Below are 71,403 nucleotides of genomic sequence, written 5' to 3'. Positions count from 1 at the left end.
ATGGAGCAAATAATAAATAAATGAGTTAAGTCAATAACTCCTGGAATCTTTGCAAACAGCAATATTACCAAGTATACAAGTATACAAGCTCTCATTATTCTGGCCAGTATCAAGTTGAATAAACATATAAAATAAAAAACAGATTTCCTGTAAATTCCGGGTGACACACTTAGGGCCACACCTACTTAGAGAGACAATTATAAAAGGCAAAGAAGCCTGACTCAGGCTGGAGTTCCAAAGCAGTGAGGAAGTCATTTCATTGGCACTTGAGTCGGCAAAGGTATTGTCCTTACCACATCTTTAAGTGTTTTTATTTTCTCCTTTGTTGTCTTAAAAATATGGCCTCTTCCTTTTTTCTTTTCCTGTCCTTTCTTGATTTGGTGTATGAGCTAGAATTATACACCAGTTAGATTTAAGAAAATGGCTATCTTGTTTTACTGAAGGGGAAATGAAGGGCAGCCAGAAAACTGGATTTATCTAAGGACATCTGTGGGTACAGCCAAGTCTTCCTCTGTGGGAGGAATTTTCTACCACCAAGAACTATTAAGAGAAAACTGAACATTTCTGTTTCTCTCTTGCATCTGTATAAAGTGAATATCTCTTTCTTGTGGCTTTATTTCTTTTAAGCTATCCAAGCATTGATTGCATGACTACTATGTGCAATGCATAGAGTTGGCTACATAAGGAATACCAAGATAAATAAAGCTTTCTAAAAGAGGTTTACAATCCAGTAGAAGAGGCAGATGCATATAAAATAATGCAAGAGAGTGAGCAGAAGAAGAATGGGGAAAATGCTGGGTGTGGCCTAAGTCAGTCAAAGGAGTTTCTTAAGAAGCACGAGGCAGAGGTAGTTGCCCTTCCTGGCATCTGGCTCATATGCTGGCTGAGCTGACAGCCACTGGTGTCTTCCTGTTGCAGAAGTCAAGATGGCCGAAATTCCGAACCTGTTCGAAGACCTGAAGAGCTGTTACAGGTAGAAAATAGATTCTATCTCTTGTGATTTAATGGGAGGTTCGAGGCTTATTAGAATGTAGCTAGGAGTTACAATGGCCAGCATGGGATTGGGCTGGCAGAGGCTATGGAAAAGCATACTGTCAGCTTCATAAAACACCAAGGAGAACTAAGTATGCAGTATGTTAAACTGAGGTGAACATTATAGAAAAGTTATTTTTGAGGTCTGCTGGGTCCTATGTGAATTTCAACATCAACTTAGATACAGCCTCAACTGAGTCCACATGCCCTGTTACGGTAATGGGTTTTAATGTATGGTGTGCAAGAGAATCTATTCTCAGGAGAGCTGAATCTCTGTTGGGAGAGGAGATAACTCCCCAGCAATTTGAGTACATCAGTGTACATACAAAGTCAAACTTCATTCAGATACAGAAGAGACATAAACCAAGAGTTAGTTACAGGACATTTTGAACTAACATTATGTTCCCATTACCTATAGTAATTATGAACACAAACTAAGCTACCAAGATGTTGTCTGGATATTTTTCCAAGTATTAATTATTAAATCTATTCTAGTAAATACATGAAAGTAGTGTGTGTGTTACAGAGGATCTATGTAGTGTTTCAAAAGTATTTCTGTTCTTGAAGAACTTTTTCCTGTGAAATCAAATTAAAACTCTTCAAGTTGTTAGCCAAATCCAGATTTTATACATAAAGTACAATGCTTGTTCTAATGATTACTAATTCCAAATTAATGAAGTATGAATTACTGTATATATGTGAATATATAGCTGTCCTTAATTTTCAATGATAACAGTAATGATTTGTGTGTGTTTCACCCAAAGCTAATGTGCTCATTAAAATTCAATGCTCAGTGACCATAGTGAAACAACTGAATTACATCCTCGTCACTTTTTTGACAGTGAAAATGAAGAATATGCTTCTGCCATTGACCATCTCTCTCTGAATCAGGTAGGAAGATGATTGCTCCTCTTACAGGGCTGTTTTTCTCACGCTGCATATCCTTCACCAAAAGATCAAAACAGGGTGTTGAGCCTTAGATACTTTTGTTTTGTCCTCGCTAGAGGTCCAGAGACCAGGATTTCTTCATTACAAGTTAGACCTCTTGCTTGTCTACACTAATAGCTTACAGGACTCTTTGTGTTCTTCAGCTTTTACAAATCAGAGCATTACTATCCCAAAGCCCTGAAAACAAGAGTCTCTTGGGTCAGGCTTCTTTGGATGTCAGCTATGCCATCCTGGTGCAGCCCTTCTGGTCACTTCACCAGGGCTCTGTCTCCCAATGTGAAATGTTATGGTTGTCCTCTGATTCCAACATCAGAGGTTGGAAATAGCCCTCCCAACATAATGGCCCATGGAGCTGAGGTAAAAGAAGCAGGCCAGTTGGAGATGAGAAACTTGTCAACACTCACCCAGCTGTGTTATTTTCTGTGTCTGTGGTACTGGCTTTGAAAGCTGCTCCCAGAAGAGTACAGCCATCCCTAGGTATCACAGGCAATGGGTTCCAGGACCCCTGTGGAACCAATATCTGCAGATGCAAAAATCTGTTGCATATGCATTTGCAAATACCTTGCACATATCCTCCTGTGTACTTAATCATCTCTAAATTATTTATAATACCAACTTGGTATAAATGCTATGTAAGTAATTGTTGTACTGTGTTGTTTAGAAAATAATGAGACAAGAAGAAAGCTGTATATGTACAATACAGATGCAATTTATTTTCTCCAAATATTTTTGATCTGATGTTGGTTGAATCTCAAGATGCAAAACTCATGGATACAGAGGGCTGAATGTATTTCTGAAATATTTTAGAATGCTGTGAAATAGACATTTAACCCCCTGAGAGGGAACTCAGTGGAGGGCTATCACTCACTCAGATGATTTGTCAACTTGTTTCATTACAACATATCATTTTTGAGCCTGCAGATGGATGAAAATGTTTTCCTAAGAAATCACCTGCTTTCAGGGAAACAGGGCAAGAGGAAGAAGGGAAGGAGGGAAAAGGGGGTGGAAGAACTAAGGAAGCATGGGTTACCCAGGGCCAGAATGAAGAGCTTTCTTGATACATCCATTGAATACAGCTCCTACTGAAAAAAATTTCATTCTATGGCCACAGATAGCCTCTCAGTTGTCATTTTTTTCCTCCCCATAGAAATCCTTCTATGACACAAGCTATGGCCCACTTGACAAGAACTGCATGAATACATCCATGTCTCTGAGAACACTTGAAACCTCTGAAGCATCTGAGCTTACCTTCAAGAAGAACTTGGTGGTGGTGTCAACGTCAGCCCATGGGACAGTTCTGAAGAAGAGATGGCTGAGCTTAAATCAAACCATTACTAATGAAGATCTGGACGCCATCGCCAATGATCCAGAAGAAGGTAAGGAGTCAAACACAATGGTGCCCTTGTTTTTCAGTTTTAAGTAAATGGAGACAATAGAGCATAGGGGAAATAAAATCTACAGTCAGAAAAAAAAAAGAGAGAGAGAGAAAAAAAAAGACATTTTCCTTTACAAAGGAAAATGAATTTTTGCCCTTCTCTGGTGTGTGTAGGTGGGTTAGAAATAGCCTGAGTCTTGTATATTTATTTGTGAGCTCCTCTCTTGACCACATTGTAAAGGTCATAAGAATTTTAGCCTTTCCAGCAAAAGTGTGTATAGACTGCTAGTTGGTGACCTCTACTTACTAACTATACCTCATTTGGCATGTCATTTCATCTTCCTATGCTTTAGTTCCTTCTCCTGTAAATTGGAGATGATCAGAGTCCCTGCCTCATTGAACTGTTAACAAGATTACATGAGTCAATGCTTCCAAACTTCTGAACTAGAATAATGTCTGGTGCATAGTAACCACTCAAGAAATGTTAGCTGTTGCTACTACTATTACTGATGCAGCCAATACCACTGATTTACTAATGGCTGCACTAACTCTAAGCCTCACAACAATCTTACATTCTCATTTTACACATGACGAAATTAAGCTCACTGAGATAAGCAGCCTGCCCAAAGTCACACAGTCTGTGTGTGGGAGATGCTCAAATCTATTCAGCTTTGACTATTAAAATCATGGTTTTTCTTTCATGCCTTTACCATATATGTTTCCACATGACATATAAACCAATATTCCTGTTTTTAATATACACCTAAGCAATAATATACGTTCACCCAGAAAGTTTAAAAATACAAGAAAATATTTTTTAAAGAACATAAAAATCACTCATTTTTGCTACTTCAGAGTTTACCCCCACAAATACTACCATATGTTTCTTTAAAGTCTTTTCTTTATACAGACACACACAGGAACAAGCATATTTTACATTATCAAGAATATGCAATTTCATATCCAACCTTTTTCACCAAGGGCATCTTAGAGAATCAATTCTTCACCATCATAAGTAAAATGACAATGAGCATCTCTCTATCAATAAATCTTTATTTCCTTAAAATAGATGCCTAAAAGTGAAATTACTCAGAGCCACAAGGCTTTTGAGACAAACTACTTTCCAGAAAGAGGGATGGTACATGGACACCTTCAGTGAAAAATTATAATTTTTTTAAATGATAAATTTTTAATGTATTCATTTTTTCTCACAGTATAGTCACTTGAAAATATAGGTGGGAAATACTTGGGAGTCTTCCTGGTCACTTAGTAACCTCCAAACAACTCAAACTGAGAAAGTTGCACCAATAATCTCTCTTTTAAAAAAAAACACTATTGCCTGAGAAATTCGCTTTAAAAGAAGCAAATAAGTAAACCAAGACAAATCTTAGAATCAAATCTAGTATTAACTGATTTCACTTCTATCCCATTACTTGGATCGAACTGTTCCTAATGTCCCTTTCAGAGCTACTTTCTGTGCTCGGAATAGCATGTATATATCTTCTGTGTTTGTACCTAGATGTTAATCTGAACTTGTGATAATGGTTTTAGAAATCATCAAGCCGCAGTCAGCACCTCACACCCTCCAGAGCAATGTGAGATACAAATACATGAGGATTCTCAGGAAGGAATTTGTCCTAAGTGATTCCATTCATCAAAGTATAACTCTAGATGCGACGGGTCAATACCTCAGGGCTGTTGCATTAACTGACCTGAGCCAGGAAGGTAAATGGTCAACTTGTTACCCTCCTCTCCTTTTATTTCTTTCAAGCATTCTGATTTCAAAGAATGAACCTCCCTAGAACCTTGACTTTGCACAATACCAGAATAAGATGAAACACATCCCCCCATCCCAACTCCTGGTAAAAAATCCCAAAGACAGAAATTTCAGCCAAACTACAGATTCCACAAGACAAGAGTTTCCCTGAGAACAATGAGGGGAACACAAAGCTTTCTGGCATCCTCTCTCCTTGGCTCTTGTAGATATTCTTACCTTCTGATTTTAAAGATGAAGAACCTGAGTGTCAGAAATATTAAATGACTTACTCAAATTCACCCAGAAGCCAATGAGGAGCAATCACTGTCCATTAAAAATCCTAAAAATCAAACTTAGAAATAACACCGAACTGGGAAGATTTCTGTTATTCTTGATAACTGAGTTGTGAGGCAAAGTAACCAATAAGCTGTAATGTGTTCAAAAGAATGAAATTTATTATGTCTAAAAAATTTATCACATACTGACATAGTATATGTAATTGCTATTTTCAATAGCACTTTTCAATCATGTTGCTATGTTGATCCTCCCATGGATTTTCTTTTTTCTTTTCTTTTTTTTAAGCAGTGCTGGGGACTGAATACAAGGTTTGCACAGTGAGCTACATCCCCAGCCCTTTTTATATTTTTATTTTTTATTTTGATATAGGGCCTTTCTGAGCTGCCCAGGATGGGCTCAAACTTGTGGTACTCTGCCTCAGCCTCCCAGAACGCTGGGACTGCAGGCATGTGCCACCAAGAAATTGAACTACTTTTTCATATGCATGTGTCACGTTTCTTGACTTTCCACTCTTTAGCTCATTATGAACTCATGAACTAACAAATGATAGTCTTATCCCACAAACATAACAAGACCCAACAAATATTTATTCATCCCCTAAGTATTCCATCAACATAGGAAATGCTAAAAACATTAACTATTACCTGCCTGATAAATATGTGGATATTGAAAAGGATACAGAGATATGCAAAGTTCTATTTCTGAATTCCGAGTATTTATTTACTCTGGAGTTGGGAACCTAATTACACACACACACACAATCTGCATAAACATTTGATTTTATAAAAATACAATGAATTCACTTTCTTTTTGGCTCTTCTCTTTAGCTGTGAAATTTGACATGGGTGGCTACATATCAGCAACAGATGATAATACAAATCCTGTGACTTTAAGAATCTCAAAAACCCGACTGTTTGTGAGTGCCCAAGAAGAAGACCAGCCCATGTTGCTGAAGGTCAGTTTCCCCAGTCTCCAGCTTACCCTCATTACTTCCCATTTATGCTCCTAGAATGGTGTCACAGTCCTCTTCCCTTTCTTCCACATCCCTCCCCCATACTCTACCCCCATCTGACTTCTTACCTATCCTCAGAGGCAAAATCTGGGCAGAATCTATGAGAGGGGCAATGGAGGTGGCAAAGAAAATAAGATAAATTACTTCCTTTTGCTTTTCCTGACCCTATTCACTTCTCATCCCAGGGCATCCATGTATTCCACAAATCTTTATTGACAATATTACCTGACTACATGACACCTGACATTAGGACAATGTGGTCTGCCTCCAAGAAACTTAGTGAGCCATCTGAGATCAGAGAGGAATGACCACCTGTCAAGGGCCACAAATAAAAAAGTGGGAAACCAAGATTCAAACCCTGACCTTCTCTTCTCTCTCCTGTGCCTCTCCCTTTTTATGAGTGCTATTATTACCCCTCATCACAGCCCCTCTCATCTTCTCTCCTACTATCCCCCTCAAACACACACACACACACACACACACACACACACACAATATAGCCTTATAGCCTTAAGTATTTTCTCTACTGGTAAGTAGTTAATTTTCATTCAATAAATGTATAACCCAATGCCTCCTGCCCCAATTAGAATTTATGGATCAAGTCAAATAAAAATGATGTCCATAGAATGGGGCCATAGCTTTACTTAGGAATTCATTCAACAAATATTATTTAGTGAGTGCCTTCTACTTGTCAAGCACAGTGCCTACTGCTGTAAGGACAGTTGTATATCAAAGTCCCTATCTCTTTAGCCTTCTGGGACCAAGTCAAATGACCGGCAAAAAGTGCAAGGTACTGTAAAGAAACTGAATAGGGCTCAAAGAGAGTAAAATGGCAGCATGTTATTTATCTGGAGTAGCAAAAGCAGAGTTGAGAATTGCTGGTAGAAAAGATCATACCATACAAGAGGATTAGTAGGGTGGGGCATTCTAAACAGAAGAGCCTACAGGCACCTAACCCCTAGCTTCATGAGCTTAAAGTCCAGCTCCAGGAATGTGGGAAATTGTGAGGAAGAAAGATATGCAGGGGCAATGCTTATAGGATTTGCATTTGGATTTCATTTGAAGTACAATGAAAAGCCATTAAAAAGTTTCAGATAGTGCAATGTCCTGACCTACTTATATTTCTTAAATGAAGACTATACCAGTATAGAGAAAGCAGAGAGCCCAATTAAGAGGTTATGACTGTAGTTGTGGAATAGGATAAAGTGGAAAGAAATGGAATTGGATTATATTTTGGAGATGAAACAACAGGAAGAAGAGGAGAGACTTGATTTGCTGAGATGGAAAAAACTAGCAGAGGAATAAGCTTGGGTAATAAAATCATTGCCGACACTGAAAATCCCAAGGAAACCTCAGAAGGATATTTACTAGTTTTAGATTAAAAAGAGTAGGAAAGGAGCAACTAAGCATGGAATGTGAAATTCATTTTTCCATGAAAGAATCGTTAGATTCTATACTTAGGAAGAATATAATTTAAAGAGATTGTATCCAAAGTGTTCAGATGCTGATCTATCTGGGATGGGACAGTGGTGTGTGTGTGTGTGCGTGTGTGTGTGTGTGTGTGTGTGTGTGTGTAACCTTTAATTGTTTTAAATAAATGTGAAGATGAATGTGATCTAAATGCTAAATTGTTTTCCCAAAAGTATGATTTGCACACTTAGAGGTTAAAATGCTTAAAGGCGTTAGAATAGTTGGTGCTCAGATTTGAAGAAAATGCCTTATGCCTATGTTGAAGGCAGGACACAAACAATGTTTCATCCCCCCCTGCCCAGAGAAACTAGTTCCATTGGCAATCTTCATGACTAATTTAGATTTCTCTCCAACTAATGAATAAACTAGGTCATACATCTAATTAGCATGTAATAAATGCTTGATGAATGAAGAACATGTATCATCATTTTAGAGTCATAGTCCTAACATGCTGTTTCTGGGCCAGGGATTTAGCTCAGTGGTTCTGCCACCTGCCTCGAAAGCGCAAGGTCCTGAGTTTGATCCCTGGCACCAAAAAAATAAATAAATACATAAATAAAATAAAAATACACGTGCTATTTCTAAAAAGAAGCCAAATGTCAGAGGATTGGGCTTCAGTTTTTTTTGTCTAGCATCTTCTTGTTCTCTAATATAATTCTCTTCTCTTTATCATAGGAGATGCCTGAGACACCAAAAATCATCACAGGTAATGAGCTCAACCTGCTCTTCTTCTGGGAAAATGAAAGAGGTCATAACTTCTTCAGGTCAGCTGCCAATTCAGAGCTGCTCATTGCCACAAAGGAAGACAGTCTGGTGCACATGGCCAGGGGATCATCCTCTATGACAGACTTTCAGATATCCTAAAACCAGAGTCGACTCTGGATGTACCATATTAGTCTGTATGTACTATGTACATGAAGAAGTCAAACTCGTTACTCTTACTCATTTGCTGAGCATGTGCTGAGCCTTTGTAATTCTAAATGAATGTTTACCCTCTTTGTAAGAGAAGGGAATATCTAACAGACCCAACATTAACATATAATGCTATTTGTTATTTAAAGAACACCCTATACTTTGCACAGTACCAATCATTTTAATTATCATTCTTCATAACATTCGTAGGAGGACCAGGGCTACTGACTGCAGCTACCAAAAAGATTCTCCTCATATTACAGACAGGTTAGCCAAGGCATAAGAAAACTAAAAAATACACAAATAGCAGTTGGAATGAGAAGCTACAGGCCTAGGATTTCATTCCAACTTTGTGCCTTCTGCTTCTAAATTACTGATAGACTTTTGGGGGGGGGGGGGGTACCGGGGATTGAACTCAGGTCCCTGTGCTTGCAAGGCAGGCAGTGAAGCCACTGAGCTAAATCCCCGGCCCTGATAGACTTTTAGTCAACTAGGAATAGTTACTGGGATCTCAGTTTTATCATTTTCAAAAGGGAGAGAATGATACCTATGTCTTTCCTGCCTCAGTGTTTTTTTATCTCAAATAGTAAGGTCATTTTAGTCAAATAAGTCTTGAAGCTGAGCCTCAAGAAGAAGACAGACCACAGAATGTTATTTTTAAGTTATTTATATATGTATTTATTAACATATTTAAGATAATTATATTATTATATTTATGGAGGCCCTTTGCATCCTCTGAGTGTGACCAGACATGCTCAACAACAGTAGAGTTTCTAGGCTGAGTGAGTTAGATGGAGTACTCCACAGCACTTATGTCCAAGTACTTTCTCCATAGCCATGAATTTCTTCATTCTAGTACTTAAGAGCCCTATAATTATGACAATAAATTTACATTAATTCTTTTGTTTGTTTGAGATGATAATTGAACCAATATTTCATTCTTGCCTTGGTATTCTTAGGTCATTCAACTTCATGTATAATTAAATTCCACTAACTAAATAAAATGGGAGCATTTTAACTTTAGCAATCATGAGACCACTGTTATCTAAACTTTCTTTTCTGAAATGTAATCATCTCAATCATAAATGAATAAAACAATAAATTTGATTGGACACACAGTTATTTGTTGTCTTCTGTATTTTGTCTTTGGAGGGACATTTTTGGTCGTGTTTTGTGTGTAAAAGGAAGTTAGTTTTCTTATTTGTTGTCGTCATCACAATTTTAGTGCATGGTAATTAGGAACAAATAGTAAAAGTTCACATAAATAATTATACTTAGTATCACTTTACAAAAGCAAGCCAAGACTTTATAATGCTTCTCACCTTTATTAGCTGCCAGTGTACATAAATGGAATTAAGAATGATATTTCCAGGTTTGGTTAAAGCTCACTGAACATGCATTTATATATCCCTACACTGAACATATGTTCATGTATTCATACAAGCGCATACATTGTCACCCTAAAAACAACTAACAGATCCATTTGGAGAGTGTGGATACAAGATATATTGAGTTGGAAAAAAGTTTAAATCAAGAGAAGTTAGAATAGGATGTGGAGGAGTAGTTCAAGATAATCCTGTTTCCTAGTACTGAAGACTAGATGATCAGTAGTATTTTAATCAGTATATTTTGGTAGTAATAAAAGTTCTTCTCCATTCCAGGATGAGGTAGAAGTGCATAATTTTAGACACACATATGAGCTACTACAGGACACTCAGGTGTAGATACATAATGGGTAGATGGTAATGTATGTGGACCTTAGGAAAACTTAGAAACAAATATAGATTTTGAAGGGAGCAGTAGGTATACAATAGGTAAAATCCCTAAAGTGACATAAAGAGAGAAGAGAAGAAAACCATTGTGGTGAACCCTGTTGGTTTTTCATGTTAGGTCCCTTTCTTTCTTACAAAGTCCTGATTCCATTCAGAAGTCAATGTTCCCTACCCCAAAGAATAAATTCAAGGGGTTTAAGTTCATGTTCGTTCTACTTTCACATGACCAAGGTGTGTTGACTTAATCCTTTCTAACGAGATATCAAAGTCCTAGGTATAACTTCTAGAAAAGACTTTCTACCCTGTAAAAGCAAGAACTACGTGAAAGAAGTTCCTTTTTTCTATCTCCTTCCTGCCTGAGATATCTTCCATGGGGCTGTGGAGTTCAGACTAGTGGTAAGCAATTTGCAAACACTGAGAAGATACAATCACATACTAAAGAAGGCAGAGTGGAAGAAAAAGAAAGAACCAGGGTCCCTGACAACATTGTCATACTAAGAACCTACCTCCAGAATTTAAGAAAGCAAGAAATGTTATTGTTATTAAGCCACTTTCATTTGGTTTGCTCATAAAGACTGCATGTCCTGTTTGATTTATCCTGTTACTTCTTTCAGCCATAAGTCTTATCCCAACTTTGGTTAGATAAAGACTAAGTAAGATTTGCTTTCCTGCTGTCTTTTGGTTTTAAGAAATATTTAAGAACTGTTTTGATATTAATATATCTTAGTATTTTAAGAAATAATGGGAAAAAAGAAATAAGGGAATACAAACACCGAGCTAGTGACACAAATTCAAGAACTCTTAGAAAGTATAATACCTGTTCAGTTTGTGATCAATAATGAAATATTGACTCATTGTACAAATGGTCTCAGGGTGCTATTCTCCCAAGGCCAGCTACCCATGTCCTCTTCCCCACCTCTATCACTGTGTAAAGAATAAGAGGGACACCATGGCAAGGTTGAGTAGCCTTAACATTGGACTTACTAGAGTTTTTTTTATTACAGTCTTATACATCAGTTTCCAAATAGATGTGAGTAAAGCCAAATCCCTACCTTTAAGTATACAATACAAAAGTAAAAACTTTCCTCCCACTGAGTCACCTCTCCTCTTGACATTTGAAAATTCCTACACTTGAATTTTTGGAGGTGATAGAATTGTTGGGATAGCAATAATTATTGTGATGGGTATAAAATGTTCTTGTGTACCTATAGCTATTTCTTGATTGTATAGTACATTTTTCAAGATTGTCCTCATGAGTCTTGACCAACAGTGGTTTATTAATATCTTTCATAAAATTTGTTGCCCAGAATTGAGAATAGTACTCATGATACAATCGGCTCAGTACAGCCTAGAGTTGGGTCTTCTCTTTCTTATTTTGGATGCTATGCTTTTGTTCAGACATCGCTGGCCAGTGGTGGTGAGTCTATGGCACACATTCCACAGTGAGCAGAGCTTTCTCTGTCAGCATGCAAGCCAAGTCACCTCAACATCACCCCAACAGCCAAATATTGGATTACACCACACATAGGGGCCATGTGCATGCTTAGAAAGGAATAATAGTGCCAGGCAATGACATCACAAGCTGCAACTCATTAATGCAACCTGTCCAAACTTTTGCATGGCTGGTCTGCACTGCCAAAGATAGATAGATAGATAGATAGATAGATAGATAGATAGATAGATTTACTTGGATTGGCTGTGAGTTTTAATACATTCATTTTTATTAACATAAGATTTAATTTTGAGTTTTCTTATAAAAAACTGAAATTTAATATCTAAGATTTAGCAAAGAGATGTTCTAATTAATAAACTGAGAGGGGCCGGGGATTTAGCTCAGTGGTTCTGTCGCCTGCCTCGCAAGTGCAAGGACCTGAGTTCAATCCCTGGTACCAAAAAAAAAAAATAGACTGAGATTCTTTTAATGTCGTACTGTCTCCCTGGCATATTTGATTCTGCAGCGTCATATTTAGTTGCTTGTGGGGAATTCATGAAAACAAGAGCAAGCATATACATATTTCCTTGGACTGGCTCTGACTTTAGCAGAAGCCCCCACAAGGTAGGAAATGCATTCAGATGCCTTTTGCAGATCCAGCCAAAAGCTGGTGGTCAGTGGAACATTGCCCCCTTGTGCTGATAGTCAGCAAATTCAAGCGGAACCTTGGCTGAGGATCACTGCTGTAGATTGTTGATTCGGGGAACATCCAATTCTTTAGCGTTAACTAATAATGCAAGCTATTTTTTATAGAGAGATAGATTTGTATTGGGTGCTTCATTTTTTAAAATTTTGTGTTTTTGCAGACTCCAAATCTTGAACACCAAAAAATGAGTACAGCAAAAAAAATCAAAACTGAAAACAGATAGTGAAGATCATTCCAAGAGGCCTGGACAGAGTCACTTGGAGTGATTGAAAAAACGGGAAAGCATTATGTCTTCTGCATAGCGAAAGTGCTGTGTATCACACATCAAGTGTTAGACACCACTTTGACACCACACAAAAGTGTTGGTGAAACTAAAAGGAAAGAGTTTCTTAAAGAGAAATTGAGGAACTATCATTCCCAGTAGCTTAGTTTTTGTATCTTTCTAACACAAGTCATCTGATAGCTGCCAGCTTTCAAATTTCACTGTCCATAGCAAAACATGATAAGCTTCTCTCTAGTGGAGATTTTGTCAAATAGCCATGTTGTCTGGGAGTAATTTCCCTTTTCATGATTTCTCAAACAAGGAAAAACTTATGCAATGAATCTCTTAGAATGCAGAAATACTGTTAAAGAATCAAGACCTGTGCACGGCAAGTGATGTTACTCAGAAGTTCATCACTGTCTTAAAAAGGCAGCCAGTTGTTCCATGTGCTTGGATGAAAGCACAGCTATAAATATCATGCAAAGCTAGCAGTAATTTTGCTTTATACTATTGGCGACATGATGGCTAAGGAAGCAGACTGACCAAGAACAACTTTGTTTTCTCTTTTCAAAAACTACATATATATATCAGAGTGGCTGGCAAATACTAAAAGGTCTTATCCCACCTGATGAGCAAACAAGCCAAGTGTCCTGGAGGGAGGTAAAATGAGGTCTTCTGGGTGCCTAGTATTCTCTAACATTAGTTTTTCAGAAGTATCTATGCCCAGGCCTCACTGCTGGCAGATTCTGATTCAGTCAGTCTAGAATGGAGCCTTGAGCATCTTTTTTCTTTTTCTCCTTAGTTCCAAAGGAAACTCTCATGTTTACCACTGGTTAAGATATATTGGATTAAGGAGTTCCCAGTGTCAAAGCCAGTCTCATCATATGGCTAATAATAGACTCCATTTAGCCAAGTCAATCCAGACTTAGAAGAAGTGAAAACACATGTTTCATCAACTCAGAAGAGGCCTTCTAACAGCCACAGAGACATAAGTGTATCCCATTTGGAAATAGCATATTCAACAGAAGTTGTCCCCATTTCTCACACTCACTTATACTCTCACAGAAGCTGAGAGGCCTGGAAAGTACGTATTTTCCCTGGTGTTTCCTCTTCCAAAAGGCCTGTAGTGCTCTACCCAAATGAGAGAGATCTACAGAATAAGAAAAACATGAGTAGATTGTCCCCGGCATATCCCCTCATTTCTCAGAACCCTAAAAACCAACTTCAGGTGCTAGCATCCCAACAGGAGCCCTTGATATCCACAGCAACACTCCCTTCTCATTTCTACAAAGAAGCAGGCTGATTTTCTTCTACATAGTTCCTAGTCACTACTTCATGGCTGGTATAGTCATTTCTTCCTCTTGTACTTTTTTTTACAAACAAAAAAGAGAGGATTTGTGGATATTACAGTTGTTCTTAACATGAATGTATTGAAATAATTTAGAAAAGATTATTCAACAGAAGTTTTATAAGTACATAGAATAAAACGCTGTAGTCACAAGCCTACAATCACTAGGAACAAGTCACACTGCAGACTCGTTTTTCATTTTTGCTGGATGATCTGTTCAGTGCTGTTAGCAATTATATCCCTACTGTGCCAGTGGGTGGATTGCAGGTCCATATTATTGAGCATTTACATCAGATACAGAACATCTCTTATTCTGATCCAAACTCACTGAAGGAATCTCTAATTATAACCTGGTTTCTTGTGTATTTGCCCCTGGGAAGAGAACGTCCTGGGTAGAGGATATGTCTGGTCTCTTTTGCAATCTTTGCCCTGTTATAAATTGAATTTGGCTTTCTGTCTCATAATTCAGTCTCTTGTAAACTTAGAATACTGTAGAGATTTTTAATAAAAGGACAGTCTGTGATATTGTACTGGGTTCAAATCTTCTTTACTTTATAACATTGGGCTAACCTGTAAAAGTAGCTATAGTAATGGCTACAGGTGCTCCCAAATTACAATGCATTACATCCCAGGAATCCCATTGTAAGATGAAAATACTATAAGTCAAAAAATGAAATACAGTGCCCTGTAGAGTATTGGTTCTTTTCCCTTGTGACTGCATGGCTGACAGAAGCTGCAGCTGCTGCTACTACCTGAAATGTTACTGGAAACCTCTGCAGTAGGCTCCAGTCTCCTGCTCAGTGTACAATGCAAGCCTGAGAAAAAAACTAAAAGACAGAACTAAAAGAGACAGAAAGTGGGGATCCAGGATGGCCAGTGCTACTTTAGCAAAAGGCGCTAGTCCATTCAAGCCACTGATTTTTATTAGTAATCAATTGGGGTAAAGGCAAGCTATGTTCAAGGGTATACAATAATGCAATTTCTAAGGAAACTAATGTAAGCAAGACTCGTAAAGGAAAAAAGACAAAGCATTCTTGAATTAGGAACTGAATAGACTAAATATATGGTTGTAATTAGAACATTGTCCTTCTAGTTAAGAAAGTTTTAATTGTGGGAAAAGAATTTGGGTGCGAGTTACTCTGACCTCAGCATGTGGGATTCAGCCAGACTCACTTCTATAAACAAGCCAGTTGTGGGGCTAGCTCTTTATAGCCTGCACTGCTTACAGACTGCTTGGACATAATCAATATTGCAGTCTCCCACACATATTACTTTTACATTATCATAAAGTTGAAAAAGCTGTTAAGTCAAGTGACTTATGATTAACAAGTCTTCCATGATAAGAACTTACATTTAATAATAAATAGTTTAATGCTCTTATCACAAGAATGGGTTACTTATTATGGGATTAGACTCTTAACAAAAGAATGAGCTCAGCTCTTTTCACTTTCTCCACATCAAAGTTTTGTGGAATTAAAGGCAATAAAATACAGAAAGAGCTTTGTATAGCACCAGAGATTTAGTGTTCAGTTGATAACTGATTCATTATTTCACTTAAGAGTAGCCGTTATTGCTTTCCCTTAGTGAGTTTATCTCTGAGGGGCTAATCCACAATCAAGAGACCAACCCACAGCGCTGAGGCTTGGGCCTTGGGTGAAGGTAAACATCCTGAATCTGTCAAGTAAGGCTCTTGACCAGTCAGTCAGCCATACTTGGTGACTTCAGCCTAGCCATGCGTGCTTCTTTCCAGCTTCTAGATTATGTGGTATTTTGCTTTTTACAATGACATTTAGCAAAGTCACTAATGATATATGGGTAGATGAGATGGAGATGTATGGGCTAGAAGAACCAATTGTAATATTAGTGAGCTTGCACTTCCTACAGAGTGTGGCCACAGTATTACAAGAGTCTCTAAAGGGAGAAAGCTCCATTTACCCAAATAACTGAGTTCCTCTTTCATGCCACACAATTTAATGATCTGTGCTCAGTTTACAGAATAGCAGGGAGAAGGGCCAGGGATTTAGCTCAGTGGTGCCGCACCTGCCTTGCAAGCGCAAGATCCTGAGTTCAATCCCCGGTACCAAAAAAAAAAAAGAATAGCAGGGAGAAAGATAAATAAACAAGCTAATCATGAAGTGAGGCTCAGGAAAGCTTCCTTGAGATAAAGTTTCCTTGCTTGAGACTAAAGGATAATTAAGAACCAACTAAGAATACTCAATAGTAAAAAGACAAATAACTGTTATGGTTTGAATGGGTCCTGCAGAGTTCATGTGTAGGAAACTTAATCCCCAATCCAGCAGTGTTGAGAGGTGAGACCTTTAAGAGATGACAAGGTCTAGAGGGGCCTGTGCTCATAACAACGGATTGTTGTTGCTATCATATTGTGGAAGTCATTTCCTGATAAAAAGGATTAACCTTGAGCCCTTTCTCTTCGATCCTTCTCCTCACCTACCCTCCTCCTCCTCTTCCAGAGTTCTACTATGGATAATCTGTTGGATGAGTTGAAAATTTTAAAGCATGCCAGCTTTTCCCCCCACATTGTATGTCTTAGAAAATAGTTCCTCAAGTTGGACATTGTGGAATATGCCTGCAATCCCATCACTTGGGAAACTGAGGCAGGAAGATCAAGAGTTTGAGGCCAGCCTGGGCTACATAATGAGTTCAAGACCAGCCTGGACTAAATCTACTACTCTGACTCAGAAAACCAATTAAATAAATAAGTTTTTTAAAGGCCTGCGTATAGCTCAGTGCTCCCTGGATTCATTTCCTAGTACTGAAAAAAAAACCCTCAAGTATCCAAAGAATAGAGAAAAAGAAGCAGAACTAACCTGTTTCTCCAAAGGATGAGCACCAATGAGCTCATCTTCAAGGACTTTATTTGAGCTCCTTTTAAAAGTTTCATAGTAGGGCCTGGAATTTAGCTCAGTGGTTCCGCCACCTGCCTCGCAAGCGCAAGGACCCAAGTTCAAACCCCGGTACTGAAAAGAAAAAAAAATCTTAGATAAGTTTCATAGTGAGCAGTGCTCTCCAATAACAGGCCAGGGAGGCTGCTGGCCACCTTTAGTACCCCTGCCAAGGTGCAATACCTAGATAGGATCTGGAGATTGTTTGAAAGGTGATTGGATCATGGGGCAACATACTTATCAGTAGATTCTTCCATTGATGAACACAGTTGCCAAATGTGCTATTAGAAGGTGGGGCCTGACTGAAGGTGAGCCACTAGAAGGATGTCCTGGAAGAGTATATTCTTGCCCCTGACCTCTCTTTCTCTCTTCCTAGTTGCTATGGATACAGCATCTTTTCCTCCACCTTGTCCCATGTCCCTCTGCCATTCTGTTTGTGCCTTGGAGCCAATCAACCACAGACTAGAACCATGAACCAAAATAAATCTCTCCTCTTTTAAATTGTGGATGTCAAGTATTCTGTCCCAATGATGAGAAAGTAACTAAGATACACATAACAAAGATGGCTCTTCCCAGCAACTAGATTTAAGCATTAGGCACAAAGTCATGATCCTAGACAGAGTCCAAAATTTTCACTAAAATCCTTATCAGTTTCCCTAATAATTTCCTGATTTTAAAAAGTCATATACTACTAATGTAATAAATGTCGAAATGTCTAGATCCATAAGTCTGGTATGGCTCTCTTCCAAACTCCTTACTGGGGCCAAAGGGGGGCGGGGGGCGCAACAGTGGTTTCATGCCCTGCCAAGTGTCCAACTGGTGAAGCCAATCTAGTAAATAGGGCCCACATATGACTGATCCTCTCTACCCACCACCTCTCCAGTACTCAGGAAGGAGTCACCCTGACACACAAGGTGCCAAGAGCATTTCCCAGAGCTTTTCATGAAACTGCAGAATAGCTGAAATAAGAGGCAAACTTCAAGCAAAAAACAATTCAGTCTGAAACAGAGAAATCAACTTCACCTGGACTCATGTTTCGCAGCCTTTGGACTCAAGACAACTCAGCCTGCCTTCTGCCATTCCAGCTAAGGTGGCCAAATGAAAAATGTGCATTAAGAGGGAGGCACCCTGAAAAGAGTATGATGGTTGCTCAAAATTGTTTAAATAAAATTACCGTATGATCCAACAATACCACTTCTTGGTACAATACCCAAAATAATTGAAAGGAGGATCTCAAAGAGATAATTGTACACCCTTGTTCACAGCATCAGTAGTCACAACAGCTACCAGGTGGAAGCAAACCACATGTCCATCTGTGAACTGGTGGCTAAGCATAATGTGGCATGCATATATGTAGCCTGTACATACCATGGAATATGTATTATACAGCCTTAGGAAAGAAATGCTAACACATGCTACCACGCTGATAAGCCTTGAAAGAGCCAGTTATAGAAGAACACATTCTGTGATTCCATTTACATGAGGCCTAAACTCTTCAAATTCAGACAAAAAAATGGAATGATGGTTGCCAGAGGCTGACAGAAGCAAGGAATGGGGAGTGAGTGCTAAATGGATACAGTGTTTCAGATCAGAAGGATCAAAGAGTTCTGGGGACAGCGGCAATGATTTGCACAGCAATATGAAAGTACTTAATGCCAAAAATAAAAAATACAAATGTAGCTCAGTCAAAAGACGTGGGTTCAATCCCCAGTATCGCAGGGGGGAAAAAAATGAAAAGAAAAAAACTCTAAAAAGAGTTAAAATGAATTTTGTATGTTTCATCATAATTAAAAATACGAAAGAGTCGCCTGCAGTACTAAGAATTAACAGCCTTTGGATATATCAGGTCGAGTTGTATAATAGTGTGGCAAAGCTCTAACTCATCTTTTTTTAGTGTTTCATGATTTGTTTTGTTTTGTTTTTATAGCTCCTGTGCACCTGAGAGGCTGAGGCAAAGGAGCCAGGGGGCGCTCCCGTAAAACGGCACCAGCCGGGACACCGCGCAACCAACATCTCAACCGCCGCTGGAGATTATTTATCAGAAAGGGCCAGAGTCCTCCGAGGCCAAACAGCAGCCGGCCTAGCAAGTCGTCTGACGTACGCTGACGTTCTTCCAGTCAGAGGGCCCCGGAGGAACTCCTAGGTTCAGGGCCAACCATAAAGCATCTATTTCCTGTTGTCCCGCCCTCTCATGCTTTCTATTGGTAAGTTTCAAACCCGCGGGAACCAATGAGAGTGCCCAGAAGCTCCGCGCCGCAGATGTGGCTCCTGGCGCGGCCTTTGAAAGAGAAACTGTAGCTGAGGAATCATGGTGGGGTCGGGGCCCTCTGCTGCCACCGCTGCCTCCGCCGCCGCTGCGGGTGAGTATGACCGCTTCTCTGTATCTTGTAGGCCCTGGAGCACGGGCAAGGAAGTAAGAGGCCACCAAGAATCCTTCCCGCGACAGTTGCCTGTCTGCTCGCTCGCCTGCCTCAGTTGCCCCTGGCGTTGATCCCAGACCCAGATCTCAGGCTGGGCGCCGGTGCGGGGCCCCTGTAAGCCCTGCAAAACGAAGTCATCGTCACCACCTTTGAGATCGAGAACCGTAAACTGCTTGCCTGTGAAAAGCAACGCGCTTTGCTACAGCGGCGCAAATTTGGCCACAAGCAGAGCTGGGTGTGGCCCTTTGCTCTGGGCCTGAACTTTGACAGCAACCGTGGGCGGACGGGGTGGGGTGGGGTTACCCCGGAATCCGAATCCGAATGCGGATTCTCTGCCAGGGTGCGAGACTCTGCATCCTCACCAGCCTCATGCCGCCTGGAGGCTGATTGGTAATTCTGCTCTGAGGACTAAGGGCCCTGCTCTGATGCAAGCTTCCTCAGCATGCACAGTGTCTTGACTGGCCCGCTATGTCTGAATATGTCTACTGGGTCCTGAGCACCGTCCTAGGCATTTTACATGGCCCTTCAACCTTGGCCTTTCTGTCCCCGCTCAGCGGCAGCGAGGTTTGCTAACTTGGTAGAAGTCATGGAGCTGGGACTCCACAGCCCCTGCCTGGCATGGACCGACCTAATTTTGTATTTCTCACAGCTGTCTGATAAAGATGCATCGGAATCTAAAAGCAAAACAGTTTAGTTTGCACCTTTGCATTGTTTTTTTAAAAAATCATTATATAATTTTAGTCTCTTCCAACCACCTGCTCCCCCTCACCATTCCACTATTCTGAGCTCCCATACTTTTTTTACTTTTTCCTGTGACACCTAGATTTTGCCTTATATTGTAATTACTGTTGTGTTTATCTCCACTGCTAAGCGGAAACTTTTGAAGGCAGAAATACAGGTTGAGTTGCCCTTATCTGAAATGCTTGGGACCAGAAGTGTTTCAGATTAAAGATTTGGAATATTTGCATGCACAATGAGATATTTCAGACATGGGACCCAAACATCAACAAGAAATTCATTTGCATTTCATATACACTTTATGCACATATGCTGAAAGTAATTCTATACAGTACTTTTAGCATGCTTTGACAAGGACCAGACATGTGAGGTCAGGTATGGAATTTTCTTCCCCAAAAGTTTTGGATTGTAGATTTCAGATTTTCAGATAAGAGATGCTCAACCTGTATTGATTTTTCATCCCCTTACAAAAGTCTTTATGTAGATGTTTGCCATAAGCCCCCTAACCTGGCCTACTTTTTATTTAGTCCTAAAGGAAACCGTGTAAGGGTTTATGGGTAAAAAAAAATTCTCATACAGACCTAGCTCACCAACCCAAGTGGGCCAAAAAAAGGATTTCTTCATGTAAAATAGGGTGTCTTGTAGCTAGAATCAAGGGGTGTGAACAAGGGTTCTGGGGTTGAATAAACCTGTTTTCAAATCCTGGCTTTGCTACATATTAGCTGGATAACTTTGAAGCATGTCCTTTACCCTCTCTGAATTTTGGACTGCAAAATACCTCATAGGATTGTCATGTAGATTAAAAGAAGTAATGTGAGTAAGCTTAATATAGGGCCTAGCTTATAAGTTGTATTATTGATGTTGATATTAACTTGAAGGCAAATTTATAGGACTGAGGACTTTATAACATGCTACATAGCCAAAATCATTACAGAAAAGTGTCATCTTTTAGAATATAAATGAACTGGTTAAAATCTCAAGCTAAAGTTCTGTTGTTTGCTTGCTTGTTTTGTAGAAGAGCGTCAGAAAAAGCTGCAGGAGTATCTAGCAGCCAAAGGAAAACTGAAGAACCAAAACACCAAGTGAGTTTATCTACCCAAAGTTATGCTAGTTTTGTTGCCCTTGTTGCTAACAGCAACTTAAAGCCTTTTCAAAACATAGCCATTTGGCCTGCAGCCTACTCAACCTACACAGGAATCCTAAGATAACTCAAACAGAGCATTTCAGTTCAGACATGACAATAACTGAGAGTGTCTAATCTGTTGGCAGAGATTTAAGTGTTATTGTCATGACACTCTCCAAAGGAAAGAGGAAAGAATCGACAGTATTACCTACCATGCTGGAAGCTTTTCTTGTCCTTTCTTTTTCTGGATAAAAATTATTCTCCTCAAGGCAATTTTTGGTTAAGGAGTTCAGTGACCCTGGTCCTGGTGTTTCTTGCCAAAGTAGCAGAGCCAGTTATCAGTTCACCATAGAGGCACAATGACATCTTCCAGCCCTTCCAGCCCGAAGATGCTCTTTGATCATTATCAGCTTTTACTTTTGAGGTGGGTGAAACAAAACTGTTTCACTGATCTTTGTGGACATGTTACAACATTATGGTGTTATTTATCCCTCTGGCTTAGCATAGATATATTTTCTTCCCAATTGGGTTGTTCAAATTTTATTTAAAAATTAATTTTTACTAAGTTAACTTTTATTCGTTATTTTATCTTGGATTTTTACTCAATTCTGTTTCTTTGATTAAATTAAAAATTGTTGCTGGGTGTGGTGGTGCACGCCTGTAATCCCAGCACTTGGGAAGCTGAGATAGGAGGATACCCAGAGTTTCAGGCCATCCTGAGCTACCTAGTGAGTTCAAGGCAGCCTGAACTACATAGTGAGACCCTATCTCGAAAAACCAAGTTAATTATTTAATTAATTAAAAACTAGTCAACAAATATTTATTTGTAAATTTATTTGTACCTGTAGTGTATCAATTTGTAAATTTAGGGCTGGGGATTTAGCTCAGTGGTTCCTCCGCCTGCCTCGCAAGCACAAGGTCCCGAGTTTGATCCCCGGTACCAAAGAAAAAAAACAATTTGTAAATTTATTTGTACCTGTAGTGTATCAATCACTTTAACGCTGGACATAGGGTGCTTATGGTGCTTAATAAGACAGAAAGATCCCTGTCCTCCTGTACTGGATAATCAAAGTCTCTGTTAGTCTACCAATTGTCTTGGTTCATGGAGATTAAATCCTTCTAAGTTCTGCTCTGTTCTCCTCCTTTTTCTTTTTTTTTCCCCCTTTTCATCTCACTAGCTAGATTTCATGCAATGTTCCTATTTTTTTAATTTCAGTCATGCCTCGGCATCCATGGGGGATGAGTTGCAGGACTCCCCACAGATGCCAAAATCCATCGATGCTCAAGTCCCTTCTGTAAAATGGCATGGTGTTTGCATGTAACTTGCTCATATGCTTCAAATCAGCTGTAGATTGCGTGTAACACCTAATACAAAGTAACTGCTATGGAGTAGTTACACTGTGTTGTTTAGGGAATAATAACGAAATGTCTATAATGTTCAATATATATGCAATTTTATTTTTCAAGTATTTTGGAGCAGTTGGTTAGAATCACAGATCTTGAATCCATTGATATGAAGGATCAGCTATATATCACCTTTTTAAATTAGTGTATGTTTGCTATATATAATAGTTACATTTGTTTTGCTGGATTCGTGTATATATAATTTCTTGATCATTTTCGATTGCTTTATTCACATGTATTTTTTTTATATATATATTATATATATATCACTTTTTCACCCTGAAAATTTACTATTTGGAAGAGTATGTATAACAAGGAAATTTTTTAAAGAAGCAGTTCATTGTCTTATCTCCAGTATCTACCACATCACAGTATTGAAGGAATGATGTTTAAATGAATAAGACTACAAAATCCACATGTATCTCACTAATACTGTTAGAATGCTTCATATATGCACAGGATATCTCTGAAAGAATCACAAAGCAATGGCTTCCAGGAAAATACAGAACTAAGGAAGGTATAATAGGGAAACTTTTATTAAATATAGTTTTGAATTACTTTACCATATACAGAAATTCTAAAGCATTAAAATTTTAATCAAAATTCTTAATCACCATACTTTCCAAGCTTTGTTGGTTCTGTACTAAGGATTAATTTTATTTTTTCTTTTATAGGCCTTATCTAAAAGCCAAGAATAATTGTCCAAATCCACCTCCATCTAAATCTGTAAGTAGAAATTAGGTTTCAAAGAAATATCTAGATTGATACCTAAATGGATGCACACTGAGGCCATAGTCTTAAGTGAAATAGAGAGGACACACGTGTAAATACCAAATAGTTTCTCTGATATGAGAAACTGAGAGTGTAAATAAGGACCAAAATGTATAATAGATAATGTAAAATAGGAAGAAAATGTCTAAAGGAAAAGGGAAACTGGGAGGTGTAGGGGAAAGGAAAAAATATTTCTCATAAATATAACAGCAGTTGGGTTTAGTAAGGAACAGACATTTTTTGAAAAGTACAAAAGAACATAGTTTATTTTATAACCAAAAAACCCTTAAGTAGACTCTTGATAGCTAACATTTATTTTTTGTTTGTTTGGGTTTTTTTGGTACCGGGGATCGAACTCGGGTCTTTGCACTTGTGCAGCAGGTGGCAAAACCACTGAGCTAAATCCCCAGCCTAATTTTTTTTTTTTTTTTTTTTTTTGGTACCGGGGATTGAACTCAAGACCTTGAGCTTGTGAGGCAGGCACCAGAACCACTGAGCTAAATCCTCGGCCCCTAACATTTATTGATTATTTACTGTGTGCCTGGCACCTTCTAACTTGCATTAACCCTCCAAGTCCTCACAACTTTATGAAGGGTAGAGACTCTTTATTAGTAGCCCCATGTTTCAGATGAGGGAACTGAGTCATGGAAAGCTTAAATTTCATTCCAAGGTCATGTATCTCTTAAGTAACAACAACATTGAGAGCCCATGATCTTAACCACTTCGGTATTGTACCATAAAGTAAATACCTGTGTTGGATCTTCCAAGCTATTCAACAAAAATACACTTCCCAATCAGTTCATTATAGCTAGATTGTGGGCAAAATGGAAAAGATTCTGTCCTTCTTGAGTTGCGGATTTAGCTCAGTGATGCCAGCGCCTGCATCACAAGCACAAGGTCCTGAGTTTGATCCCCAGTACCAAAAAAAAAAATCCTGTCATTCTTAAGATTTAAGTCAGAGAAATTGGCCTTCTGAAAAGGATGTAAATTCTTCATTTGCAATAAAATAAATAATGCTATCCATAAAATCCCATTTCTGATTTTTGAAACAGTAGTTTTACCAGAGTTCTAAGATGGACTGAAATTGTGTTGCCCAAAGTGAGATATTGGTGCCAGTTTTACAAGTTTTAATGATTCAATCACCACACACACACACTACAATGTGTGTATATATATATGGGCATGCATGTGCACATAGGGACATTATGTACCATGTGTATGCATGACATCTTAGACACAGAAAGATAAAATATGTTTATAAGGCAAAATTAGTGTGCAATGATGTAAACAGTAGGGAAGCACTTGGTTAGACTTCTGCTTTATGCAGATTGTACCAGTGTAGGATGTGAGTCTTTTGTTTTTGGTTTTGGCTGTTTTGTTTTATTTTGTTTTGTTTTGTTTTTTAATTCTGGGGATTGAATCCAAGGCCTTCATGCTGAGCTACATCCCCAGGCCTTTTTATGTTTTTATTTTGAGATCTTTCTAAGTTGCCCAAGCTGGGCTCAAACTTGTGATCTTCCTGCCTTGCCCTCTCAAACATGCACCACCACGCCCCACTAGGATGCAAGTCTTAAAGGAAAAAAATCTGCTGGAAAAGTTCCTCAGTCAGAGTTGGCAATTTGACTTTAGTAAATCGTCTCTTAAATGAGGGCAACACTTGCATTATCTGCCTTACACAATTCTAAAGATAAAAATAAAAGAGAAGGAAATTTCAGAATTTAAGAGAAACTAAACGAACTGCAAGTAATAGTCATTGTTACAATTCATGTAATTTCCTAACTGCCTAGATCCAAATCCTAACTCCAGTTTAGAACTAAGTAACCGTAGACAAGCTATTTAACTGCATCTGTAAAATGGGAGTAATAGGAGACAGCTCTTGGAGTTGTGTAAAAGAATTGAGTCAATAAATATTGAAACACTAATGCCGGCAGGTTGGGGTATGTGTCCTGGAGGTACATAATAGGTATGCAGGCACACATTTTAACAGAATCATTTCCAGATCTTCAACTTTTTTATATGCACTGACCTAAAATTGATATAAGAATATGCCACACATGCAATTTCTCCTTTCCTACTTCCCTTAGCACTTTTGCCCTTCCTCTTTTCAATTCTTTCTTTTCTTGCCCAGCATAGGCAAATCACTCACCCATCTCATCCCTAACTTAATATGCTACTTTAGCCTAGGATGGAAATACCACCAGAGTACAAAACCAAGGGACAATTTGAAATAATGAGATTGCTGGTGAGAAAGCCTTTTGCCATTCAGGTGGTTTTCAGTTCTTTGCTTTCAACATTGTCATCTAGTGAAACCCTGAAAGTTATTTTTGGCCGAGAGATTTTCAAAGAAGCTCAAAAAATGGAATGTTACTGCTATAACAAAACACCTTCTAGTCCTACCTACTTATTAAAAAAAGAAATAAAATGATGCACAGCCCTCTCTCATTATAGCAATAAAGAATATTGAATACATGAGCTAATTTCTGGTGTACAGAGTTCATCAAAATTATTCTGGGAGTACATGAATAAAAATGTTTGAAAACCACTGATAACCCCTTCCAGCCCTATAATGCCCCTTATCTCATTGCTTTATAGTTTCCTTTGTTTATATCTTTTCTACTAGAGGTACTCAGGAACAAGTATGACCACATCTTGTGTCGCCTTAGAGTCTAGCACAGTGCCTATCATGCAGTCAACATTCAGTAAATCTCTGTTGATTTAAATCCTCATAATATCCTTTGTAAATCTTCTCCCTTCTCACACTTCATATGCCCAGAATGAAGAAAGAACTTCAGTTGGAATCAATCACTCCTCCTTGTATATATTATCTGTTTTTGTTCAGTTTGGTCCATCAGTTCTACGGTGGATTGAGAGACAAAGAGCCAGAAACCAAGGTTCAGAGACTACAGTTCCAGGTCCAACCTAGCCTCTGACTCCCTGCCTAGTCTTGTACACCTCAGTTTCTCAAATGAAGGGTCTGAGTTTAATGATCTCTAAAAATCCTTTCCCAGTTTTAACTTTCTGTGTTTGCATATCAGTTGCCAACCTGATAACTCTTCTAAGCTCAGTTTTTCTCTCTCAGTGGAAGCTCTTGCAACAGTATGACCTGCCCTACTACCTGTAAGTTAGCTAGGTCACGCTGATCTAAAATCAAGATATAAAAAAGGTATAAGATGGGGCTGGGGATTTAGCTCAATGGTTCCACCGCCTGCCTTGCAAGTGCAAGGACACCAATTCGATCCCCGGTACAAAAAAAAAAAAAACAACAGAAAAAAGGTATAACATGAAACATTTGCAAATCATATACCTGATAAGAATCTAGTATCCAGGGTATATGACTCTTACAACTTAACAATTTAAAAAATATCCAATTTTAAAATGAGTAAAGAATCTCAGTACACATTTCTCAAAGAAGATAAAGACATGATGAAATACACAACCATCAGGGAAATTAAAACCACAGTGTGATATTACTTCATGCCCACTGGGATAGCTATAATTAAAAAGATAGATAACAAGTCTTAGGGAAGATGTGGAGAAATTGGAATCACCATACATTGTGGTGAGTATGTGAATTAGTGCGGCTACTTTTGGAAAAGTTTGACAGTTCCTCAAAAATTAAATATAGGTTTGTCGTATGACCCAGAAATTCTGTTTTTAGGTATATACCCAAGGAAATTGAAAATATATATTCATAAAAACATATACAAGTATTTATAGCAACATTATTCAAAATCCCAATATAAGCAAGGTAGATGTCTATCCATTGATGAATGGAAAGCTAAAATGTATATAATTGCACAAGTGAATTTTAAACCCTAAACAATAATGAAGTGTATGTGTGGGAACAGATATATGAGAACCCACTGTACTTTCTGTTCAGTTTTGCTGTTAACCTAAGACTTCTCTAAAACTAAATTTTATTAAATTTTCTTTAAGATAAAATCACTGTTATATGCTACAACTTGGGAGAATCTTGAAAACATTATACTAAGTAAAGGAGGCCAGATACTAAAAACTATATATTGCATGATTCCATGTATGTAAGAGGTCCAGAATAGGTACATCTGTAGAGATACAGAAACAAAGTAGATTAGAAGTTGCCAAGGGCTGCCAGGAGAGGGAAAGGGGGACCAATTACTAACAAATACCAGATTTCTTCCTGGGACAATGATAATGTTCTGCCACTGACTAGCAGTAATTATTATACAACTTTGTGAATATGCAAAAACCCACTGATTTGTATTCTTAATAATGGTGAGTTTTATGATATATGAATTATATCTCAGGTTTTTTTTTCTTTTGATACTGGGGTTCAAACTCAGGACCTTGCACTTGCCAGGCAGGTGCAGCACCACTGAGCTACATCTGCAGCCCTCTCAATATTTTTAATGTGTAAGTACTACAAAAAAATAGGCCAAATCTGGAAGCTTTCTTACCAACATCCCCACTTCTTCAGTAAGCTATGATGTGGAGATCTGAGCTACATATAAGTGTCGGCGTGGAGAAGTAACCTAGACACAGCTCCATGGTCTACCATCCACCTCTCTACCTTCCGCTTCCAACCCTCCCTATCCCACCCTCAGTAGCACCTCATGCACTGATACTTTTGTCCAAATGGGCATGTGGTTACAGATTTCCTTTTTATTTTCCTCACCAAGTTTACTTCTTTACAACATTATCAAATCAAAAATACAAAGTGGTAACTCTAACATTTCCATATCTTCCCTTGGAGACATATTCTTAAATATGCCAAATTCTCCTAAGTAATTTCTTTCACCTCAGAAGCTCTGGAATCCATGGTGGCTTGCTCCTGAATTTATGATATCATTTCTAAATTCCCTGCCCTAGGTTTCAAAGTTTCCAATGACCTGCTTCTCCCTTATCTAAAATTAAATCACATGGGCCGGGGATTTAGCTCAGTGGTTCCACCGCCTGCCCTACAAACACAAGGACCCGAGTTCGATCCCCGGTACCAAAAAAAAATAAAAAATTAAATTAAATCACATAACTAAAACACTTATTAATCATGAAAAATCTAACCTTAAAATCTTGTCCTGATTGACTTCATAAAGATGACTTTCTGCTGAGATGCTAGATTTTTCCTGCAATATGACACAGTGTATCTCAGGCCTCCCAGTATCTCCCACCAATTTACTATTTCATGGGTGATCTCCAGGGACAAGATAGGTTTTGGCTTTTTTAGCCCATAATACAGCTTTTTTTTTTTTCTTGACTGGTACTGTGAGCTTTTTTTTTTTCTTTTTTGTCCTTTCAGACCATTAAACCCAAAAACGATGTTTTCAACTACGATGTTTTGTCTGTCAAAGCTACAAGGCCCATTAGCATTAAACTCCAGTCCAGACCAGCTAATATAACAGGATCCCAGAAGCCAAAGTTGGAGGCACCAAAACTTGTGGGCAAAAGTCTGACTTCAAGAGGTTTTTCTTCTAACCCAAAATGTAAACCTTCCAACAAGAGTCACCAGCAACATGAAGCTGGATCATCTGCTAAAAGAGAACTGTCAAGAAAATCCATGAGGCTGCCTATTGCACAGAAACCAAAAACTACAAAGCAGCAGCTAACAGGCCAAGCAAATGCAAAATGTACAGACTCTGTGGATAATAACTATGTTGAAAACAAATCTTTGGATAGCGTTTTTAAAGAGCTGAGCAAAGAGAACTTGCCTCAAACTTTATCAGAACCAGAGAAGAAGCCAGATCCTGCATTATGTACCACAAGTAAGGCAAAGACTAACTCTTATAATCAAACTAAGAGCAATTTGACTCCTAAACAAGTCTCGGGCAAAAGTTTGGTGAATGGTGCTGTTCTGAAAGATAGGGTTAATAATAAACAATTTGTTAGAAAAACACAAATAAGGACTGTACCGGCACAATTACAGCAACTCTCTAAAGGAACAGACCTTGCAAGACCAGAAAAACCCCCAAGGACAGTCCCCTCTCACTTTATTCAGACCTTTAGTAGAACTCAAACATCAAAAAAACCAGTGGACAAGAGTATAAAGGATGTAAAGGTTGATAGGGGTAAATATGAACAACCAAAAGAAACTAAGGTACAATTATATACTGTTACCGAAGAGAAAGTAAAACATGCCAAACCCAAGACATACCTCAGTTTGCTGCAGGGAGGACCTAACAGCAAACATCCAAACATCAAGCAAGATCAGAAGTCCATGCAGCCTTGTTTTAGGCCCCAGATATGTGTACTGCAAAAATCAAAATCCGTAAACCAGAGGCCTAATTTGATAGCTGGCAACTTTAACTCAGTCATTCCAAGCACTCCTAGCATAACAGCAAATAGAACCAACAGCTTTCAACAGAGAGCACAGACTTTGGACCCCAAGTTGAAAAAGACTGTTCCGCAGAAGCATTTCCTGAGCAAGACAGCTCCCAAAACTCAAGCTAGTGTCACAACTAGAAATGGGAGAGGAGTCCCAAATGCTACCCAAACTAATCCAAATATTAAAATGACAACAGCAGAGGATCGAAGGTACATTGTTTTAATCCCAAGGTTTTACAACTTAAAATAATTGGGCAAATTGACTATCAAGAATCCTTGGTTAGAGGGCCGGGGATTTAGCTCAGTGGTCCCGCTGCCTGCCTTGCAAGCGCACGGACCCAAGTTCAATCCCTGGTACCAAAAAAAAAGAATCCTTGGTTAGGAAACAGGTCATAAATAGTAGCTCCTAAGTAATTCTTAGCCACTGCCTGAAAAATATTTGAAACAACTATAACAAATATTAAGACTGGACAGCTAGGTGATACATACATGTGTTATAAATCATTCTCTAGCTTTCTATATGCTTAAAATTGTTTTTTAAAAGAAATTGAAATACAGAGAACGTATGAGTAAGAAATTGGGCTGTTGATGTAGTATACTCAAGAAGTACTGAAGAGCAGTAGAACAGGACAGGTTAGGAGTCAGGATGTGAGTGCACAGAGGTAGGAACTAGGAAGATGGTTGTCCCTTGCCAAGCAGACCAGTGATTGGGTCCAGTAAAGTTATCAGGGAAGGAGAAACAGGAAACAGACTCCATGAGTCGGAGTGAGCCAAGTTTTGGAAAGTAAGCTAAAGCAGAAAGGAGCAATTACTAGTGTTGAGATGATGAAAATCAGGATATCAGGTTGCTGGGGCTTATTATTAATACTCAGGAAGTTTGAAAGGATTTTGACACATGAGCCAAAGGATTTTGTATGCTTTCTACCCAAGACTAGACATAGTTTCACAATGTAGGTAAACCTCCCAAGAGAATCACCTAGGCATACCTGACTGCGGTAGAAAGGAAGGAGATTCCTGTCAAGGGGGAAGGAACATATAGATTTTATGGAGACCTGGAAGGTGTGGGTGTGGGTGAATTGAGGGCAGGATTTTATATCCAAAGTTAGCCTTGAACACTGCTATCGAGCTCTTTGCCCTCTTGCAGAAACAGAAATTAGTTTAATTCAATGATGTGATTAAGAGGGTAGGGCCAGGATGGCCAATTTAGACAGAGGTTCAGGCAAAGTACTTTCAACAGGGACATCTGAACTGAAACCTAAGACTGATGACAAGAACAACCCTTCCATGCAGAAAGAAAAGTGAGTGGAGAGACCCTGAGATGGTGAGCGAGGAAGTGACTTTCCAGTCTAGGTCAGACAACAGAGTGGTCATCAGACAGTGTGGCATGCTGAACATATTTGATACAAAAGGGAGAGAGTCTGTGGAAATCATTGACGCCCCAGGTGTTCCATCGTGCTTCCAGTATGTCAGGTGTTAGGTGGAGTAGGGAAAACACAGTCAGTCTCTGCCCTTCTGGAGATTGCGGTTTGGTGTGTATATGGAGAATATTAGAAAAATAAAATGATATTGAGGTCCTAGGAGTAAGTTGAGTTTAGAAAAGGAAGGTTCTCTCTTCATGTATGACTCAAAGGAAGAATGAGATAGGAAGATTACCAGGAACTGGAAGAAACACATGTCAGATGTCCCAACTTCTATCATTAAGTAGTTGGAGTAAAGGGGTGAGTGAGGAACAATCAGGACTGAAATAAGCCCTGAATGAATTGTTCTCAAAAGTCAAAGGGAAAGAACCAAAAGAGCTAATGGCATTCATGTACTAAAAATTACTTACCAGCATTCTGGAAAAAAGCAAAACTATAAGGACAAAAGCAGACAAGTGATTTCTAGGAGCTGGGGTTAGAGACAGGGTTGACTACCAGTTAGCATGAGGGAATTTTTTAGGGTTTTAGGACAGGTTCACATCTTGATTATAGTTATGGTTACATGACTTGGTGCACTTATATACACAGAATCACAGACTTACCAATGGTGAATCTTACCACGTGTGTTGACTAGCCATGTGTGCCAAGCACAATGTTAGGCGCTGGACATCTATTTCTGTTTTCATAGAGCTTATGTTCTAGTGGAGGAGACAGAAGATCAACACGTGATTACATTAGACAGGAAAATGATAGATAATTAGTTTTCAAGAAAATGTCATTTGAGCAGATGACTGATGGAAGTCCCTGAATGAGCGTGAGTTAAGAAACTGAAATGATGCCAGAGCTCCTGAAGATACTGAGTGAGAGGGAGAGTGGGGTGGCATGAAGTTGGAGACTATGCAGGAGCCAGATTAGACTGTGCTTTTCACCATAGAGAACATTTTGAATTTCACTCCAGGAGTCTTGGGAACTCCTCAGCAGTGACACAGTCTGCTTTACATTTTATAGGTCAGTTACTATGCAGTAAATTTGATAAGGTTAGAGTGGAAGCCAGGAGATGACTAGGAGGCTGCTGCAGCTTTTCCAGCAAAGGTGACAAGGGTGTGGGTTAGCATGGTGGTAGTGTAGACAGAAGCAACACTGGACCTTTCAGTGATGTGTAGGCATGAGAGAAAGAAAGGAAAAGCTCAAAGACAGCTCCTAGGCTTAGGCCCTAGAAACTAGGTAGACTGGGATACTATGTATTTTTCAAAGTAAACTGGAAACAGATTTGGACATGAAAATGAAGAACTTTGTTTGGGATAATATTAAATTTAAGACATCTATGAGACATCAAAACATAGCAACTAAGCAGTAGGTTTTACAAAGTTTGAGGCTCCAGGAAGAAATCTAGGTTTTCGTATACACTTCCAAATCATTAATACATAGTTACAATTTAAAAAAACTAGGCGGCCTATATCTAAACATTGGTCCACAAGTCTTGGTGCCTCTGCTCCCAAAATGTAGACTAGTGCCTGCTGAGAAACAAAAGTGGAGAATATGAATAGTGGAAGACAGCAAAGATTAGGACTTTACACGACCAGCTACTTAAAAGAAGAGCCCTGAAATTATTGATCTAGTTTCTGAAAGGAAAGCAGTTGTGTGTAGTCAGGAGAGGGCTAAGGAACTGAGTGAAGTTGATCACTTTGAGCACAGAGACCCAATGAGGGCAGATGCTGTTTGGCTGGGTGTGGGTTGAATGACAGGTAACAAGTTTGTAGTGGGAGAAATGGAGCACCAGAGGGAGTGGGTCTGGGAAAAATAATGAGGAATGATCATGAAACTAGGGTATTTGAAGACTAAAGTGCTGGCTACTATCTTGTTATCTATAACCCTAGTTATCCTAAAACATCTGCCTCTAGGGGTTTTTGTTGTTTTTGTTTTAGAGACAGGGTCTTACTGTGTTGTTCAGGCTAGTACTGAACTCACTATGTAGCTCTGGCTGGCCTCAAACACATGGCAATCCTCCTACCTCAGCCTTTGAAATTGTTCTTTAATCTCTTGACTTTTTCTATAATTGAAGGTTTAGTTATAACTGATCATTGCATATCATATACTTTAGAAGCTAGACCATGTATAAAGAAAAAAACTAAAGCCATTCTCCCCCCTCCCTTTAATTGCATAACAGGAAACAGCTAGAAGAATGGAAGAAATCTAAGGGGAAAATCTATAAACGGCCTCCTATGGAACTTAAAACCACAAAAAAAGTAATAGAGGAAATGAATATTTCATTCTGGAAGAGCATTGAAGAAGAAGAGGAAGAAAAGAAAGCACAGTTGGAACTGTCCAATAAGATTAACAGCACTCTGACAGGGTGTCTGCAGCTCATTGAAGAGGTAAGTGAGGAAGATGAGCTCCAAGAGTTTTGGCCCAGCCGGACACTGTAGCATATGGGTGTAATCCCAGTACTCCCGGGAGGCTGAGGCAGGAGGATCGTAAATTCAGGCCAAGACTAGGCAAATTAGTGACTTAGTATCTCAAAATTTTGAGAACCCCCTTGGTTCAATCCCTAGTACCACTAGTTGCGATTATTTTATTTCACACTTTCACATACATTATTTGGTTTTGTGTTTTCCTAGTCTCAGTGTTATGCTGACTTTGTCAAATAAGTATTTTCCCTTTTTTTGAAGGTCTGTTAAGAACTTCCCATAAAATCATCTGGACTGTGCTTCTTTGTATATATCTTTTTAATTTTTTCTGTGGCCATTGATCTATAAGTTTTCTTATTTCTTTTTTTTTTGGTTTTGTTTTTTGTTTTTTGGGTTTTTTTCCGGTACTGGGGATCGAACCCAAGTCCTTGGGCTTGTGAGGCAGGCAGCAGAACCACTGAGCTAAATCCCCAGCCCAGTTTTCTTATTTCTTGAGCCAACTATAGTAAATTCTGTACTTGTCAAATATTTTTCAGTAATCTCTTCAAAAGGGTGACTTAGGTTTTATTGATAAGTTTTTCTTGTGCATTAATGTCTGCACTTCTCACTGGCTAGTGTGAATTTTTGCTTTAGTGATAATAGAAATTAAAACTAAAGTGATAGTATGAATTTACAGGAAAAAGCATTGATCGGAAAGTACAAGAAAAGATAGAGAAAGGACTACAGCTTGAGTAGTAGCTGGAGCATAGACAGTCTGATGCAAAGATCGGATTGGCCCACCCACAAAATGCAGGAGACTAGTATTAAGGATTATCAGCCCTGGTTTTGTAGCTCTGGAAGAATCATGGTTTGAGGAGTGGTTCCATTCCTGTTGTCACCGGAGGTTATGACTGTCCTGGATTCTTGGTATCCTGAACAAAGAACTGAGCAGGCCACACAAGTATAAGTGAAATCATAGATTATTAAAATAGTCAGGATATGCTCCTAAGGGTTGGAGTGAGCCATTGAAAAAAGCTCACGTCCCCAAAGAAGCCAGGTGTCAGAGTCTATATTAGTGGTGGCGAACCTATGGCAGGTATGCCACAGCAGGCTCTTTGTATCATTGAAAGTTCTAAAAGATTTGCCATCAATCGTTTATATGTATGTTTATAGGGAGGGAGTAGCTCTTCGAACTGGCATGGCAATTCACTCCAATCAGGGACAAGTCTCTTCTTTTCTGATGGAAGGGGAAGTGTTTGTCGCTATAAGAACCTTTTAGGAAATGTCATAGTGCTCAGAGCCCACAGCAGGGATGAGTGTGGGGGGGGGGGATTCAAACCACAGTGTAAAGGAGATTATAATTTATTATAATTGAGTTGGGGTCACTTGCGGTTGTTGAGAACTGAAACAAGTAGCACATGTGTCCTCAGGCATGGCTTAATTGTTAAAGGTGGGCACATTGATTTCTAAAGAGCTTCTCTTGGGTTCCCCCCCGAAGCCTAAGTGCATGCACCTTGTCTTTCACAGCTGTGGTCCAGCTGTCAGAACTGGGCACTCTGGTTTTTGGAAAACCAGCTTCCTTTTTCCTCTGGCCTTCAGACCCCCTTCTTTCAGAAATTTCTCCTCTCTGCCTCCTGCCTCACTATGAAATGATTGTCTTCTTGACAGTTTGTCTTACTTTGTGTCTATTTTTTCTGGGACCCAGGTGACCACCAGTTCAGGACAATGGCTAGAGACTTTTAGGTGTCATTCTAAGGGGGAAGGATCTGGAACTGGACTCTGTAAAAGCTGGTAATTGAATGTCCCTGTGAATCTTGAAAATTACTGTAGTTTCTCCTATCTTGGTGTCTTCCATCTTGAAGGGGGATGAGATAGGCTACATAAGTTTAGGGCTAATAAACTGTTCTGTTGGCTATATCCAAAGTTTTAAAGTAATAAAGGATACAAAAATGATGGTCGATCTTGGTTCTCCTTTTAGTTACCTAGTGAGCATTTGTAGACTCAAGGGAAGAGTCATATATTTTAGCAATAAATGCTTTTAAGTCCCTGTCTGCCTCAGAAGAAAACACAGTTTTTAATGAGTAACAGGTGAAGGGTCCAAGACTTCACCCTGCAGGGTCCTTCGTCCCTATAGTGCTCTCTGACTCCATCACACCTATTAGGTTTAAGTTCTTTTTCTAGCTTTTGTTGAAAACTTAGATGATTTAAGTCAGTCTTTCTTATTTTCTCACAAATATGTTTAATACTATAAATTTGCCTCTTTAATTCTCTTTTGTTTATATCCCTCAGATTTGACTAATATACTTTTATCAGTCAGGGTCAAGTCACAAAAACATCTCAATAAAAATACAATGTTGAGATTCACTACTCGTGTATTCCCTCAAAACGGACTTTTAAGAGGAAGATTTGTGCGCAAGTAGTTTATTAGGAAGAGATTTCCAAGGAAAACTGGGAAGGAAGTGAGGTTGTGAGACCAGGAAGGGATGGAGGCCAACAGGGTGTGGTGTCAAGCTAGTCCCTGGAGGGTGACCATGGCACGCTCCCATGGAGACGCTCTGGAGACCGTGTAAGCCACACCTCTCAGTCATCCCAAGCATAGGTAAAGGAGCTGCAGCATTAATACCTTAATGGTTATTTATTAATAGTTTTGCCAGGGATTTAGCTCAGTGGCATGACACCTGCCTTGTAAGCACAAGGTCCTGAGTTCAATCCCTGGTACCAAAAAAAAAAAAGTTAACAGTTTCCTTGGGGAGACAAAAATTTCCAGGCACCACTGACATTGGACACATAGACAAAGGCAAGATGCTGGCTGCTAGAAATGAGAGCACACTGTGAATCTGGGTGCACAAAATGGTAAAGGGACCAGAGGGAACATGGGTACTACACAGTGATATACATATGTGACATACAGGGCTAACAGCAAAAAGAAAACTAAGGTAACAGTGGCAGTAACTGCAGGAGCAGCTAATACCATGGGGCCTAGGAAAACAGAACTAGAGAGCGAATGGGAAGAACCACACCAAATGCTTTTCCTATTCTCTCCCTCGGCAGTCAACATAAAATATTTCTGTGTTTCCCCACAAACCAAGCAATCAGCCAATTCTATAGCAGACACTAGCTGGGTACTGTCTAATTCAATTCAGTTCTAACACTGTCTACCTAAAGATAGTATCAGATCCCACAGGTTGAGAACTTTGTCCCAAAAAACTATCCCTTTCCCGCTTCTGATGTCCACTGTAAGCCCCAGTTGCTTTACCTGTGAAAAACCACTATGAATCAGGGTTTTTACCCCTTCCTCTAGTTTGACTAATTTGCTCACAGAACTGAAGGAAACATTTTACTTATATTTTCCAACATGTTATAAAGGACATTACAAAGGATACAGATGAAGACACGGATAGGACAAGGCGTACAGGAAGGGGCACAGAGCTTGTCTACCTTCTCTGTGCATACCACCCTCCAGGAATCTTCATGTGTTCTGCTACCCAGAAGCTCTCTGAACCCTGACCTTTTGAAGTTTTAGGGAGGCTTCATTACATAGGCACAATTGATCAAATCATCTCCATTGGTGGTCAGCTTAACCTTCAGTCCTTCCCGAGATGGAAGCAGGGGCACTGAAAGTCTCATCCCTCTAATCCTATCTTGGACTTTCCAGTGGCCAGCTGCCATCTTGACATCTACCTAGCATCAGTCATTCAACTTATTAAAATACAAAAGAGATCTTGGAGATCTTGGAATTTTAAGAGTTGCACGCATGGAAATGGAGAACCAGATACATACTTTATAATGTCACACTAGAAAGGATGAACCCTGGTGGACATGGGACTCCAGCTTTAGAGAACATACTACCCAGCAGCTGCTGGGACCTCAGGCATGGGAAGGGTCTTCCGGGTCTGGGCTCAGAGCTTGAGGAAAAGCTGCTACCCAGTTGATGCTCCTGTCTCTGAAGGAACACAGTGAGGTGGGATCTGTGACTGCCAGAAAATAGGGGAGCTTGAAACCGGCCTCTGGCGCCAGGGTGAGGAACCCTTGCTGGGTGGTGAAAGCAAATGGGAAGAAGAATGGTCTCTCCTCCCTTCTCCATCTCTGCTGTCTCCCCCTAGTGCCCACTACTGGCACTGCCCAGTGGAAGCTGCTGTCAAGCAGAAAGTCCTTAATGAGTTCCAGCTCCAACATCACAAAGCAGAGGGTGAACGGTGGTCTGGAGCTAAGAGAACAGCTTAATAACAGATACATGTTTTCATTGTTCATTTCTAAATGGTTAGAAGGTTCCGTTTTAAGTTCTAATTTAAGCCAAAAGTCTCAGAAAAATAATTGAATTTCCAGATTTGTAGATTTTTTTTCTTGCTATCTTTATGTTAATTTCCACTTATACCATATCATGGTTGATAACTGTGGCCTGTATTTATTCTGCTTGATGGAATTTATTGAAATTTTCCTTGTGGTCTTAATGTCCAGTCACTCTTAGTATTCCAAAGGTATTTGAAAAGGATATATATTCTATTTGTTTACTAAATTTGTTGCTTTCTGAAAGAAATACGCTGAAGTTTAGGTTTAGTCATCTATAATTTCTCTTTGTAGTTCTGTCAATTTTAGCTTTCTAGTTTTCAAAGCTGTTAGGTGCTTAAAGATTCACGACTGGCTTTGATTTCTTTTTTGTCTGATATTAATCTTGCAATCTGTAAGAATTTGGCAAAATTTTTTTCACTCCTTTATTTTAAACTTTCCTGAGTGTGTTTATTTTAGGAATATCCTGTATGAATGTTTACAGCTGAATTTTTTTGACCAGCTCTGAAACTCTCTGCTTGTAAAAAGCAAATTTAGGAGGCCCCTCAGTGAAAAAAATGTCCGCCTGAGGAGACCCACAAGTTCTGTGGGGGGACCGCAACCTGCCCGGAGGAAGGCGGCCGCTGAGCCTGCCCGTATGCACCCTGAGGGAATTTTCGCTGGAGGCTGGACCTGCAAGAAGAGGCTGAAGATGACCCCCCAACAACAGCGCATGGCCGCGATAGGGACCAGCAAGGAGCTGAGCGACCTGCTGAACTGCAGTGCGATGTTTTCCCCACCTGTTAATAGTGGGAAAACCAGACCAATGACACTGGGAAGCAGTCGGTTCAGTGGATCAGAACTTAGAAGATGATGAAACACTTTCCACCCTTCTTTATGAAGCCAGAATTAACCTGATTATGTAAACCAGACAAACAGTAAACAATAAAGGAAGGACAAAGGAAAAGAAAACTATGGACCAATTTACCTCATGAACACATTGCAGAAATCCTCAAAAAAAATAGCAAATTAAATTCCACTGTTCATAAAAGGAAAATCATAATCAAAACAAACTACAGCTAACATCATACTTGATGGTGAAGGAATGAAAGTTTTCTTCCATGAACAAGAACAAAGCAAGAATGTCTACTCTTAACCTCTCTCCAGTTCAGTATTTTACTAGAAAATCCTGGTCAGCATTAATATGGCAAGAAAAGGAAATAAAAAAGGAGGAGATTGGGAAAGAAGAAATAAAACTGTTTCCATTGACAGACAACATGATTGTCCCAAAGAATCTTCAAAAACCTAGAGTTTAGCAAGGTCACAGGATATAAGATACGCACACACACCCCCATCCCCATCCCAGTCTTAATTCTCCGTACATTTGGCCCTCCATTTCTTCAGGTCCATTGTCTGCAGATTCAACCAACCATGGATTAAAAGTATGTGGAAAGAAATTGTGGCTGAACTAAGCATGTGTCTGAACCAAGCCCTTTGTTGTCATATTCCCTAAGGAATATAATATAACAATTATTTTTATAGCATTTACATTGTCTTAGGTATCATAACTAATATGGAGATATTTTAAAATATACAAGAGGATGTGAATAGCTTGTATACAAATACTGTGCCATTTTTAAAGGAACTTGAGTATCTGTGAATATTGGTATTTGTTGAGTCTCCTGGAACCACTCTTGTGGATACTGAAAAACCACTGTCTAGCAATGTGCAATAGGAACATGGAATAATAAGTACTATTTACAGTAGTTCCAAAGGAACAGATACTTAGGTATAAATACAACATACATGTACACCTGATCTGTATGCTGCAATCTAAAGGGTACTGAAGGAAATCAAAACAGACCTGAATGTAGAAGTATACTATGTTCATATAAAAACTGTCAGTCCTTCCCAATTTGATTTATAGATTTAATACAGTTCCAATAAAAATTCTAGCAGTACATTTTAAGGGCACAGGGAATCTGACATCAAAATTTAGATGGAAATGTAAAGAAATTAGAATATTTAAAAATTTTGGAAAAGAATAAAATAAAAGGATTATACTTTGTGATTTTATATGTGTAACTTACAGGAAGTACTGCACTGTGAAGGGATACAGATGTCCTCTCCCCTGCCCTCCCCTCTTTTGACTCCTTTCTGTATTTTGGGGGATAGGGCCGAGTACTAAGCCAACAAAACATGGTTGTCAGTCAAGCATGTCATTTCTAGAGAATCATATGTAGATGTATTCTCATCCAGAAAAGAAAATAAAAATGATTTGGAAAAAAAAAAAAGCAAATTTAGCCCATACATATATATGTATTGTTTTTACTCATATGTTTATATTTAACCTATTTTATATTTCAATATCTATGAATTCTCTTTTGTTTATTCCCCTCATTTCTATTTTTCATATAGTTTTATTTCATAAAGGTAATAATAAATTGAAATAACAAAATAAAATGGTAGGTGTAAGTTCAAACATAGTTTGCAAGTTTTTATATTATACTCTTGCAACTTTGTTTCAAGTCTGTTGTATGAACTCTAAAGTTTATTAGTAACTATGGTTTTTGAACAGTAAATTTGCTGCATCTTTAGTGCTTGTGAAAGTGTCATTCATTTGCCTTCATGTTGTAATCACAATCAGGCTGGGGAAATTTTCTAACTTCAAATTGTTTTCCTTGGGAAATTTGAAGTTACTGCTCTACTTTCTTTCTTGCATCCACTGTTAATTTATTAAAGCCACATGTCAACCTGAGTCTCATTCTTCTAATGGTAATCCCTTTTTTTCCTTCTCTCAGAGCTTTAAAGATTTTCTTTTTATCCTTGGTTTGCTGAATACTAATATTCATTTTTCATTCATCCTGCTTGACTTTCCAGAGGACTATTAAAGTTCTATTAACTAAACAATTATTTCTTTGTTCATTTCTTAAATTTTCCTTCTGCAGCTGCTTTGGTCTATGCTCAGCTTTGTTCACTTAAGACTTCCTTCTAGAAATTCTCTTAGGTAGATGTTGGAATTACTGAACAATGGGTGTGTCCTTCAGAACTCTAAATTTTTATTTTATACAGCTCATGAATTCATTCTTTAATACTGTCCATGTGATTATTGTGCCTTTCTATGAGTCTTTTTTTTTTTTTTTTTTTGGCACCGGGGATCGAACTTGGGCCCTTGCACTTGCGCAGCAGGCGGCAAAACCACTGAGCTAAATCCCCGGCCCTCTATGAGCCTTTTAAAACAGCTCATTCGAGTTTAATGGTGGCAGTATTCTCTTATCACTCTAAAGATATTGACTGTAGTACTCTAAAATTTTATTCCTCTTTGCTCCCTCAACTTTTTGCTCCAGTGTTCATTCTTGTTTATTGAGTTTTATGCCTCCCCAAATATTGGTGATTCTTAATCATGAGTTTACCTTGGTGTCCCCCACATTTCTAGAGGAGCAAGAGGTGCTGCCCTCCTGAGTGAACCAATACCTTGGCTTTGGTGGTGGTAGCTCCCCCTTCCTCCTGGTACATATCACTGCCATGACAGAAGCCATTTCAAAGTTCCTGTGTGGGAAATCAACCCTTTCATATCCACCTACAGTGAATCCCCCATACACCCACATGAACACCCCTGACCTTTGCATACCTATACAATCCTTCATTCTGCTGTTAAGAGTCACGCAGAAATTCTGGCCGCTATTCACTGTTCCTATTTATAAATATATAGTATTGTGAATGTTACATATGAACTGTTGATAACTCTAGGGTTTGGTTTGTTGCTTTTGCAGCTTGAACTCAGGGCCTCACACATTGTTAGGTAAGTGCTCTACCACTGAGCTACATCCTCAGCCCTGTTTTTGCTTTTTCACTCCATAAAAATGTAAAACATATTCCTTACCTTCTGCTATGATAAATATTTTTCTCTTTGTTTGGTCTCATGTAACTCTTAAAATCTCATGAACAGTGTCAAAAGTCATTAAAACATGGGCCGGGGACTTAGCTCAGTGGCACCACGCCTGCCTTGCAAGGGCAAGGTCCTGAGTTCAGTCCCCAGTACCAAAAACATCATTGAAACATACAATTAAAATGAGTACATTTTGTTATATGTACATTATTCCTCAATAAAGTTGAAATTTTTAAAAAGCTCAGATGATCAGACCAATGTCTGCATGTCTTCTGTAATAAATATTAGGAAATGTGAAAGTAATGGTGAAATGGTACTAATTGTCTCTGGGTATTTTCTTTTTCCAAGGGTGTACTTTCTAATGAAATATTTACCATTTTGTCCAACATTCCTGAGGCTGAAAAATTTGCTAAATTCTGGATTTGCAAAGCAAAGCTGTTGGCAAGAAAAGGCACCTTTGATGTTATTGGGCTATACGAAGAGGCCATTAAAAATGGAGCAAAAGTGAGTGTCTGTCTTGGGTGGCTGACTTCTTAAAATTCTCTTTTGTAGGATTTCACTCTTGTTTGTAATATGATAATTGTATAATCCAGTGTTAAACTTTTAATTCACTTCATAAAGTTATACACAGAATATGAAATAGAATATACCTTTTGTGAACATATTCAAATATTTCATAGGAAGCAATATGACATGTAAACCAGTAGAATCAGTTTTCTTGTCAAGTGACTATGCCCCATTTAACACTAATTGTAGAAATATGCAGTTATGGAAAGTAAATGCACAGACAATTATAACATCAATATCCAATACTTATAAAGAACCTAAAAATATATTAACCTCAATACTGGAATAGCCATATATCAATAAAGCAGAGATATTGCATAAAATAATTATTTAACTCTAAAACCTAGGGGGGAAAGCATTGTGTAATTTTTTAACAAGAACTGCATCAAATAATTTTATAACTTTTAAATGTCATTTTCCATTTCATACTACTAATCTACAGTACCTGTTTCTGTGATTTTTCTCAGAGTATTACATGCACAGCATTTCAACAGTCAAATAATCAGTAAGGTTCATTCAATAAAATCTCTGCCTCCTTCCCCTCCCATTTTCTACTTCCCAGAGCACACTGATTATTTTAATACTTTTACCTCCACAGTTCCAGAAAACATGCTCACATTGCTGGTTTCTGTTTATTGTTTTTGTTGGGTTTTTTTGGTACTGGGGATCGAACTCGGTCCTTAGCTTGCGAGGCAGGTGGTGGAACCACTGAGCTAAATCCCCGGCCCTCACATTGCTGGTTTTTGATGTATCAGTTTTAGTCATAATTTGCAGAATTCTGGTTATTCAGGATGAGGTTTTAACCCCCTTTCACACTCACCTGCACAAATCTCCAACACATGCACACACACCTACCTGACATCCTCTTGGACCTTTGCCATCCTTCATGCTCCATTAGAGTCATGTGGAAATTCTGGTCACTTTATTTAGTGTTCACGTTATTATGAATATGTAAGAAACATATGAATATGTTGAACCATATAGTATATTCTGTGGTTACTACCTTTCAAACACAAGTTCTACTTTTCCTGTAATTAATTATTGTCTTATTTTGCCTTTGCAGTTACTTTCCATACCCTTTTCTAAGTTTCTAAGTACTTTTAAAAGGTCAGATTATCTGTTGATTTTTTTTCTTTGAGACCTTTCCAGTTTATTCCCGACTGGACCAATTTCTCTTTATTCCTATCTCCACCAACTATCATTATGGGATCTCTTCACCAGCACCCAAAGGTGCCCTTACCTTCTTCTTGTGTTGGGTGCATCTCTTGCTTCCTAGAGCCCATAGCAACTTCTCTTCTTCCTACATTGCCTGCTTCTTCTCCAGCACTTTACTTTACTTTATCCCTCCCTCCCTCTCTCTTTCATCATTTTTATTATTTTTTTTCTCTATTATTCATTAAAGGCTTTATTCAGATGCTAGTATGCTGGGACTGTTTGCATGTAAGAGGTGGATTTGAAATGGCATACAATATTAAAAGCCCTGGACATATGGATGGGGCTTTACCATAGAGGGATCTGGTATCAGTGATTTAGTAAAGAACCCTCAATATCAGTATTTTTAGATCTGTCCTCTTAAAGTTAACTTCTCTAGAGAAACCTCTTCCAGTCTCCTTCCTGGAAGTTAGAAACCAGGCTACCAGTGGTGTGAAGGAGAAGAGATGTAGGAGTCTCAAGCCTCAGCCTGGAAACTTTCACTTATCCCTTTTCAGTAGATGCCCATCCCGATCTTGCACGATGTCTCCCAGGGACTCGGAGAATATATCCCAAGGTGTGGGGTGCAGTTAGCAGGCTGCATGGAGTTCCAGGTGCAAGGTGGATTTGATGGTCTGATTCTTTTAGAACACATGCTCCGAATCCTCCCGATTTGCACCCCACCTGCCACTCCTGTACCTTTCAGCAGCCCTGTGGGATTAATAAGGTCCTTCCTCAGCCACAGTGCCAGCTCAGGATCCTGAGTGCTTAAGTTGGTCACGTTGGTTACTTCTCTTCCTTGTGTGTCCCAACTTCAAAATCACATAGCTATTTATTCTCTCCTATTCTTTGTAGTTATTGCCTCTTTTTAATCCCCTTATTATCAGCTCAGTAGAGTTTCAAGAGAAATTAACATATATGCAAGCCACCATCTCTAACCAAAAGCCTATATACTTGACTATGTTATATAATTCAGATTCTTGCCCTGTATTCTGTACATTTCTTCCAACTACCTTAAGCATAAAGCATAATTTACATTTTAGATTTTTGTAAAACTCTATAGAAAACTTTGCTTTTTAGGTCTTATTGTCGGTATATATCTATTATTAATTTGATACAGAATCCTATGTCAATTAGACAAATATCCAACTATAATGTCTGTATGAAAAGGTACAATTCACTTCATGATGTTCTGCTTTGTCGTATGGTTTCTATACTTGGAAAATATGACACATTTTTTTTTTGGTACTGGGGCTCGAACTCAGGACCTTGCACTTGCAAGGCAGGCAACAGAACCACTGAGCTAAATGCCTGGCCCTATACTTGGAAAATATGAAAGCTGTCTCAGATCATTTTATCTGAAAATTACTTTTCCATAAAGTTCTTTTCTAAGGTATATTGTTTTACAAAGGAAAAGCTGAGAAAAATTGCGTAAAATGCTAACAGATTGTATTCGGATGATGAGAGTATTAGTGATTTTCTTTGTTAAGTTTAACCCATTGTTCTATTTTTCTGAAATGAGCTATATGACTTTTATGATGAAAACAAGAATTAAACTTAATTAAGACAACACTAAAAATATGTGATATGTTTGCTATATGGTACTTCACTCTTTGAACAAGAATCTTTATGTGGGATAGCATCTTCAATAGTATGATGTAAGTTAACAGGAAAATAGAATTTGATTTAGAGAAATTTTGTTATGACAACTTTAAACACATCTTTTGCTGAAATCAACACCAACATTTAACCAACATTTTATCTGTTCCTTCATTTTTCTCATGAAATTATATAACCTTTTAAATGTTGTTTATAGAGAGACAAGAGATTTTCAAAGGAAACATTTTTTATTCCTGGAAGTTTATTTGCTGTTATACAAAGTCCCTTGGCTCTTTTTTTCCCCATAAATGCTTTTAATAGTACTCCTTTATTTTCTTCTTCCCTCCAGCCAATACAAGAGTTGCGAGAAGTTGTTCTTAATATTTTACAAGATCAAAACAGAACTACAGAAGGTACTGTTGTTTTTGTAATCTCCCAGTATTCCTCTCACTTCTTGGTTTTTGTGGCCCGACTTTTTCAGCCATTGCCATCAGCTAATTTATTTCTATTGTTACAAGTATATATGTGTCCAACACTGAACAAAGGTTTTTTTCTACCACAGCAACTCACAGTGTCCTGCTTTCCTGGAGTTTAGTAGAAGAAGACAAATGACTTTATCAAAAGAGACTCAGGCAAAAGGGAGAGATGCCTTGTTTAAGTTCTGTGTTTAATCATAATAAACCCACCAGCACTCATCTAAATTCATGTTATCTCTTTAACTAGCCATCTCAAGAGTCTCTTTTTGACCATTACTGTCCCTGGTTGGAACATTTGGAAGACTTTCCTATGAGAGCTAGTATACCAAACACAGTGAGAGGCATATTACCATTTGTGACACTTGTTATATGAACAGAAAGAAAAACAAGCTATCTTGAAAAAATAAAATGGATACTTCTTATAAGGTGACAAAACTGTTTCCTTTAAGAATATATGTAACTAATAAACAAGTACTGTGAAATTATAGCTAGCCCACTACTTTTGGAAATAAAGTCGTAGAAGCTAGGGATTTAGTTCAGTGGCACCATGCCTGCCTCACAAGTGCAAGGTCCTGAATTTGATCCCAAGTACCAGAAAGAAAAAAGAAATAAAGTTGTAGAATAGATAAACTCACTAGTAGACACTGGAAGTAATACTGCAGTTCAGATATTTGGCATTGTATTTATAATACATGGCACACTCTTCAAAGGGAAGGAAAGAGGAAATAGGAATCCATCCCTTTGCTGCCTATCAGCCCAACCAATACTCTTAGGGTCTCAGCCTGTCTTAGTCTAGCTTACTTCCTTTCATCTTGGTTATTATTGTGGTTGAACTATCATCAAATTTAAACTAATGCAGGGTATTTTTTACTTACTGTCTAATAACCACCTGGTCATCCCTGGATAGAGAGGGGATTGGGTCAAGTAAGTCAAGAAAATCAATCCGTGGTATGGTGTAAGGGTAGAAGGCCAGTGATCAGTCCATACGAGAGCTCTGAGACGTGTGCTGTGAGAGATGTGCTCACTGTTGAAAGGGTATCCAGGCCCAGGGGCCATATGCTTAGCAGGGTCACCTGATGTCAGTGGACACTTGTAGGGCTTAGCAGGAAAAACTAGTTATAAGTGCCACTTTGAATCATTCACTCTTTATTTAATATATGGAGTTCATGAGAATCACTAGGAAATCACTGTATGCATCATGTTTTCATTTTATTGATCTTTAAGTGTTAAATTGCTAAATCTTATTTTCCTTCCTTTCCTTACATACACAGGAACCACTTCTGACTCTTTAGTTGCTGTAACCAATATCACATCAATGGAAGAGCTGGCCAAGAACATGGAATCTGGAGAGCCCTGTCTTCCTCCAGAAGAGAGGGACCAGGTTCCAGAAACACCCCAAATAACCAAGGCAGGACAGGATAATCATCCTGGTATCAAATTACAGATCTCTTCAATCCCTAGGTAAGCAGACTCTAAAGTAGGCTTTGTGTTCCCAGACCGAATCCCAGTTCCCTTCTCAGTCCCTCCTGCACTGATCCAGAGTAACAGCAGTTCATAGATTCCTCTGCTTCCTAAGAGGTCCAGGCAGCCCAATTCATCTTTGGCACCCAGGAAGGAGTCGAGAGTGAAGGGAGGTTAAAACCACGATAGGAGGGGTGAGTCTGTTCTCTGCATACACACATCCCCCTCTGCCACCCCTGCTGGGATGTGACCTGTGGTGAGGAAGAGCCCACTAGAGCCAGGAGGGCTGTTGGAATGCATTCACCCTCTTCCCTCCTGGATTCTGTCCTACCTCTTCCCTCCCATTTGTTCTGCACTTGGAGGTCCCTCTTGCCTCTCCTGCTTGGCTGGCACAGACGGGTGAGGGGGATGGCCAGCACCAGGTCCCAAGCAAAGGCCACCTCTGGAGCTATGGGGTAGAGGGAGCAGTGAGGAGCCCTGTAAGAACAGGGAGGCAGTTGTACTGGTCAGAGACAGCTCAGAAGCACTCTGCTTTTTAAATACATATATATTTAAGGCAAAACCTGTCATCATTTTATAGAGCTATGTCAGAGTATCAGTGTTATTTTCAAAAAAGTAAGTGTAGAATCACCCTTCTCAACTCTTGATCCTGAAGGAGCCCCAGTTGTGTGTTTTAGTTGCCTAGAAAACAGCTGGATCCAGTCCAGTCCTGTGCCCCTCTCCTGGATACATCACTGCCCCATGGCTGATAGTTCATGGATGAAAAGAAGCAATGGATCCACCTCTCGTTGCCTCTAGAATGTATTAAGACAGCTTTCAATAGACTTGCCCGCTAGTGTTGTCTGGTGGTTTTGTGAATTGTAGATCAGAGTCATTACATGGGAGGGTCTCATCCTGTCCTCCAGGCTGCTGCCCATCGGAATGCATTTACAGGGAAGGTGCCCAATTTGTGATTTGGTTCACCATCTTAAAAGCTATCTTTTGAATAATTTTCTGTCAGAGCTGAAAAGAATCTTATAAGTCATTAGTCCAACCAAATTTGGTGGTAGGCCCAATTTCTTTAAGACTTGTTAACACTTATAAGTTTATGGAATAAACAAACACCAGCTGCAAAGCAGTTGACTTCAAATAAAAACCACACTTCACACTTCATTGATGCTTTCTGTATGCCTAGGCCATCCAGAAGCAGGTGACCACTGCAAATGTAGTCTAGAAGTTAGGGTAAAGCCATCATAGGACGACAGCTACTCTAGACATATTTCTTGTATTGACTTACACAGAAATGTCTGTCATGTTTTATTATGGAGTAAGAAAGAACAACAAGTAGAATCTTTCGAAAGTTACAAAGGTTTTAAATGCATCTCTTAGTTGGGCATGGTGGCACATACCTGTAATGCCAGCACTTGGAAGGCTGAGATAGGAGGATTGCCATGAGTTTAAGGCCAGCCTGAACTGCATAAGGGGACCTTGTCTCAAAAAAAAAGAAAACACAAAAGTAAATAAATAAATGCATCTCTTCCTGTCTCTCAGAAAAAATGGAATGCCAGAAGTGCAAGACATGAAGCTTATCACTCCCGTGCGGCGTTCAATAAGAATCAACCAAGCCATGTCCCATTACCCGGAAATGCTGCAGGAGCACGATTTGGTAGTGGCTTCTCTTGACGAGCTATTAGAAGTGGAAGAAACAGAGTACTTTGTGTTCCGTAAAAACGAGGCCTTGCCTATAACATTAGGGTTTGAAACCCTTGAACCATAATTTCTTAATGCTTTTTTTCTTAAAAGTCTCTCAAAGGGCCAGGGATTTAGCTCAGTGGTTCTGCCGCCTGCCTTGCAAGTGCAAGGTCCTGAGTTCAATCCCTGGTACCAAAAAGAAAGTCTTTCAGGGTCTCCATAAGACTTCTTGTCCAGATGACCTGAAAAACTCGTAACAGCAAGGCATCATGAATGCAGACTATGGGCTTTTGGGGTTTTGGAAGTAATTCACTGGATTTACTCTCAAATTTTATATCCCCGTAGGAAAGTCTTCAGTTTATGTGTTAAGACTATAGTTTGAGCACCGGGGATTTAGCTCTGTGGTTTCACTGTCTGCGGCGCAAGCGCCAAGGACCCAAGTTCAGTCCCTAGTACCAAAAAAAAAAAGACTGTAGTTTGCTACAGTTTTACAGCATACATAAATTTCAAAGTATTGTATAGAATTTTCCCCACCACTGTGGAAGCAATTTGCACTTTACTGAAATACTTTAATCTCGCTGTAGTTATTTTCCATATCTGAAGGTTGACACTGCAACAGGATGGACTTCCCTTTCGGCATCCACCTTAGCAGAAAGAGCCAGTTCTTACACGTGGAAGAGCAGAAGTTTGAAACTAGCATGCCAGGCTGGAAGGTCAAACCGCCCAAGTTACAGATGAGCTTCTGCTAGCTGTGCCTTCACTCAGTGATCACAATTGACATGTGTGGGTGATCCCTGACTCCTGTCACAGCACCCCTGCTCATAAGGGTGATGCCTGTCCTTTCTGGGCCATGTCTCCTTGAACAAAACACAGCCCTAGATTGGGGTGGTCATCTAGTTTTTTATACCCAAACCTAATTTTGCATTTATTATGCAGAAATGCTCAACTTAAAACAAAAGGGGATAAGTGAGAAGGGTGGGGAGGGAGCAGTTGCTTCTTCACCTCTGTTCTTGACAGGGGACAGCTGCCTGAGAAGGCAGTGTGAGCCCCAGGGACTATGACACATGGCTTTTTCTAGCCCCTGGCAAAACTGCACTTGGAAAGGTAAAATCAGAGTCATGATGTAAATATAATGTATAGAAAAGCCTAGGCAATACATTTCAAATTTTAGCTTAATATTTAAGTATTATCTTAAAAAAAAATAAATTGTTGTTTATCCTTGCTTATCTGTTTATCTTATTTATTATAGAAAGCAGTAATGGGGGCTTCTGTCCCAAAAGGCCTCGTAGGGAGCATTTGTTGCTTGGAGAACTCACCCTAATCAAGGACCTGACAATCACCCTCACCCCAGGAACTGCTTTTTTTCATTGTAAGGGAAGCAGATCCATCTCTCAGGATCAGCTTTATAATAACAAGGTCCATAAAACTGAGCTATAAGGCTTATGCCAGCAGACTAACTTTCCATGGCTGAAATGGAGGATGCAAATGGCCAGCCCTATCCTTCCCTTAGGCAGACTTGCTTTACCAGGAAGCCAAAGAATGCCCAGAGGGTTGCTTAGAGGTCACAGTGAGCACGGGACTTAAGGAGTCAATATGCAAAATCACCAGGATAAGGGAGCTGAACCAAGTCTCTCCGTGTGAGGAATGTGTTTGCCTCAGACCTGGACACACTTCAGTCCCTAACAGTCCCTCGAGATCAAGCCTGCACTGCCATCCTTTTTTTGGCTTCTAAAATGGTTCATCCTTGTCACCCATGCCCTCCCTCTCCCCAGGCCTGGTTTTCCATCTCTCCCCAAAAACCACTGTCTTGATATCACAGCCCAGCTCTCAGAAGAGCAGCTTTGCTTTCCTGATGCCAGGTTTTTGCAGGACCTCTCATGTTGCTCCCTGGGTACTAGCAGTAACATTCCAGGATGAACTATTGGTATCTAGTAGTGTGTAATTTTCAAAATGACGAATTGGAGGTTTTAAACCACCTGACCAGACTAAGTAGAGTCTCCGGTGCAAAAGGATGGGGAAATGATTGTGGAAGCTACAGCAACTGCAGAAAACACCTTAAATGAAGCTCTTTGTCAATACTCAGTAACTCTATTGTTTAGTAAATAGCTGTTCCTAGATGTAGGGAGCAGAGGAGAAACCAGGAGGAAAGAAGGCAGGCCCTTATCACCTGACACAAATTGTAGTGGAAATATGGGCCGTGGCAGAAATCGAGCCTAACATTTAGGGGCAGCTTTTTACAGGAGCCAAATGTAAAGTGAATTTTAAAAGAAGATTAATGAGTATTGCATACAGCATTGCTGTAGAGACAACTGTAAACCAGAAGACACAGAGGAGATACATGGCCATTCACATTTTTTAGTCTACTATACCAGGAACTTGGCTGAGTTTTTCACATGCTGTAAAAGCCTGCTGTTGCATGCCTGCCATGTACTGCCTCTAATAAGAGTACCTCAGTTTCCGCAGGCCGCCTCTTTCCCATCCCCAGCCTAAGTGCTGTGAGAGGAACATGCTGTAACCAGGGGTGAGCCTGTGCCCCAGGCCGGGACAACCAGGGCCTGGCATCTCCCTGGCCAGCATTGGCTGGAGGATGGGGTCACATCTCAGAATAGGTGAGACTCCATTTCCCAGACTTTGGTTGGAAAGACACTTCTCAGAGTTGTTGAAAGGATAAGATAAAAATCTGGAGTTTGGGATTGGCCATCTAATATCCATGTGGATGAAACCTGCCAGAAAACCAGCTGCTCCCTCGCTGCTATCCACTGCCCCCTTCCTAGGAAGTCACTATGCAACTCCTGAGAGTAGGATGTGCCTTTTCTCCTTGCAACTGGCATCACTTCTACCAGGGAAATAATGAGATAATGGAGTCTCAGTTTACAGCAGGCGCCAAGTTAATTCGGGGGACAAGGAACATCCCCAGCAGAGGCATCTTCTCCCTATGACCATAACTCTTACTCTCCCCTCCCCCCCTTAAGTAGCAAACTTATCTGCTAGGCTTTGACCCCACTGGGTTTGAAAGTTGGAGGCTAGGCTTGGGGACCTACAGAGCTCCTATCAGGGCTGGGGACCAGTGGATCCTTAAGTGATGGACGGTCAGAGTGGCCAGGGAGACTGCAGGGACCCACCAGCTCCTGGACGGCCCAAAACAGGGAGCTGAGCGGGAAGTGCAGGAAGTTGAGGCAGGTAGCGGTATAGAGGTCCGGCAGCGCAGTCAGCTGGCTGAAGAAGAGCGTCTGGTGGAAGCAGCTGAGGAACCGGCTGCCTATGGTGCTGTGGCACAGGTCCAGCTCCCGGCTGACCGAGGTCCCAGCCCTCCTCAAGCAGCACTGCCCTGGCAGTGGGCCCCACAATGAAGGTGAGCGCCCCCTGCTGGGGCCCTCGCCCATTCCCTTCTTGGGTACTTAGGCCTGTGCCCTTCTGCAGGAAAGGAGCTACAGGCTTTAAACCCACGGAGCACATGCTTTTGGGATGGGGCAGCTCTCCACTCTGCCAGGTCCCGCTCCGGGATTCCCTCACAGTGATCCCCAGGCCCCAGGAACGTGACCACCAGGACTGAGCCCACCGCCGACTTCACATGCTGATGCCCCCGCAGAGGTCTTGGCGTGGTCCAAACACCAAGCCCCACTCCTGCTCGCCTGGCAGGCCCTGCCCCACCAACAGACAGTGCCGTTAGAGCCTGGGGAACCGGTGGGGACACTGACACCTGCTGACCAAGAGCATGCTGTTTCCCCTCCAAGAGCCTAAATTTCCTCATCTGATAAACTAGGGATGATAATCCACACCCATCTCAACTTTATGCGCCAAAGGCTCTATAAAGATCCTTCAAGATGGCTCCTTGTGACCCTGCCCCCTGTGGGATCCTCCCGCTTCCAGTTCTGGTCTAGGCCCGGCTGGTCAGTAAGAGCCTCAAGGGAATGTTTTCCTTTGTTCTCTTTTTCCCAGGACCCTTCAGCTCACTGGCCCTGAATCTCATTTTCTCAGGCCCCTTCAGCTCACTGGCCCTGAATCTCATTTTCTCAGGCCCCTTCTCTGGCTGACCCCAGACAGCGATCACAGCTGGCCAGCCGGCCACGTGAAGACCGGGCCCAGCAGGCGGCACTTCTCCAGATTCAGCCGCGATGAAGACTGAGCGTCCGGAGGCAACCCTAGGACCCGGCTCACCCAGCCCCCAGGCAGCCTGCCGGTGCTGCGGGAATACCGACCAGCAGAGGGCGCCGGAGGACAAGGTCGGATGGAGTTTGGCGAGCTCGGAGTGGATCGGAGCTGGACTCCTGGGACTTGAAACAAAGGGGATCCAAGCAGGGATGGGAGAGGACACGCGCGGCCCTCCTCCCCTGCTCTCCTACCTGAATCTCCTTCTTGGAGGAGTGGATGGCTTGTAGCCCATAACTGCTGCCATCCATGTGCCTGGTGCAAAAATGGCCCTGTGACCCAGGCAGTAGAGGAGTGTGCCAGGGCCCCGGGGGGTGTCGAGAAGGCCCCTGGCAGCCAGGGAAGTTGGACCAGAAGTGTGCGCAGGCATGAGAGACCCCCAGCCAAGTCCGTCCGGGGTGTGTTAAGAGGAAAGGCCTAAAAGCCAAGGTCCCGAGTTCAATCCCCGGTACCAAAAAAAAAAAAAAAAAAAAAAAAGGAAAGGAAAAGCCTAGAGGTCACAGAAAGTGATCAGCCTTCTCAGTTTCCTGATGGCCTTGGCCCAGACCTCACTGCCAGACCTGGGCATGGCCATCACCTCCATCCCTCTCCCCACCACCACCCTCAAAAATGTAGGGCTCTCACTGGTACAGATCTGCCAGGTGAGTGTCCAGACTCTTCAGCTGCTTTGACCATTCTGAAAGACAGAGGGGACTGCAGGGGTGACAGCCCTTTGTCAGGCTCCTCCCAGTGGTCTCTGCTCCATCCCCCAACATCCGAGACCCCTCAGGGCAGATACAACTCCACCCAAAGCACAGCAGACCGCACAAGCCCCATGGGACAAGGGACAAAGGCATTCAGGGACCCAGGTGACCTTCCCAGAGTCACATGGCAATGACTCAAACCCAGCAGCTCTCAGAACAAACCCCAAATTGTTGGACTTTCATTAACCCTTGACCCCAAAGATGACATTGGGTGCTAGAAAAATGTGCCTCACACACACTAGCACCCTCAGGGCTGCCTTGGAGGCCAGGGTAAGGGGAGGAAGGAAGCCGCGAGAAGCACTGTGGGAATCTGGAGTCAGACCATGTGGACCTGAGTCCCAGCTTGGCCCCTAGGCCTGTGTGACTTCAGGCAAATGGATAACCTCTCTCTGGGTCTCTGTTATCTTGTGTCTAAGACAGATCCTCACAAACCACAGCTTGGACCCAATTCCTGGTCACCACTAACCCACCACAGGAAAAGGGGAAGACAGAGGTGCCCCCTCCCCAGTCCTGATCCCCTTCTCACCCTTTTCCCCGGGCCCAGATACCCAGCTCCCTGGGGCAGAGTTCAGGAACTACCAGGCAAGTCTGCCAGCCCTGCCACTTCTTGGACTTGATAGGGTCCCCAAAGATGTAGTCCCCGATGTACAGGATATCTTTTCCCCTCACACCAAGCAGCTCACACACCACGTCTGAGGAGCCGGGCCCACCAAGGGAGGACTGGTGCTGGTGCACCCCTCCTGCCGGGTGGGAGGTTAGGACTTGGGCTCCTGGTGAGAGAACCATGGGGGAGTGGGGGCTGGTACTTCCAGAGTAGACAGCACAGTGCTGGTGGGGCCCGGTGTAAGTGCCCTTGTGGAGCATCCCCAAGTTCTGGCAGGAGAAGAGGGGTCCCTGAGCCAGGAGAACCACACTTCTCCCCTGTAAGGGAAGAGGCTGTGGGGCCTCAAAGTGGCCCCCCAGTTATCTGCCTCCAGGGACTGAGGCCAACAGAGCCAGCAGTGGTCACAAGCAGGTCAACTCCAAGGGCAGGAAGTCTTCCCCCAGCCAACCAGAGGTCAAGGCAAATGGGGCCTCAGCACCTGCCATTACCATGTTGACCTGTCTCAGGACTGTCTCCTCCGCAAAGAAGCAGGGCTTCTGCGTGTCCACCACAATCAGGTCAAAGTAGGACCTCCAGGGTCTGGCTGAGGCTTCAGCCTGTGGGGCAAGGTGGGGGACATGTGTAGGCACACAGGGTACACGTGCACAGCCTGGGAAATCTGACCCCGCTGCAGCAGCCTCCCTGTCAGATGGGACATCCCTTGGACTGGGTATTGGTGGGTCTCACTCCTCCGTGTCCCCTGCCAAGCTGGGCACTGGGAAGTGTTCAAAAGGTGACTGTGGAGGTAGCATTGAACTTCACGTGACCAGATCAGCCTCCAGGGCCCCTTAAGGTGCAATCAGAGAGACCTAAGGACAGGTGACATGAGCACAGTCACCAAATTGAGGCCCCACCCACTGCCCAGGAGCACGTAATCACACCAGTGCCTAGGGCCTGTCACATGCTCCCTCCCCTGGCTTGCTATGCTCTCATCTCACCCCCTTCTCAACCCAGCCATCTCCTCCCCAGACATCCACCTGCCTGTGTAGCCCTTTAAGATGCCATAAGACCCTCTCCCCTGCCCACTGGGAAAATGATCACTCACAGGCCTGGTCCTTGCTGGGATCAGGGTGGACACGAGAGGGTCTTGGCTCTCTCTGCCCTTAGGCCACCCACCCTGGCCCAGCCCCAAATACTTGCCTCACTAGCAGCAAACAGGTAGGTCACGATGGCCTGGCAGGGGCAGGACAGGGGTCAAGGCACTCAGCTCAGGCTGGGCCTCTGCCCAGCACCCATCCCCCTCTCCCAGGGCCCCAGAGCAAGATGGCGAGAAAATTTCTCATTCCACTGAGGCTTTGAAAGGCCGAGCAATGGAACCCAAGCGGCCAGCTTTGAGGTGGGGGTAGAAAGGTCTTTGCTCCTCCCCACTCCCTTCCTTATTTCCTGCAGTCCCCAGGATGCCCTCCACAAACACATTAGTGTAGTTGTAGCTGCTATTGGTGGCCAAAACACCTTCCCAGCCTCCTACATCTTGCCCAGCAGGATAGAGATTCATGCCTGGGACAAAGGTGGAGTGACCCCAGGGCTGGGAACCCCCATCATTGCCCTGGAATCCTCTTCTTAGGTTTCAGCATGAGAGCCAAGCCAAGCCCACCTCCCAGAGCAAATGGCTCCAGAGGAAGCCCCTGAGCAATGTCAGGGTGAGAGCTCAGGCAACCTGGAGGGAGATGACCAAGATGATCAAGGAGGGGCCAAAGCAGTCATGGCCAGGATGTGAGGCCACTCGCATCCTTGTCCACCTATTTCCCCAAGTCCTGCAGGGTCTTCTCCTTGAGACAGCCCTGCAGGAGGGAGCAGAGCTGTGTGTGCATCCATGGTGGCGGGAGAGACAAGGGAAGCCAGACCCTTGTCCATGGTGGGAAGAGGAGTAGAAGGTCTATTGGAACTGGTGGAAGCCCTGGGCAGCCAAGGGCAGACAGGTCAGAGCCCCTGCAGACCTGGACCACTCACCAACAGATGGATATTATTCATGGCTTCATTCACATCCTGGAAGAGACTTTGGAAGGACATGAAGAGGTTGCCATGCTGATAGCCAGTATCACAGCTGGGATAGGACAACAGGAGACAAGAGAGGCTGATAAGGTGGCCTGAGGTGACCACCAGCCCTGGAACCTCCACAGAGTGACTCCTCCAGCCTCACGGGGGCTCACACTGGGTTTATGTCCCAGCCATCCTGAGAGGGATGTCACCCCCGTGCTGAGTGTGGCCCATGGGCATCACAGGTTGCAGGTTCTTCCTGAGCTCCTGGAGTCCCCCAAACCCTTCATAAGGGACCTCTGTGCCTTGGTTGGGCCCCTCACTTTGGGGCTGGGCCCCTGGACACTCCAGGGCTAGGCAGGGCACAGGATGCACTTGGTATATCAGCAGCAGCTGGAGAAAAAGTCCACCAGGCAGGCATAGAGGTAGGTTTCTGGGACAGAGAGGTGGCTCAGTCACTGACCTCAGGACCTTAAGGACCACCTCCCACCCCTTCCACCTGCCCTCACAAAGCAGGTTGAAGAGAATGCTGAGGATGTGGAACCACTGCATGTCATCCCTCTGAATGAAACTTGCTGGGGTAGAAGCTCCAGATCTCTATCCTAAGGAGGGGGTGCCAGGTTCAGGGGTGCAGGGGGTGGCATCCACTCCCTGGTGCCTCCCCAGAGAGGCCTCTCCACACCCTGGCCAACCTTCCCACCTCCACCTCTCCCTCTGCCTCATCTGGCTGGCATTTGTGCAGATTGCGTCACTCTCCCTCCACCCTCTTCACCCAGCACGTGGAGCTCCATTCCCCTGTCTTCCACCTCCTTGGCCACCCTTATCACTTACTCAGAGAGGAAAGTGAAGTTGTGGGCACCCAGCAGCACATTCCCATGTGTCTACCTTTAGATTCCCATAGAGTGCATCAAATACCAGCCCCCTGAGGAGACAGCACAGGGGCTATGGATGGGGGAGCCAGGCCAGTGACAGCCTCCTGCCTGACTTCCCATTCCTTCCAAGGCCACATCTCGTGAGGAAGGTGGGGTTGTAGCTGTAGCACAGGCTCTCAAGCAGGTACCCGGTGCACACCAGGCACTCCAGCAGCAACTCAAAAGCCAGTGCCTCATAAGCCAAGGACTGGTAGGCTACAGGGGCCCAGGCAGACCCAGCAGCTTGGAGCCTGGCTGCCTGGCCCCCTGGCCCCCACCACCAGCCCCTGCAGCCCTGCACTGCAGCCCTTGATACCTGCCAGAGTGTGATCCAGTCAAAGCCAAAGCAAAGAATCTTTCCGAGTGCCAGGCTTCAATTGACAAAAATCCTGAGAAGAGGAAAAAAGGAGTTGAGATCAGTCCACTGGTCCCCAATATCCAAGACCTTGCTGGTGGGAACCGAGCAGAAGGGACCTTGTGCCCACAGCTGCAGCAGTGATGAGGGAGCGGAGTGGGGGCCAGGGCCTTCTCTCAGTCTGAGCATGAAGGCAGTGTGTGTCCAAGCGTGTGCAGGGGATCAGCAGCTCACTGACCCATCATGTGGAAATGTACAATTGTCAGTGGGGGAGAGGCTGTCACTTTCTAAAGTGGGGTCACTGGATCCAGGATTAGAGAGGGACAAAGGAAGAGATCTTTGTGAGAGAGAGGGAAAGGAAGGAACTACCTCTGGAGTGTCCTGTTCGAGTTTCCACCTGATTGCCGCTGCCACCTATAGAAAGGTGTCCCATATAGTGCAGGTGCCTGTTTTGGGTGTCCCTCCATCTGTGTGCTTAGAGAGCCCTGTGTGCTGCTGAGTTGTGTGGAGTGCTTACAGGCCGAGCTCCCCAGTCCCTCCCCAAGTTCCCCACTCACCTCTAGTGCCAGTCCCTCATCAGGCCTTGAGAGGCCACCAGGCCCTCAGACTCCCTGCTGGGCTCTGGGCTCGACCACTATGGCCTCATCCCTGCTGATCACTGCCACCAAGAGTGAAGAAGAGGCCGTGGTCTCTTCTCCAGCCACCTGCACACTATCAGTAGGGCCCAGGCTTTCCCCTCTCCCTCAGAAACCCTCCCTCTGCCACAGCTGGCCCCACCCATCTCCCTTACCCCGCTTTGAGAGAGGAGTCAACCAGGACAGAGAGAACAACTCAGTAAGGATCAAGAAGCAGCAGTTCTATACCATGCTGCCTCCACATCTATGACTTACGCATCCAAGGACCCCAACTGCCTGGAAAGTGGAAGCATTTTATAAATGAGCCAAACATGGGAGTTACAAAGGCAGAGACACTGCTTTAATGATTAAAAAGTCTTTGATAAATATATAAAGGATTTTTGCAAAAATCTAACATATTTGACCAGCAAATTCCCAGCTCAGACCATTTAAAGATGAAATCACTAGAAGCATGCCAAGACTTGTAAGACATGGCAAATGAGGGGCATCTCAGAATCAAGGAAAATGAGTACAAAATGAGTTATGAAAAGGCAGAGCAACTGGGGCCATCGTGCACAGCTGTGAATAGCCCCTGTGGGCCCACACCATCATCTTTTCCACAGAGCGGTGACCTCTATTCAGAGAAGTGACCTGGGATATCCGGAAACACAGATGAAGGGGCACATCCTCTTCTAAGAAGGAAGGAAGGTTATGATTCATTTTAGAAAACTTTTTCTCTCAAATAGCTAAACTAAGTGAAGTTAGGCAATTTTAAATGGATGAAAGTGACGGGAGGGGGAAGCAAGTCTGTGGAACACCTCCTTCCTTGACAATGCCAGATGAGCAGCTATTAGGATGGTGAGGCAGAGGTATGGAGGCCACAGGTGAGGCCGTCCCTCATTGGAAGCCATCCCTCATCCCTCATGGACAGATGCATGCATGCATGCATGGATGGATGGATGAATGGATGGAGAGTTGAATGGGTAGATCAATGAATGGACAGATAGACAGATGGAATGCTTTATATGTTAGCCTTAATTGATAGGTTTCAGAAAAGAAGCAAGCTTCAGAAATCAGGAGGGTTTCCGGAGTCCCTTCCACCAATTCTGCACTGCCTGCCCATCTCAACCCTGTAAGCACTGTTTCCCACATTGCACAGTTCCTTTTTAGGTTAGAAAAGAGAAAGAGGAGCAGTATCTGGTTATAAGGAGTCTCTCCGAAGTTCCTCAACCCTCTCACAGAAGTCACACAGCAGCTGTAGAAATGTGTATGCTGCTTTCCCCACAGCGGAACCTGGGGTCTATGTGGAGCTCCCCTCACACCTAAGGGCAAGGAAGCCATGCATTGACACTCAGGCACACTCTGTCACTTGAGCATTTCTCAGGCCTCCTCTCCAGGTGCACTGACAGCCATCTCTGAGGGCTGGCTGGACAGTGTAGGGTTTGTGCCCAGCCACACTGGTGACTGGGAAGGGAATCACTTGGTGGGTGTTGGCGTAACCTGCACTGCCTACCTGGAGTGGCTAGGTACTGTCTGTAGCAGTGACCATGTCCCTGCTGGATCTTCAGCTGGCATGGTCTGTATTTCCACCTCTTGTTCAGACCTCAGAGCCCCTAGACTAACTGAAAATGACCTGAGATGACCTGAAGACCTGAGATGTCACATGATCTGACCCTGAGCCATAGACATCTGTCATAACAACAGGGAATGCATTCCTTTGCTTTTACTGTGAGCAAGGCCTCTAACAACCCCATAAAATAGATCCATTGTTATTCTGAGTTTACAGAGGACTAAATGAGACACCCAAGAGTGAGCAACTGTACTATTCTCACAAAGCTAATGCATGGTAGAGCAAGACTGAGCCAGGACAGCCGACCCAGGTGCCTTCACTCAAACTAGGCAAAATCTCCTCTGCCTATGGAGCCCCACAAAAGTCCCCTGCCTTTTCAATGTTATAAAAGACAACGGAAGGCTGGGGAAACATTCCAGATTAAAGGAGGCTAAAGAGCCATGACAAATGAACAAAATCTCCAAGATTACCCTGGATCCTGCTGCAGGGCACATAGGGCTAAGGACATTATTAGATCTACAAGAACAGATGGAAAATGGGTGGTAGATAAAATGAAATTATGGTATCAGTGTAAACCTATGACTGGATGATTGCATGGTGGTAATGTAAGAAAATATCCCTTTTTTTGAGAAATACTCACTGAAGGATTTAGAGCAGAGGCCATTATGTGTATCATTTACCTTCAAATGGTTCAGGATAAGCGATCATGCATGTACATGCATAGACGTGTGTGTGTACGGGGTTGGAATGGAACAAAACATTAACAATGGGTAAATCTTGGTAAACTATATAAGGAATTTCTGTGTATTTTTTTTTTCTGTACCGGGGATTGAACTCAAGACCTTGTGCTTTCGAGGCAGGCAGTGGTAATTTTTTACTTTATACCTTTTCATAAACAAGATTATTTTCAAATTGAAATTCTTTTGTTTTCTTTTCTTTCTTTCTTTTTGTTTTGTTTTGTTTTGTTTTTTGAGATAGGGTCTCCCTATTTAGTTCAAGTTGACCTTGAACTTACTACAGCCCAAGCTGGCCTTTAACTTGAGGTGATCCTTCTGCCTCAGCCTCCCAAGTGCTGGGATTAGGATTATGGTATGTGCCACCAAACCTGACCCAAATTGAAATTCTAGAATTAAAGGGAGTCTGTGTTCTCAGGTGGACAGCCACATTCCCAGTCACCGTCCTTGAACTCCTTTCTCCTCTCCCCCACTTTCTGAGCTCAGCATGCCACTTCTCCTCTGCTGAGGGCAGGTGGTGGGAACAGGACTAGCCTGCCCAGCATTCCCTTTGGGTCTTCTGTCTAGATGGTGTCTGCTGAAGAAGTGTCAAGCTCAAGCATGTGGTGGCTTTCCATCCCCTGGCCACCTACACTCAAGAGAGGCCATCAGATCAGGGGCACCTGCGAGGCAGGGACCAGGTGTGGATCTGCTGTCACCCCACACTGGCCCCCTGTATCACCCCAACTATCCGTGAAAGCCTTAGCAACCTGGGACCATGCCGTGGGACTGGAGGAGGCTTCCATCCCCTGGAGCTTGGAGAAACCCTCTCGAGGTAACCAGGGCTGTCCCCCTAGAATCATCCCCTGGCTTTCCCACACAGGTGCCACTGCTACAGGGAGACTGAGGTGGGACTGAGCCGCACGCCAGGAGGTCTTTTTAACAAGAGAGTTGTCAATGAGGTCTTTAAGGAAAGGTATGATTTTTATTAGTTTAGAAGAAAAACGTGCTGAAAGGCAGAAAGGAAGTGGACCATAGGGGACAGCAGAGGATGAGACCTGCCTCTGGGCAGTGGCCAGGCCCTCAGAGCCCAGCCAGGGTGCCTGGCCCAGCAGTCTTCCCGCTGGTGTGGGCACACTGCCAACCAGCATGTGCTACAGTGGGTGAGGAGGGACCGTGACCAGACTGTGACCAGAGATTGAACTCCACTTCCTGGGAAGAGCCTGGACCTGAGTCAAGGCCATGGAACTTGTGGCCCAGAAACAATTCTGCCCCACCCAGGGCAAATGCCACTCTCCTCCTTGGGTGAGGGACAGGGAGGGGGAGATTTAGGGTAAGAGGTAAAAAAAAACTCCCAAGAACTTGTGGTTCCTTCCAGCTTGTCACTGGGAGCCACTGGAGTTTGTGGTGTGTGTTAAGTTTGTGGTGTACCTGTGGGTGTGGGGAGGGGTGTGTGAGTGTGGAAGTGAACATGCATGAGTGAGCATGGGTGGGTGTGTGAGAGTTGTGTGGGTAGCAATGTTGAACCAAGACTGGGCAGAGGGCGTGCCTGTCACTAACCCTAGAACTCAGGTGGGAGCCCTAGGGGGCCTGCAGCTCTGGGGAGGGGAGGAAGGAAACAGGGGACAGGGATGCCACCCATGCAGCCCATCCTGACTGTCCTGGAAGAGCACAGATGGGGGACAGGGAAATTGAGGGCCATCAATGTCAGGCTCTTTGGGGTCACTCTTTTGGATGAAATTGACCTTTTTCCTGCTAACTAGAAAACCTATGGAACCCCAGGGAAGAGTCTGAGGCCTGCAGTGGTGGAAGCTGCAGGAAGCTCAGGAGACAATTGTGTCCTGTCCTTGAGGAACACATCAGGCCTGTTGGTGAAGGTGCACTAGCCAAGAGGGCAGAGGGCAGGGCACTGCAGGAGAGGCCCACACCTGACCTTGGTTGGATGCCAAGGTCATGGCAATCTTGCCCAGCTCTACAGAGGCCAAGACAAGGAAGGGCTTGAGCCTCAAAGCTGGGGGACCTCCCCAACAGAGCCCCCAGTTCCTCTCACTACAACCTTACAGCGCCGGGGCAAAGGGAAGCCATGTGGGAGTCAGAGACACTGCATGTGTCAGCTGCCTTCTATGCCTAAGTCCTTGTAGGAGACAGCATGCAGATACTAAGCATCCGCCTCGCACTCAGCCTGTGAGTGAAATGTGTTACTTGTCCTTTAAGGAACACAGTCTAAGAAGGGAGGCAGACAACATGCTCTAGTAGGAACCATGAAAGGGCTTCCAGTCCAGTCCCACCCAAGTGGCCATGTGTGGTGTGGCTTCCTTGTACTCTGGTAATTCCATGGTGGGCACAAGTTTCTGCATGAGGCCCTTCACGAGGCCACACTGCATCCTCGAGACCAATAAAACAGAGAGGCAAAATGCAAGAAGATCCTTCATGTTGTAGGACAAAAGATAACTGGTTAATCTTGAAGTGATTGTTGTACAGTGGTTATGCACATGCTTCAAAATCCTACAGAAGAGAACATTTCTACTTGCAGTACATCAGAGGAGTAAATAGTAGACCTTACCCTTCACACTTTGAAACATAAATGTTCACTTTTCCAAAGCATTAATGCAATTGTCATAATAGGTAAAAACATGGACTTCCATTGGATTTTCACTAATTTTCCTCATTTTGAATTGTGTGCACTACCATTGCTACATCAGCTTGTTAGAGTGTTGAAAAATTACCAGTTATATTTGCTGTTTATAATCTATTTGTAGATTAGGGTTAAAGTGGATTTAATCCATTTTTAAAACTGTGTGAATTTTTCTAAACAGGAACAGCCATTTGCAATATGAATTTTCATAGTGATTAAAAAAATTATAACTTTTATCATTAGCAATGGAAGGCACATGTTCATGTAGCAATGTAAAAATATACTAATGAGTATTTGCTAAATTCCAATAAGTTTTTACCTTTAGCATAATTTTGTGTTGTACAATTAAGTTATAGTTACATCTCTAGTTTTGGATAATATTCAGTGGTTAACAATAAAGTGACAAAAGCTCATGCTTCAAAAAAAGATCCTTCATGAAAAAGCATAGGTCAAATCAGTATCCAACTAAAGAAAAGTGAATCTATAATTTTTTAACTATTTTACATACAGATCTGTTATGTTTAAAGTATTACACAAACTTTAAGAAAATGAAGTCAAACAATGCTTTAGATACGGGCAGGAAGAGCCAGGTGTGGTGTTCATGCCTGTGATCCTAGCACTCAAGAGGCTGAGGCAGGAGACTGCTGCAAGTTCAAGGCCAGCCTGGGCTATATAATGAGTTCAAGGCCAGCTTGAACTACATAGCGAGACCCTGTCTCCAAAAAAAAAAAAAAAAAAAAAAAAGATTTATGGGTGGTGGCAGAGCATAAAATTGTATTTTCATGAACATGCAAACTATTTACAAAATGCATACACAAAAAAGAATTTTAAAAACTTCAAACAGCTGTCATATGGAGGCAGCAAGCTTAGACTTGCTTTCTTATCTAGAGTATCTACATTTTCTGACAAGTTCAATAATGAAAATTAAGTGATACAAAATGACATAAAAATTGCAAGAAATGTCTATGCTAAAGAAAAGCAGCAGAGTACAGACTGATATATACACTGATACTCACTCATTTTTCAAATAAAGTAAAAATGTTTTGCACTTCATAAGCCCCTGCCCTGAGCCTAGTAGCAGGCATTTAGGGATGAGCCCTTGCTCTGGTGGTACCACTCACCTTATAGCCAACACCCAGGACCCCTGGGCTCAAGTTGGAGCCCTTGGGAGCCTGCAGTTTGGGGGAGGGGTTGGGGGGCAGGTTCTCATCCCAGAACCTGTGTCATGAACCAACCCAGCTCTGCTCATCAGCTCTGAGGAGCCAGCCAGAGGGAGAGGAGCATGCATTGCTCGTTGGGGGTGACAGCAGGTCCAGGAAACAGCCATGCCCACCCTCTTGAAAAAACGAACAGGAGCTAGGACCATGTAAAGAATTCTTAGCAGGCCCGGGGATTTAGCTCAGTGGTTCCATCACCTGCTTTGAAAACGCAAGGTCCAGAGTTCGATCCCCAGTACCAAAAAAAAAAAAAAAAGAATTCTTAGCAGAGCGACCACAGGTGTGAAAGGGGAAAAGGAAGTAAGCAGCCCACAACTGGTCCTGAGGAGTTGAGGGAGGTAGGGGAGGGAAGCAAGGCCAGGTCAGGAAAGGCTCCTGTGTTCTCCAAAAGGCCATGACCCTGATCCTGCCTGGTGGGAAACCTGACAGCATTTTGTGCAGGGTAGGATTCAACCCACCTCGGTTTCAAGCTGCCTCTGTCGTCAAGCTTGGGAAGTCTGGGCAAGGCTCAGTAAGGAGCAGGTGGGAGGAGGCCGGCACTCTGGAGAGCCTGAATACAGGGGCAGTGTGGAAGGGAAGGCAGGCCTGAGGCATCTGGCTATCCAAGGCCTTGGGGATCCAGACGGCAGAGGGCAGAGTTTGGGATGCCAAGGAGCTAGAGTATGGGGCCATCTACCCAGAGACACTGGCAGGAAGGGGTACCATCATGAGCTGGGAAGGCCTGGGCTAGGGCACATTTGGGAACTGCAGGTCTGCGATGCCTTATCTGAAACTTCAGGGCCAGATATATTTCAGAATTCAATATTTTCTAAGTGTAAGAAGTAACATGATTTACTGTAAATATGCATGATCACACCCTTAGTGGGGTGGGGGAAGCAGCCCATAATTAAACACACTGGCATTCCTGCAGTCAATAAATGAATATTCATTCACACGAGACAGATACATAAAAACAGTAAAAAGAACCTCATGTCAGGGTTGATTAAAGTTTGCCACTGTGCTGGGGATTTAGCTCAGTGGTTCTGCCGCCTGCTACCTGCCTCGCAAGCACAAAGACCCAAGTTCGATCTGCAGTACCAAAAAAAGAAAAAAAAATTTAAAAAAAAAAAATTTGCCACCAAATGAGCCTGGAATATCCTCGGTTTGGGGATCTAGAGACTGAGGACAAGGAAGTTGCATCAGCATCCATGATACACAGCAAGTACACAGCAGCAAGAGCGCCCCTCAGGACAGACAGCAGGGGACCAGAGCTGAGGACACAGCCCAGGAATAATAAGGTAGGGGCAGATACAGGGGGCAGGCAGAGGGGTAGGAGAGCCCCAGAAGCAGGGGGAAGTATGGAACAAGTGCTGCAGAAAGACTAATAGGAGAAGGCCCAGATGTCCCCTGCATTTGGCAACAGGTGAAAGCATAGGAGACCTGGGCCTCCAGGATCAATGGTGATATGGGACAGGCAGGAGTCAAGAGGCAGCAGAGTGCAGGGAAAAGACCAGAAAGAAATGAGATCAGACAGTGGCTGGACCCATAAGCAGGAAACATGGCAGATGAGTGGGGCTGGGGGGTCTCAATGAGTGGCCAAGAAGCCAAAGGAAGGACAGTGGGTTAAAAGGGACAGCGTGTGTCCACCAAATCTGTGTGTAAGAATATTCATGGCATCTTTTTTCAAGATCATTCCCCATTGGAAACAACCCAATTGTTCATTAGCACCAAAATGGATAAACCTTTGGAATCAGCAATGAAATGAACTATTATGCTACCCTGAATAACATGGGTGAGTCTTACAGACAGTATTGGGCACAAGAATATATGTATTTAGCCAGGCGTCGTGGGGCATGCTTGTAATCCCAGCTCTCTGGAAGACTGAGGCAAAAGGATCAAAAGTTGGACCCCAGCCTGGGGCTAGCAGCCTGGGGATGAAGCTTAGTGTGAAGGCCCCAGGTTCAAGCCACAGTATCGACAAGTATGTACTTTGTATTCCATTATACCTCAATTTGAAAGAATTAAAGGTGATGGAATTTCAGGTTTCAAGTGTGAAACCATGTAGGAGAGGAAAAGGTTGAAGGTGCCATGAGACTAAGGCAGATCCAGGTGAGGATGCTGGATGTGGGATACAAGGGGTACTGTGCTCCATGGACACAGAGCTCACTCGGGATTTTACACTGATGCTTGTAGAGCAGCTACGAAAAAATACTTTTGAAAGTGTAGGGTGCTATACTCTTTTCGACACAGGTTGTTCCTACGAGGCTGCAGTTCCAGCTGTCCTTTCCCTGATTGTCCCAATTCTGACCCCAGCTCATTGCAGCTCCCCCAGCCAACCCTGTGGATGCTAACACACACACACACACACACACACACACACACATACACACATGCACACACACACACATGCCTCCTGGGGTCAACCTGCATAAACACTTAAGAGAAAGAGACTCTGGAGGGAGTCGACCAGGAAGGGCACTGCCCTCTGCATTCAAGGCCTCGCTGTAGGGCCCGACCAGTCGGCTATGCCCTGCCCCTTTCCCCAGGGAGGACTTTCCTCCCAGGAGGTTCTTCTGCAAACTCCTCATGCACTTCTGAGAAAACTCCCTCCCTCCCCTGCTCACCAGCTACTTCAGGGCCTGAGGACATAGCAGGAAGGCCACCAGGAACAATGATCAAGAGCTACAGAATTAATGAATTGTTAGTACCCCCAAATGGTTAAAATGCTGACTTCACAAGCTCCCATTTTCTCTTCAGTAACACAGACATGTCTAAATTAGTTTTTTATAAAGACTTGTGAGAGAGGCATGAGGGTAGCGGCTCCACTGGGGTGACAGTTCACAAATTGCTCAAATTCACACTTGGCTGAAGGCAGGCAGAGGCACAGGCAGCTCTGGCCCGACAGCCTCAGACGGCCCCAAACAGTGGCGCCTGGGGGTTCTGTGCAGCACAGGCTGAGCCCTGTGCAGAGATTCCAGGTCAGCCAGAGAGTGACCTAATTAAACACACAGGCTTATTCTTAGACAAGAAGTCCCAATTAAGGGCCCCACACAGCCACAGCACGGAAGCACAGCCCTAGAGGTGACCGGAATGCTTCTTATTTTTAAACAGCACTTACTTATTTCTGATTACAAAAGTAGTACACATCCACCATAGAATGTTTGGAAAATGTAGATAGAACAGAAAAGAAAATACTAACTAGAGATGACCTTTTCTTTTTTCTTATTTCCTTCTGGTCTACATTTTTAATATATTTGTATGAAATTATTTTATATATCATTTGTAGAAAATTATGAACTATATGATCCTAGATTTGTTATAAATTTGGACTGCCGTATGCATATAGGTCTGTTTAATTCATCCAGTATTAAAATACAAGCATCTCCCCCATGCAATTACTCATCTACTTGATTTGAATGACTTCATAATATCCATCATTGTGTTTGTTAATTCTAATTGTTAACTTGATTGGATTAAGAGATGCCTAGAGAGGTGTTGGGACTGAGGATGCTAACCTCACCAGTAGATTAACCTATTGATGAGTTCACAGCCGAATGAGCTATTAGGAGGCAGAGCCTAGTTGAAGCAAGTAGGTCACTGGGGGCATAACTTTTCTCCCGTTCTTTCCCTCTTCCTCTGCTTCCTGGCTGCCATGAGGTGAGCAGCTTTCTTCTACCATGCCCTTCTGCTATATTTCTCCCTTGCCATGGACCTAAAAACAATAGAGCCAGCTGGACATGGACTGAACATCTAAAACCATGAGCCAAAATAAATATTTCTCAGTTATTTTGTCCTAGCAATAGAAAGATGACCAATGCAAACATATAGAATAATATATAAAGTATTTCCTTGTGATGGGGCATCTAGATGGTTTCCAGCTTTTCAAATAACACACCCTCTCTGTTCTTAGATTTTAGAAGTGAAAATGTTCAGGCTTGTTAAACACTGCCAAATAGCTTTCTGAAACTTCTTAGCAAGTGACATTGCCACTAGTAAAGGGTATCATATCTTGATTGCTGTAAATAACAGCCAGTTTTTAATCAACTGATAGTAGATCAAGATTAAATACAAAGGTAGCCCAGGCTGGGGATTTAGCTCAGTGGTTCCGGCACCTGCCTCAAAAACAAAAGGTCCAGAGTTCGATCCCCGGTGCCAAAAAAAAAAAACACAAAAAAACGTAGCCCATTCTTCAGAGCCATTTTGAATTTTGTGACTAAACACAGCCCAGCACTATTTCCTAGAATTCGGCTTTCACTAGGTTAAGCTGCTATGACACACAATCCCATAATTTTAGGGGATTATAACAAGTAAGATTTATTTTTCACCCAGATTACTCATCAGTGTGAGTCAAATGTGACTGTTATTCCATGTCTTCTTATTCTGAGGCACAAGTTAAAGGAATAGCCCAGATGTTATCTCCATTCTCATGGTCAAGGTCAAAAACAAAAAGTAGAAGCCCACAGTGACTGTGCAGGCTTGGATTTGGAGGTGGTGTGCGTCACTCCACTCTCTTCTCATTGGCCCAAAGGAAGGAGATCACATGGCTGAGCCTGGAACTTGTGAAAGTTCACTCTTCTCACATGAAGGTGCTACAGGTCATATAGTGAAGGCAATGCTCTTATAGGGTGGATAATAACTGGAAACAAGAACACGATCCACCACAAAAACCATGAACAGTCAGAAACAATGCTTAGTGTTTGCCATTGTATCCTGAAATGAAATGAAATGTTTGGCAACCAGAATTTCTCTTCATACTGGAAAATCCCATGCCCGAAAGCCTTCTGCAGTGGCCATTGGGGGGGGGGGGTTACCTAAGTTTGCCTTTTGTGTAAATAAAAAAATAATAAAGAAGAAAGCAAATACATATATGCATATGTGTCCATTTATGAACATGTATTTATAAGTAGCACCATTAAAATAGTGAAAGTACACTATTAATTTTAAAAAGACAAAAATAAAGCCATGTGTGTAACAGGATGCCATCTATTTTTAAATGGGAGAATACATATGCATTTATGTTTATATATGCAAAAAATATTTCCCAAAAGATTGATAAGAGATTGGTGACAGTGGCTATCTTAGGAAAAAAGAGAACTAAGGGATTGAGATGGGATGGAGGGGCTTGCTTTTCTCTGTATACTCCACTGTATAGGTTGTGTTTGTTTATATTATCTTTTCTCCAAATTTTTTAATTTAAAAATTTTTAAATTGTCCTTTTTTACTGTCACTCTCTACTCTTCCTCCATTGCTCCCACTTCAAGACATGCCCTAATAGGACACACATGTGTAAATACTGAATAGTTTCACTAGTGTGAGAAACTGATAGTGTAAACAAGGGTTAAAATGATTAAAATTAATAATTGATAATTTGAAATAGGAAAAAAGGTCCAAAGACAAAGGAGTGAAGGGAGGGGAAGGGGAAAGGAAAAGAGGGAAAGGAAAAACTATGAGAAAAGAAAAAAAAATGGAAATGAAATCTATGTAAATAGGGAAGGGCAGAGGGGGTGAAGGGTACACAGGTAATGGGGAAAAAAAATAAGAACCAAGATATATCATGTACAGGTACAACCACCCAATGATAAATGTAAATGAATTGTATACCTAAAATGTACCAATAAAAGAACAAAATAAATAAATAAGTAAATAATAAAAAAAGACATGCCCTGATTCCCATACCTATAGCCAGAAAAGCAGAGTTTCCAGAAAGCAATAGAAAACCCAAGAACAGTTACCAACAATTACAAAACAAAAAGAAACTTCATGCTTCAACAAGTCAAGCCACTTCATGTGAGTATTCAGAAAGTGCTCCTTCACCATCTTCCAGATAAGCCCCTTCCAGTAAAGCAAGTTGGGAAGATAGGGCTGGACTCCTCTTGCATGAGCCAGGAGCCAGGCTCCTCTGAGGGTGGTGGGGGGAAGAGGAGAAAAGGGGAGACAGAGGGAGAGCAGCAACATGACAAAGGAAACCAGGGCTGAGGGAAACCAAGGCACCTGTGCCATTCCATTCTGAGACCCCTCTTCTGTCATCCTCGTATTTCCCCACTTGTTGCTAATTTGAAGCACCTCCCTTGAATGACATGCCTGTGTGAGCACTTCTCTTTGCAGAAGCCTAAAGGGCTGTCATTCTCCATTTACATATAAAGAATGGGAAAGTTTCAGGGGATCAGGAACCAGTGTAGGAGATAGCATGAGGACAGTCACCAGAGAGCCTATAGGAATCCTTGGGAGTCCTTCAAATTTCTAGAAGGCTTGTGATCTAGATAAGTGATGTGGTTTAGATAAGTGTTCCCCAACACCCATGTGTTAAAGTCCTGTGATGCTATTGAGAGATAGTTGAATTTTTAAGAGGTGGGGCCTGGTGGGACTCATCTGGTCATCAGGAATGTGTCTTTGAAGGGAATATTGGGACCCCAACCCTTTCTTCTTCTTTCTTTCAAGGCCTGGCCATGAGATGAATAGCTTTGCTCAACTATGCATTCCCTGATGTGCTGCTTCATCACAGGCCAGAAAGCAATGGGACAAAACAACAATGGATCTCCCAAACTGTGAGCCTTTTCTGTTTATAAATTGATTGTCTCAGGTATTTTGTTAGAGTGATGGGGAAGCTAATATAATAAGCCTGAGGACTGCACAGCAGTTCCTGAGTTACATGAATACAGAATGTCATTGCATGGATGGTGATGACAGTGGGCTGCACCACTGGCAAACTATGGGGATTTCAGGGGGTGCTCACATACTCAGAGGCCTTCTTACTCTAGTAAAACCCAAAGACCCTGGAGAAATGCTTTGTTGAAACCACTATCAGAGTGAAGAGACAAGCTACAGAAAGAGAAAAAACTTTTGCCAGCTCCTCCTCAGACAAAGGACTAATATCTACAACAGTGATAGTGAGCCTTTTAGAGTTTTCAATGATTACAAACAGCCCACTGTGGCCCACGTGCCACAAGCTTGCCACCAATGATCTAGAATATATGAAGAACTAAAAAAATTAGAT

At 42.0% G+C, this 71,403-nt stretch overlaps 3 protein-coding genes across 5 annotated transcripts; 2 read left to right on the top strand and 1 right to left on the bottom strand.

The window, feature by feature from the left end:
• Positions 1 to 196: 196 nt before the first annotated feature.
• Il1a (interleukin 1 alpha) lies at positions 197 to 10,105 on the top strand. Of its 3 annotated transcripts, none has more exons than XM_004844529.3 (7): positions 197 to 280; positions 919 to 973; positions 1,875 to 1,923; positions 3,128 to 3,356; positions 4,907 to 5,080; positions 6,236 to 6,363; positions 8,566 to 10,101. In XM_004844529.3, exons 2-7 carry the CDS (start codon positions 927 to 929, stop codon positions 8,752 to 8,754), a joined length of 816 nt encoding a protein of 271 aa, XP_004844586.1. In that variant the 5' UTR covers positions 197 to 280; positions 919 to 926; the 3' UTR covers positions 8,755 to 10,101. The 3 variants fall into 3 exon arrangements, with proteins under 3 accessions (XP_004844586.1, XP_021113825.1, XP_087060360.1); XM_021258166.2 differs by having other exon boundaries at positions 229 to 280; positions 1,797 to 1,923; positions 8,566 to 10,105; XM_087204234.1 differs by lacking the exon at positions 197 to 280 and having other exon boundaries at positions 293 to 973; positions 1,797 to 1,923; positions 8,566 to 10,105.
• A 9,359-nt stretch (positions 10,106 to 19,464) lies between these two features.
• On the top strand, positions 19,465 to 50,127 carry Ckap2l (cytoskeleton associated protein 2L). Its single transcript, XM_004844528.4, has 9 exons — positions 19,465 to 19,585; positions 21,399 to 21,465; positions 23,585 to 23,636; positions 28,957 to 30,188; positions 33,564 to 33,771; positions 42,287 to 42,442; positions 45,645 to 45,708; positions 47,043 to 47,232; positions 48,763 to 50,127. The coding sequence occupies exons 1-9, from the start codon at positions 19,534 to 19,536 to the stop codon at positions 48,986 to 48,988; spliced, it is 2,247 nt and encodes a 748-aa protein (XP_004844585.1). The 5' UTR covers positions 19,465 to 19,533; the 3' UTR covers positions 48,989 to 50,127.
• Positions 50,128 to 52,888: 2,761 nt separating this feature from the next.
• Nt5dc4 (5'-nucleotidase domain containing 4) lies at positions 52,889 to 59,870 on the bottom strand. Its single transcript, XM_021257941.2, is given in 19 exon segments — positions 52,889 to 53,307; positions 53,677 to 53,745; positions 54,322 to 54,498; positions 54,604 to 54,668; positions 54,888 to 54,995; positions 55,579 to 55,611; positions 55,853 to 55,884; positions 55,887 to 55,935; positions 56,166 to 56,219; positions 56,389 to 56,482; positions 56,791 to 56,865; positions 56,915 to 56,985; positions 56,987 to 57,017; positions 57,247 to 57,294; positions 57,296 to 57,337; positions 57,401 to 57,542; positions 57,643 to 57,660; positions 57,663 to 57,715; positions 59,809 to 59,870. Coding segments are annotated over 19 exon segments (1,473 nt in total). The 3' UTR covers positions 52,889 to 53,057.
• Between the last annotated feature and the right edge of the window lie 11,533 nt (positions 59,871 to 71,403).

The sequence above is a fragment of the Heterocephalus glaber genome, unplaced genomic scaffold (genome assembly GCF_053883595.1).
Source record: "Heterocephalus glaber isolate CG9 unplaced genomic scaffold, H.glaber_assembly_v1.0 deba00000470, whole genome shotgun sequence".
Classification (NCBI taxonomy): domain Eukaryota; kingdom Metazoa; phylum Chordata; class Mammalia; order Rodentia; family Bathyergidae; genus Heterocephalus; species Heterocephalus glaber.
Note: the sequence above shows the minus strand (reverse complement) of the source record. Positions and strands in the feature narration are given on the sequence as shown.

Excerpts from the sequence above, each read along its gene's own strand:
- Il1a (XM_021258166.2), top strand. The coding sequence starts at position 1,819 with ATGCTCAGTGACCATAGTGAAACAACTGAATTACATCCTCGTCACTTT. Across the intron at positions 1,924-3,127 it reads ACCATCTCTCTCTGAATCAG|AAATCCTTCTATGACACAAG; the intron begins GTAGGAAGATGA and ends TCCTCCCCATAG. Across the intron at positions 6,364-8,565 it reads ACCAGCCCATGTTGCTGAAG|GAGATGCCTGAGACACCAAA; the intron begins GTCAGTTTCCCC and ends TCTTTATCATAG.
- Ckap2l (XM_004844528.4), top strand. The coding sequence starts at position 19,534 with ATGGTGGGGTCGGGGCCCTCTGCTGCCACCGCTGCCTCCGCCGCCGCT. Across the intron at positions 30,189-33,563 it reads ACAACAGCAGAGGATCGAAG|GAAACAGCTAGAAGAATGGA; the intron begins GTACATTGTTTT and ends ATTGCATAACAG. Across the intron at positions 33,772-42,286 it reads GTCTGCAGCTCATTGAAGAG|GGTGTACTTTCTAATGAAAT; the intron begins GTAAGTGAGGAA and ends TCTTTTTCCAAG.